The sequence below is a fragment of the Thamnophis sirtalis genome, unplaced genomic scaffold (assembly GCF_051295495.1).
Source record: "Thamnophis sirtalis isolate CommonGarterSnake01/CBP01778 unplaced genomic scaffold, rThaSir2_p1.2 scaffold_3, whole genome shotgun sequence".
NCBI classification, from domain to species: Eukaryota; Metazoa; Chordata; class Lepidosauria; order Squamata; family Natricidae; genus Thamnophis; species Thamnophis sirtalis.
In genome coordinates this window covers 93,486,151-93,558,239 of record NW_028261383.1, presented here as the reverse complement: position 1 = coordinate 93,558,239, position 72,089 = coordinate 93,486,151, and the positions used below count along the sequence as shown (strand labels likewise).

The window sequence follows — 72,089 nt, the reverse complement described above, 5'->3', positions numbered from 1 at the left end:
ACTGGACTACCCTATTATATAAATGTAGTTATACAATCAAGAAACAAAAATAGACAAGGCTAGTATAGACATAGATAGAATCAGATAGGATGACTGCGTCCAGCTTTGGAACTAGAAATGGAGAATATTGTTTACCTTTGGGACCTTCACTTTTCTATGATTCACTTTTCAGGGAATGAAAAGGTGAAGGGGCTGGAAAAGAAACAGGAACAATCCACAGAACAGCTGGAGCTAAGACTTTCAAACAAAAATATGCCCATGGCCCTCTCCTCTTTTTTGATAATATCTGAATGGTAATTCAATAAAAGACTTTAAGTTAATGCCGAATGCTCCAGATTTTCTTTGAAACCTTTAAGATAGTAGATCCCAGAAATACTCCAGCCAACCTCATCCATTGCCCAATTGCATTTACGGTTAGGAGCCCTTTCTCAATATCTAATCTAAATCACTTTTCCCGTAAACCCTTCCTTAACAGTGATGCTTCCTCCCTTATCTACAATATATTCCAGACTCCAAAGCAAAAATTGATTTGCATGCTATGCATTTTGGAAACAGATTTTTTAAAAAATATTGTACAACATTTTGGACATTTAAAAATATAAAGTACTAATTATCTAGATTATAGGTTTTTTTTAGGTTTATGAGTTCTGTGAAGAACTGTTCTAAATCTAACATCTGTAGGAAAAAGACATTAATACAAATGAAACAAAACATTTTAAAATGCAGAATGAAAGACAGAGTGCCAAAGATTCCCATCTGGCTTTTCAGTTGTCTTATCCAAAAGATTTTCAGTGGAGAGAGAATGTAACTCACACGCATACTCACCAATCAAAGCTATGTAAGAATTACATACAACTCAGTAACTTTAGCCCTTGAATTAATTGTTTTTATGTGCTTTCTTGGATAACCATATCCATGAGTAATAATTTTCTTTTCTTCCCTAACCCAGTTGTACCACTTGCAATCCTGATGGTTACATCCCAATGATCCCCAACATCTCACTCTTCCTTCTCCAGATTTATTAGGTTAGGTTAGGTTTATTTCATTTCTATGCCGCCCTATTCCCAGAGGGACTCAGGGCGGCTAACAAACCCAGGTGAGGGGGTAATACAGACAAGGCAAAAACAACAAACAGGATACAGAGAAAATTTAAAAACAATCAACAGTCACACAATTTCGAGTGGGGAAGGGAACTCATCAACCCCAGGCCTGTCGGAACAGCCAGATTTTAATGGCTTTACGGAAAGCCTGAAGGGAGGTGAGGGTCCGGATCTCCGTGGGGAGTTTGTTCCAAAGGGCCGGAGCAGCCACAGAGAAGGCCCTCCTCCGGGTGGTCGCCAGTTGACATTGGCCAGTAGATGAAATCCGGAGGAGGCCTAATCTGTGGGATCTGATGGGTCTTTGGGAGGTAATTGGCAGCAGGCGGTCTCTCAAGTACCGAGGTCCAATACCATGAAGGGCTTTATAAGTGATGACTAGCACCTTGAAGCGTATCCGGAGACCAATAGGCAGCCAGTGCAGCTCGCGGAGGATAGGTGTAACTTGGGTGTACCGGGGTGCACCCACAATTGCTCACGCGGCTGCATTCTGGACAAGCTGAAGTGTCCGAATGCTCTTCAGGGGCTGCCCCATGTAGAGCGCATTGCAGTAGTCCAGTCTTGAGGTCACAAGGACATGAGTGACTGTTGCGAGAGCCTCCCGGTTCAGGTAGGGACGCAATTAGTGCACCAGGCAAACCTGGGCAAATGCCCCCCTGGTCACAGCCGACAGATGATGTTCTAAAGTCAGCTGTGGATCCAGGAGGACTCCAAAATTGTGAACCCTGTCTGAGGGGACGTAGAATTTCACCCCCCAGCCTGAGAGATGGAATACCTAGCCAATTATTGGGAGGAAAACACACAAGCCACTCGGACTTGTCCGGATTGAGTGCAAGCTTGTTAACCCCCATCCAGACCCTAACAGCCTCCAGGCACTGACACATCACATCAACCACTTCACTGAGTTGGCACGGGGTGGACAGATACAACTGTGTATAGTCCGCATACTGATGATATTTTATCCCGTGCCGCCAAATGATCTCACCCAACGGCTTCATGTAGATGTTAAAGAGGAGGGGGGACAGGACCGAGCCCTGTGGGACCCCATATTTCAGGGGCCTCAGGGTCAACCTCTGTCCTCCAACCAACACCGACTGCGACCTGTCCGAGAGGTAGGAGGAGAACCACCAAAGAACGGTGCCTCCCACCCCCACCTCTTGCAACCGCTGCAGAAGGATACCATGATCGATGGTATCGAAGGCCACTGAGAGGTCAAGAAGCAGTAGGACGGAGGCATGACCCCCGTCCCTAGCTCTCCAGAGATCATCGGTCAGTGCGACCAAAGCAGTTTCCGTGCTGTAGCCAGGCCTGAATCCAGACTGAAAGGTATCTAGATAATTTGATTTTAAAAAGTAACATTTCTTGAGAACATCCACTTTGATATTTAAACATCATGACAAGATCATGAGTACAGGAAGGTGTTTCTGCTGCTCGGATGCCAAACCTACTTTTCCAGGGCATAAGTGACATTTTGTAAGAGATAGGGATAATATAGATTTAAAATTGGGAGGTCCTGCTCACAGTCACTCATGTCCTAGTCACCTCCAGATGGGACTACTGCAATGCTACCTTTAAGAGTATCCAGAAGCTTCAGATGGTATAGAATAAAGTGGCATGGACAGTTATGTGTGCTTCTGGAACAATATGTGTCATACCTCTGATCTTTGAGTTGTTTTAATTGCCTATTTGCTTCTGGGTCAAATTCAAGGTGCTGGTTTTAACCTTTAAAGCCTTTCACGGCATGGGACCAAGTTATCTGACAAACCGCCTTTCCTTAGTTAAATCTCCCCATCACACTGCAGAGAAGACATGCTACAGGTCCTATAACTGTAATCTGGTGGGTCTAATAATCAGCAATCATAAATCAGAAGAGCGCCTTATTGGGTCATGGGTTGCCTTGCATTAGGTGATTTCTGATGGCAATTGGAGGAAATTGGATGGTCACTGCTCACCAGGTTGTTTGCTCTCGTCCTGTCCTTTCCTTGGAGCAAACTGGTCTCTCTGAAATTTTTCTTTTGAGAGAATTGAAGGACTTGACTTTCTTCATTTCATTTGTGCATTTGTGCATGTTACTTTGATACTACCTTCTAGGGATATGTTGTTAATTTTACAAGTCAAATAATTATGGAAATAATTATGCCTTGGTAACCATCAAATTATTTAAAGCCAAAATTTGGTGTTCAATAATATATGGAGGTCAGATGTGTATCTATAACAGAAACCCAAGCATAGAAGCTATAATCAAGATTTGTGAAAACTTTACTTGATTTCTAATTCTTTAAAATTGTCAGAACGAGGCTTCATCCCCTCTGGGGCTTGACTAAAAATCTGCTGGCTTAAATTCTGGCTGAAGCAAGAACCTTGGTAATCTCCTTGGTCCGTCTCTTCCCACAACAGGTTTAGAACTACCTCAAGGAAACAAATTAATGATATGATATAATGTCACGTTTCCTTAGCAGCATTTTCTGCCTTTGGCCCTGATAATACTTTGGTTGAATTGAAGCAGAGGATTTGGGACTTAGATATTCAGACCAATCAAGGCAGTGTTTCCCTTTTTTTTCTACAGTGTAATTGGCACCCTTCACTGGACTGTGCCTAGATATCTCTTTACACTCTTACTTGGTCCTCACATGATACAATCTGGGGTGCCACCCATTAAGATTATCAGTAGACACATTAACCTCCCTTCTGAAACCCGCACCTGTCTGTGCTGAGATATAAAGGTTGAATCTATATCACATGCTATTCACATGTCCATTATATGCTGTCCCAACAGCAATCGAAACCCTTAATCCCATTTCTCAGTAATTCTAATTACTCCTGGGATTAGGAAGGTTTCTGCTCTTTTTTTATGACATCAGTCCTCAGAAATCTCTAAGAAGGTTGCAAAATTCCTTTTGATAGTCATAGCTTTCTGAAATGTCTGGTATCTCATTCTTTCTAATGGGCTGTTTCATAATCTTATCTTGTTATTTACTATATTGTTGAATTTCTTTTTTTATGAGCAGTCTTGGGATCTAATTAAATAAATAAAATTCGGTGTCCCTTTTTATCTAAGGCAGAGGCACATGAGCAGAAGTCTCACAGTTGCATGTGACGCTGGAGATCTCATTCTAAGCTGTAATGTGGGATGTTCCAGAACAGGGACAGTGGTTATATCAATCAATCAATAAAATGCAATGTAGTTGATATGCTCAGTCAATATGATCAATCACCATATTGACTATATTGCATTTTAATTAAGATAAAGGAAAGTAAAATGAATTAAATTTTGTATTGGCTTCCTCCAACTTGGAAACACCAAAGCCATGAGTTGTGATGGGAGTAAAGTAATAACCAAAAATCAACATGGGTTTGTCAAAAACATATCATGCCAGACTAATCTTACTGCATTCTTTGACAAAGTGACAAAATTAATGGACCAGAGGAATGCTGTCAAGATAATTTACCTGGACTTCAGTGAGGCATTTGATAAAGTAGACCATAACCTACTACTAGATAAAGTAGAAAAATATGGATTAGACAGCATCACCACCAGATGGATACGTAACTGGCTGACTAACTGCACTCAACGTGTAGTCCTCAATGGAACTGCATCTACATGGAGAGAAGTATGCAGTGGAGTACCCAGAGGCTCTGTTTTAGGCCCAGTACTCTTCAACATCTTCATCGATGATTTGGATGAAGGAATAAATGGGGAACTCATCAAATTTGCAGATGACACCAAGATGGCAGGAATAGCCATCACTCTGGAAAATAAGATACAAAATGATCTTGACAAACTTGAACATTGAGCGCTATCTAACAAAATGACATTCAATGGTGAAAAAAGTAAGGTTCTATATTTAGACAAGAAAAACATGCACAGGTACAGTATATGTGGTAAAGAGCTCAATAGTAGTAACTGTGAGAGGGATCTTGCAATCCTAATGGACAACCATTTAAATATGAGCCAGCAGTGTGCAGCAGCTGCCAAAAAAGCCAACACAGTTCTAGGCTGCATAAACAGAGGGATAGAATCAAGATCATGTGAAGTGTTAATACCACTTTATAATGCTTTGGTAAGGCCACACTTGGAATACTGCATTCAGTTTTGGTCGCCACGATGTAAAAAAGATGCTGAAACTCTAGAAAGAGTTCAGAGAAGAGCAACAAAGATGATTAGGGGACTGGAGGCTAAAACATATGAAGAACAGTTGCAGGAACTAGGTATGTCTAGTTTAATTAAAAGAAGGACTAGGGGAAACATGATAGCAGTATTCCAATATCTCAGGGTTTGCCGCAAAGAAGAGGGAGTCAAACTATTTTCCAAAGCACCTGAGGGTAGAACAAGAAGCAATGGGTGGAAACGAATCAAGGAGATAAGCAACTTAGTTCTAAGGAGAAATTTCCTGACAGTTAGAACAATTAATCAGTGGAACAACCTGCCTCCAGAAGTTGTGAATGCCCCAACACTTGAAGTCTTTAAGAAGATTTTGGATAACCATTTGTCTGAAGTGGTGTAGGACTTCCTGCCTAAGCAAGGGCTGGACTCAAAGACCTCCAAGGTCTTTTCCAACTCTGTTATTCTATTCTATTGTATTCCATTCCATTTCATTCCATTCCATTCTATTCTAGTGGTGGTTGTAGTGATGGCTGTGATGGTGCGATTAAAACTGTACTCTTGAGTGAGCAATTGTTGATAAGACAGTCAAAAGTCTGGATAGTAGATGTGGTAGTACCTGGAGAAAAGATGAGAAGAATGGGAGAAAAATCACATACAAAAACCCTCAAATGGAAGTAGAACAACTGTGGCAAAAGAAAGCAAAAATGGTACCAATAGTAATAGATGCCTTGGGTGCCATTCCAAAATATCTGGAGCACCACTTGAATGACTATAAACATTGACAAAATCACCACCAGTCAATTGCAAAAGGCAGCTTACTTGAAATATTTTACACCCTGTGATGATACCTTTCATATTATTAAACAACAACATCTGTCAGATTCTTGGGAAGGACTTGGTAAGTAGGGAAAAAAGCCAAATTCAGTCTAAACATCTGGCTGATTGTGTGATCAACCACAATAATAATAATAATAATAATTTTGATAAGCTGTTATTTTTTTCCATAGCTTCCTTTGTTCTGAGAAAACTCCTTTAGTTAGTACCGCCATCGAAAAAAATGTATTCACATATTTTATATTGCTAAAAGTTAGCATTAAAAAAACTCCACATATTTTAAAATGACTGACATTGTTAAATACCGGTATGTAAAACATATAGCAATATTACTTGCCCTGGGATAAATGTGTGTTTGCTGATAATAAATTAAATGAAATTAAATGAAATTAGCAATCATAAATATAATCAAGTTGATCCTCGAGGCTCAGAAGAAGAAGCCAAAATCTATCATGAACATATACAAAGAAAATCGGAACAGATTGCCAATTAAGAATTACTAGTGTTGCATTTAAAGCCTAGGTGAAAAGGTCAGACTTTACCACTCATTGTGTTTCTGTTTACACAAGTTCTGTCAGCTTCCATGAAGTTATTCCTCCTCTATTGCGAGAAATGATCTCATGCCTGAAGGTTCATTAAGAGAAAAGGGCAAATAAACCTTTGGAACCGTGAGCCAGAGTCCAACACAGCTTAGTTGTTTTGTACTTACCGAGCTGTTAGGAGTAATGTTATCTCAATGCGCATTCGGTGGATTTATAGAGGACCACTGCAGATGTTGAGTTTAGACAGGTCGCTAGACTGAACAAACATCAGGCGGAGACAGGAAAGGGGGAAATGATGGAGTTTCATGTGCGCATAGGAAGACTAATTGCTTGTGGAACAGCTGTGTGGTACTTGAAACTCAAGATGAAGCATCTGCTGCAGGCACTGTCTGACGACAAAAGGACCCTTCTAAAAATCATTTGCCTCCACTATGGAGTCTAATTAAGAGGAGAGCAACAAGAAACAAATGCAGAAGCTCCTTGTGGAAACTTCTTCTTTGATGTTCTGCTAACTGCTAGATGGTTAGGAAATGAAGAGGTTTTACTCAGGGGTGGGTTGCTGCCAGTTTTACTACCAGTTCGCAACCAACTCGCTTTGCTCGCACGCGCATGTGCACTTTTCAATGTAATTATTCTTCATGCATGTGCAGAGCAATTACAGTGAACTGTGCACGTGCAGTCACTAACATCCAAAATGGTGGCAGCCCAGCGACGGCGAGGGAACCAGTTTGAGGGCATGGCAGGCTGGGTCACTGCCAGTACTGTGACCCAGGTCTGAATTCCACTACCGGTTCGGCTGAATTGTGCCGAACTGGGAGCAACTCACCTCTGGTTTTACTTCATGAGACCAACCACCACTGGAGCAACTTCTATGCTCTAAGGACTGTTACCGCAAAAGGAGTTTTTGCAATTTCCAACACCATTCAGAGCAGGCAGGCGAAACAGCACAGCCAAGCCATGTCTACAGTTTATATTCTCCAATCCTTTTGGCAACTTCCTCAAGAAAATGTTACCATTGTCCCTTTAGCCCGCTTAACCAAATGTGCCTTTTTGTCATTTTCTTTAAAAAAAATAATAATCTGGCCAATTGTGATATTTTCTGCAATATGTTTCTAGAAAAGTTGTGAAATGCCAACAACAACATTGGCGCTTTCATTTTTGTGGAATCTAAACCTTGCTGACTGTTTTGTTGTCTTATTGCCTTCTGACACATTGCTCAAATATATTTCTATGAGAGTTAAAAATACTTGCACAGTCAAGGCTTCTGGTTAATACATGCAAGGCTTCTGGTTAATTCATACAGTGAAAAAAGTTACGTGTATTAAAAATGAAATAATAAATACTATAATTCATTATGACTTAAAGTTAGGGAAATATTTTCTTAAAACTAAAGAATATCCAGCTTTATCTTGGACTTCATTATATGTGCATATGCATACACATACATATACACACACACTATATGCATGAAAATCCCCCCCTCTATATCTATATCATCTATCACACCCACACACCTGGTAAGGTATAGGGAGGAAAGGGAACTCTGTAATGGAGAAAACCAATGGTCTTTCTTGTATTTGTCTCTAGACTGTTTATTCCAAAGCTAACAATCTGTTGCAATCAGGCTAAAGAACCAGAGTAACCTCTGAATATCGTAACCTAAGATCAATGCATATTGCAACATTTTAATATTAAGACAATTCACTTTACTTCCAATTTTCTCCTGATAGTTACATCATGCTTTTATGGAAAACATTCATTGCGGTGGTACAATAATTTGGCAAGTTCCTGCTGACAAATTTCAGGTGAAGAGAAAGAGTAACTACACCTGTTTCACAGTTGACTTATTTTCAATCTAAAAGTCTTCAGCATTGAAATCCAGATTTCAAAGAGAAGATTTTTCAGGGCATTTGAAAAATGATAACTAGGAAAACTCAATTTGCTGTTTTGATTTGCTGCGCCAAAAAAACTAGGAATAGTGCAGCCCTGTGAGATATCCAATTACAGTTTTCATAAAAAGTCTCTTAAAACAAATGATTAGCTTAGAAATTAACAGTCTAGCAGAGTTAGAGATGGCAGGGGACAGTCCTCAGGTTTGGTGTTATGACATGGGCTCCCTCTTCTGTGGGAAGCTATAATTCTTCAGGAGAGGAGTTATAGCAGTTGTCTGGATAAATACATATTGAGAATGGATAGTTGTTAAAGATAGACCAGGCAATTTGTTCCTCAGTTTTTCATCCCCCACTTTTCATTTTTCCAAAGTCCCCCCCCCCATTGTTGTAACTTTTATGTACATTTTGTAAAATATTTCTTCCCAACGTGCACATTTTGAAAAATCAAATCAGCCTGATTTTACATTTTGTGTTGAAGCCTTGCATTAAATTGGTTTGGTGCTCCTAATCAATCTAAATCATTGAACTGCATCAGTCAACAATAAATCACCTAATACCTAATAATATCACTTAACACCTAATGAGAGTGAGGCTTCCAGATCAAGTTATAGGCTTTCTCATGTGATTTAGTCTAAGAGCTGTGGTGGTGCAGTGGTTAAAATGCAGTATTGCAAATTAATTCTGCTGACTTTCCAGGAGTTCAATTCTCAGTGGCTCAAGGTTGATTAAGCCTTCCATCCTTCTGAGGTTAGTAAAATGAGGACCCAGATTGTTGGGGGCAATAGGCTGACTGTGTAAACCTCTTAGAGAGGGCTGTGAAGTGTATATAGGTCTATTATATACTGATTTTTAGTAGTCATTGCTAGTGCTATTTCTGTTCCAGCATCTTTCCAAGACATGAATGGACAGGTCTCATTTTCAGTATTATTGTCATCAGCTCACCCAGGTTAATGAGTGTTTCTCAAAGCTATAAGTAATTCCATCAACACATATCAAACTCCACACCTCATTTGCACCTGACGGAATGCTTTAGAACCCCCAAATTTTTTACACCATCATATTTTGCTTATTGCCAAGATGCCACCTAAAACTTTTTGTGACTTTTGTTGCAAGTAACAATGATCTTTCAGCAAAGGAGGTCACATTATTTTGTCCAGTTTCCAACCACAGAGGAGATTTTTGTGCCTGCAAACATTTATAGGATGCAAAGGAGTGGGAACTCATGATTTCCTTCTAGCTGTGTGGATAAGACTGTAATTCAAGCCTAGTGGAGCTGTCAACAGCTGTTGACAAATACATTACAATGAAGTTAGGTTAAGTGAAAATGTATTTAGTATTAATCCACACCTTGGCTGATATTCATCTTTTGCACTGGGAAAAATGTGCCAGCAGGGATGACTATAATTTCTGACAACATTTTGAGAACTACCTCAAGGTGGAAATTTGCAAATAGAGCTACTGTAGTAAGTAATGAGAAGCTACAGGGCTTTCAATTATCCCACATAGTCTGTCTCTTTGCAACTTGACTGACAGCTAATTATGCTGGTGCCATTTTTTTGGCAGTAGAATTTAATCTCCCAGATGGAAAGCAAATCAATCTGCCCATCCACTGCAGCTGAGGCATACTTTGGCTCAACTTTAATTTATTCTCCTAAGCCTAAGAAGCCTAGTCATTTCAAGGTACAGAAATATCACCTTTCCTGTGTTAAACCAAGTCGGCAGAAAAACACATGCGGTGGAGCTGGGATTTCATAGGCTACGCTGGGAGATGTTGTCACTATTCATTTGCTATTAGAAAACAGCAAATATCATCTCACCTTGATTCCTATTTGTGAGATCCAGCCCAAAGCAAAGACACTTATGAACCGGTTGCTAGTGATAATGGTTAAACATGAGCTGTGAAGGCATTAAGTTGGATTCTATGGAGGAATGAACTAAATCTCCAAAGAGCAAAACACAGAAAGGAACTTGTGGCAATTTTCAAGTTTTGTAGCCATCATGCACCAGCCTTGTTCCCTGTGGAGTTCAGAGCAGGGATGTAAATACAATCCTTCTACTTACCTGCACTCTTCAGGCCTATCAATTATGCTGCTGTTGCTTCTGAGTTGCAGTTCCAGATTTAGGTATTAAGGCTGCCTGCAAAGGACATACAGAATGAAGTATAAGGCTAGTTAGGCAGAGGGGAAGACTGATACTTGAATGTAACTAATATCCAGACTAAAATGATATCATTCATATCAAGTAAGTCTTGTCAACTTGCAACTCTGAATCAAACAAAAAAAGGACACGCTTTACGCTCATTGAACAATTAAGTTCTGCAGTATAATGAATTCATGTTGCAGAGTTTGTTGATGACTTATCCCCGTAAGGCAAAGTAGGCTGAGCCAAATTCAGCAGATTATCAAGACTGTGATGGCTTGAGATTCACAGGGTTCCTGACATTTACCAACCAGAAAATTTCATTTATCTAAAAGAGCCAGCCTCTAATTTTGCAAGAGCAGTAAGATTGCTACTTCCCAACCTGTTAATTTCTACACAGATAGGACTGTGTCTCTTTTCACCTTAGGCCATCTTCAGATGACAGTCGTTCTATTGCCTCAGTGGCCATTCTCTCCATCCACAGATATTCTTAAGCACTTCCTTGTCTAAATCATCAGATCTGTCTTCTTAAAGGGTGGTCCAAGGACCCATGCTCACCCTTCAAGACCCTTTCAGGGCTCTGCAAAATCAAAATTATTAGCCAGAGATTGAGGATATTTGCAAAAATTTAAAACAGTGTTACTCTTTTCACTATAACTTTTATTTACGGAAATATTAGCATTATATTACTATCTCTTGGATTCAATGTTGTTATTTTTACACCATTCAATAAATAAGTATTCTATAAATGCATCAGTTTTAATTTTCCTCCATACTTTTTGTTTTATTTAATAGACATTTTGAAGAAAATGCACAAAATGCAATTGGGCCTAATATTGCACAAATAACTAGCTATTCAAGGGGCATTGGTATGATGATACTACAGATGTTGCCTCAGTACTAATGATGGGGTTCCCTCTTCCCACATTAGCACATTGCATTTTAATGCTTTTCTTCTGACACTCATCTGCCTGAAATAATATCCAAGTTTCATGTGTCATATTAAGCTGAGATGAGCCATTATTTTATCTGTGCTTAAGCTTATAGTTGTCCAGCAGAGGTGGGCTCCAGCAGGCACTACTGCAGGTTCGTTCATGTGCATGCGCATGCGCAGTGCAATAAAAATTGTTCTGCACATGCGCAGAAGGAAAAAACTAGATGGTGGCACCTATAATGGTACCCGGAGAACTGATTCGGGGGCATAGCAGGCCTGAGTCACTGCCAGTTCCAGCAACCCAGGCCGCCAAACCACTACCAGTTCACCTGAACTAGTCTGAACCGGTAGGAACCCACCACTGTTATTCAGTGATAAACCTGTACTGTGAACTAGACATTTCATTGAGTTATATAACATTGACATTTTTATTCACTGAATTGCAAAATACAGTATTATAGAGGAGTATAGAAATGGCCTTAAAGGAGGAATTCAATAGCAGAGCTCTAAAAGGGAGGAGAGAATGAGAAAAAAAAAACCTTGAGATGCTCTATTTTGATTTAAGAGTGGGGGGAGAGAGAGGGAACCAGGTCATACATTTGAGATTTTAGTATTACATTCTGCAACAAAAAAGAAGAATTACAGAGTTTGTGGAATATATTTCCTTCCCAGTTCTTCCTTGAAAGGCTGATAAAACTCTGTGTGGGAAGAATTGGAGTGTCATATTTTAAGAAGATATTGACCCATCTTCACAGAATTCATCTGCCTTACATTTAGAAAAAAAACACTAAGAGAGCTATTCTTTCTAATGAACAAGCTACATTACAATTCACAATTTTGCTGATTATAAGTCAGTGGAAAACGGTATTTTCATGTTCCTCTTCTATAAATTCTTTGTTTTGACCTTAATGGTTTGCTAGTTTTTAAGCCTGATTTAAGTATGATTCGAGAGCATCCATGGGAGTGGGGAGTTCACAAAAAGCAAGATTGTCGATGTGACTGAGCAACTCCTTCTCCTGTATGTACTGATGTTACACACACATACGAAAGAGCAGGGCTGCAATCATAACCTCTGTCATGTTTTTTGCCTCCCCTGCAGATCTTGATGTGACATGATTAAAAAGGGAATGATTCAATATGAGGTTCTGATTCAGCAGCAAACTTATTCTATCCAAATTGTGTTAAGTTTCATGATTTAACCTGAAAAAAGAAAAATAAACTGTGATCTACAATGGGGAAGAGATGAAGGCTTCTTTCAGTTTGGACAGATTGAAATAAAAATGGCAGGGAAGGTTGACCACTTAGTTGGCATTAACCCTGCCTTGATTCAGCTGGATGTTTTCAAGGAATTCACCTTAATATACCTTTGAAAGCTCCTCTTTAAGGCTGGGGTAGAAATGATTGATCAGCATCCAAATTATCCAGGAAAGTGATCAAATTATATACAACCAATGCAGAACATTTCCTATCTTAACAACATAAAATATTAGGACAAAACCTAGTATAATATACCACTTTATGATGCCTTGGTAAAGCCACACTTGGAATGCTGTATTCAGTTTTGGTAGCCACGATGTTAAAAAAAAAAAGATGTGGAGACGCTAGAAAGAATGCAGAGAAGGCAACAAAGATGATTAGGGGGCTGGAAGCTAAAACATATGAAGAATGGTGCAGGAACTTGATATGTCTAGTTTAATGAAAAGAAGGACTAGAGGAGACTTGATAGCAGTGTCCCAATAACTCAGGGGTTGCCACAAAGAAGAGGGAGTCAAACTATTCTCCAAAGCACCTGAGGGTAGAAGAAGAAGCAACGGGTGGAAACTAATCAAGGAGAGAAGCAACTTAGCATTAAGGAGAAATTTCCTGAGAGTTAGAACAATGAATCAATGGAACAACTTGCCTCCAGAAGTTGTGAATGCCCCAACACTGGAAGTCTTTAAGAAGATGTTGGATGACCATTTGTCTGAAGTGGTGTAGGGTTTCCTGCCTGAGCAGAGGGTGTGACTAGAAGACCTTTAAAGTCTCTTCCAACCAGTGGTGGGTTCTGGATCCCATCGCAACTGGTATGCTGCGACGGGGTTGGGTGTTCACCATGTGCACATGGGCTGCACATGCATGTGCACCCACCACCTGCGATGCTCCAGCTGCTCGACAGAGCATTGCGCAGGCCCCGTACGCTCCGTGCGCATGCGAAAATGGCCAGGTTGGGTCAAATCCAGGTAAGGAGAGCGGGCAGGCAATTGGGCAAATGGTACCTGGTGTTCCCCGCAGGCACTGGTACACTCATACCAGGGTGTACCGGACGTAACCCATCACTGCTTCCAACTCTTCTATTCTCTTCTATTCCATTCCATTCCATTTTATGCTTGCTTTCTTGAATCTGATCATTATTTCTGGGGTGCCATGACAATTGGCACAGCTGGTTGGCAAGCTAATTGCTTTTTTGGGAGATGAGTCCCTTCATAAGACACCTCAAAGTGTACCTGCAAAGTTGCAGCATTGCTGACAATACTCTGTTATTTAGATAATTGGCAAAAGCAGATTGGTTGCAGAAGTAGGTTGACATGATGGGATAAATAGACTAGCAGAGAATAAGAGGCCTTGTCAAGTAGTCTTGTCATGCTAACTGGCTAACTCAAGTGGTGGCCAACTGAGGAGCAAACAATGGCACCTGTGATGGTGTCATCATGGGTACCTAGGTCAGTGCTGGGATGCAAGTACTAACAGTGGCATTTACTTAAGGAGAGAATCAGGTGTAATATTAATAGCAATTCAGGAATTAGTAGAAAAGCCACTGAATGTACCAAGGACATCAAAAGACCATATAGTGATTTGGAACCCACTGATGTGATTCATTCGTTTGAAGTACGTCCCTCCTTCAGTTCATTAATCTCTTCACTTTGACACTTCAATCAGTTTCATCAAGTCCAAACATTTTTTTTGAAGAATGGCACAACCCTTTGGTTTTAATTCTGTAATGCTTTGCATGTACTGAAGTGCATACCAATTGTTTTCTCTATGCCAATAAATAATATAGAAATAAAATGAAACATAAAAAATACAAATAACATTTGTCTGTGTGTTTGCTTATGTGTGTGGGTGTAAATCTATACAGACAGATCAATTCAATTATTAGACATCCTCCTCATTTGAAATATTTGTTTATATATTTTTCTTGTTAAATAAGGATGAAAAAGTTTATAACTGTTTACAACCCCGTTAGTAAAGTCAAGTAAGTTTATTACAGTTTTTAACTGATGGACCCATTATGTAAGACAGGGGTGTCAAACCCACGGCCCACGGGCCAGATGCGTCATGCGCTGGCCACGTCCAACCCGTTTTAGCAAAGGGGGAAAAGTTGCAATACGTCACGTGATGACAATTTGATGCCATGAGTTTGATATCCCTGATGTAAGAGGAGGGAAATTTATCAGTTTTTTTTTCTCTTCAGCATCCAGTCAGAGTGATTTTTTTTTAATATTTAATGTTGGAAGTTTGTGTCATTTTTTTTCTTTTTTCTTTTTTTGCTATTGTTTTGTTACTGTTGGATGTATGTTTTTTTGTTTTGTTTCTGTTTTGTATTTTATTCTTATTGATAAAACATAATAACTATATACATTCTATATACATCGTCCCTTTGGAACGAACTCCCCGCAGAGATTCGGACCCTCACCTCTCTCCAGGCTTTCCGTAAAGCCGTTAAAACCTGGCTGTGCCGGCAGGCCTGGGGTTGATGAGTTCCCTTCCCCTCTCGAATCGTGTGACTGTTGATTGTCTTTTAAACCTTCTTTGTTGTATTCCTTCGTGCTTACCTCCCCCCCCCCCTTGGGTTTGTTAGCCGCCCTGAGTCTCTCAGGGAATAGGGTGGCATATAAATAAAATAAACCTTCAAACCTTCAAACCTTCATTAACATAAGAGATAGAAAAAAAGATAGAAAGACAGATAGACAGAGATATATGTATGTATAGATAGATAGATAGATAGATAGATAGATAGATAGATAGATAGATAGATAGATAGATAGATAGATAGATATAATGATATTGGGTGATGCTTCCATACATCTGAGGTACTAAAGTGTGGGAAACAATATTTAGAAGTATGATGAGAAGGCAAATGATTTGGTGCAAGAAAGATATTATTAACCAGCAGGATTCCAAGGTCCCCAATGTACTGAAACATAAACTGTCTTTTCAGAGAAAAATGTCTCAATGAATAAACAAATCAATACTCTTATTTTGATTGAATTACATTTTGTTCAGTCCTTGAGAATCAATAGACTCATTCAGCAGTTATTAAAAAACAGAAAAGCGTTCCATTCAAGTCATGAAGAAGCTGATCTCCCTATGCTTGGCTAACACAAGTTCAGAACACTCTGAGGAAATTTAGAAACCAACTTGTTAATACTTTTTCATGAATTTGCTTTTTCTCTTTTTGCCGTCTTGACAGAGGCTCTATAATTCAAAATATCGCTTTTTGCACCTATAACAGCTGGCAAAATGTGGTCTGAACAAAATTCTCAGGAGCAAAGCAATCATTTCATCTTTGCTTACTTGGAATTGTAGAATATAAAATTTTGGTATAATATATACTGTAAATAAGTTTTAAATCTCCAACATTCGAAATGGCACAGAGGATATGAAAATTGAAGTTTTTTTCAGCCACAAAACCCAATGAATGACTTTATATACTAGTCACAGTATCTTTTTAAAAAAATATTTAAAACTTACTTCAAAACATTGAAGGAACCAAATAAATACATAAAAGGAAAAAAGGAGAAATATTAAAAACATAGTGGATAGAAAAGAAAATCTCAGTAAATAAACAAGAATTTACAATTGTTGTAATATTTAAAATTCATCATTTGTTTAAATAACAAACTGAATATGAGTAACCACTCATATCATCTTAATAAATATTTGTAAATCACTAGAAAATCATATTAATACTTATTTAGATATCCTCACTATTTAGCATTATTTATAAAAAAAAAAGTGCACATGACCTTGTTGAAAAGAAAAGAAAAATGAATAAATGGTAAAGAAGAATCAATAAAAACAATTTAAATTCTAAATTACATTCTAATCTGCTTGACTGGTGATTATATCAAATGTTAAAATTGTTTCATCTTTACATTGAATATTTCTTCCATAAAAACCATAATCTAAATGTTTGAAATTGATTTGTTGGGTGATATGTCATATATCGGGAAGCTCTGCTTGCTTAAATTTAGTCAGACCATTAATTTAGCCATTCCAGCATATTTTTCAAGTTTGTTTTCTGACTTTGATATTGTCAACAAGTTACAAATTCACTTAATATTTGTCTCTGCTACCTATTAAATTCTTTAAATGCCGAGTCTCAATATATTTATTCCAAACTATACATGAGAATGGAAATTAATAATTTGCATATATATGATAAGCTTAAGAACAAATGAGAAGTTTTTTCCCCACTTGGGACAATGAAAAGCAACTTAGAGGTGTCTAAGAATCAGTATAACAAAATCATTTCTCTTAAAGCTGTTTCTCTCTGTTCCTACAAAGTCCTTTTCGCAGAAAAGCAAATTAAAGAGAAGTATTTTTTTTCAAGAACTTGACTACCTAATAGTGTATAGTCTGGTTGTCAAGAAACAAATTTATTTATTTATTATTTTATTTATTTATTTGTCTTGTATGCTGCCCATTCCCGGAGGACTCCGGGCGGCTCACAAAAGACAAGGGAAAGGGGGAAATGAGACAAAGACAACATATTAAAAACAAAACCAACATTCACAATTTCTGTGGAGGTAGATGCTTCTCAGACCCCCCCCAGCCTGCTGGAACAGCCAGGACTTGGTGGCTTTGCGGAAGGCCGGGAGGGTAGTAAGGGTCCGGATCTCAACAGGGAGCTTGTTCCAGAGGGCCAGAGCTGCAACAGAGAAGGCTCTCCCCCGGGGAGTCACCAGCCGACATTGGCTGGCAGATGGAATCCAGAGGAGACCTAACCTGTGAGATCTAATTGGTCTGAGAGAGGTAATCGGCAGGAGGCGGTCTCTCAGGTACCCAGGTCTGATGCCATGTAGGGCTTTATAGGTAGCGACCAGCACCTTGAAGCGGATTCGGAGACTAATAGGTAGCCAGTGCAGCTCGCGGAGGATAGGTGTAATGTGGGTGTATCTTGGTGCACCCACAATCGCTCGTGCGGCTGCATTCTGGACTAATTGGAGTCTTCGAACACTTTTCAAGGGCAGCCCCATCTTTTTCCTTTTCCTGCTTTAACAGAAATTCATTTTATACGCACACAAAAAGGCAAACAAGTGAGATGCTCAGTGTAAACATGTAGTCCAAATGCCTGAATACAAAGCACTGGTATAGTATGGGACTCCCAATACAAGTTTACTTGTTTGAACTAATTATTTTTATCCAGCAATTCAAAATATCTTCATCTCTTCTATCCTATTAGTGTCTAGTATTCCCATTATCTGATTGCTAAGGCAAGTGTATCCATATTTTTACTGAAGTTTTTCAGGAATCTGAACTTAGAAAGGGCCAAGGCCTTTTTCATCTAGATGGTAATAACAGCCAAGATGAAACATTATGACCCACGGTGATGCAGTGGTTAGAGTGCAGTACTGCAGGCTGCTTCTGCTGATCACTGGCTCCCAGCAGTTTGGCAGATCGAATCTCACCAGGCTCAAGGTTGACTTAGCTTCCATCCTTCCGAGGTTAGTAAAATGAGGACCCAGATTGTTGCGGGCAATATGCTAACTCTGTAAAACTGCTTAGAAAGGCTATAAAGCACTATCAAGTCTAAGCGCTATTACTATTACTTGGACTTAAGATCTCAGCTGCTCATAGATAAGGGCTTGAACAACAGCTGTCTTCCTGAATGATAACTTACTCTGTACTGTTTGTGCAAATAAAATCTCTAGCGCCTTGGTTCTGCTGAATCTATCACATGTCTTCTGTGTGTAATTCAGCCCTAGTTGGCTAATTCGGTGTCCTCAGTAAGGCCAAAGCACTTTTATAGAGGACCAGCCTCAGATGAACCATTAAGCAAAGGTTTAATATTTAGGGCACCAATGGAACCACAACTATCATTCTGTTAATTTTCATCGTTGCACTTAGTTTTACTGGGTTTTAATATCCTGTCAGTCAATATGTCAGTCAAGCAATGGAAAGAGAGAAGGGTTTCATAGTTGAGCTGTGCTTATGGCATCAGTTAATTTGGCCCTGTAGAGTATATTATCTTCAAATTCTACAGACATAAGAGAGTTCTGCTAGATCTCACTAAACACCCAGAAAATACTCATTCAGTCCCCAGTATATGAGAAAGAATAATTTGCCTTGTCATGATCTTGCAAGAAAAATAGCCAGAGAAAGCTGTGAATCTACTGTGACTTTTGTTATATTGGTACATTAGCTTAAAAACAAAAACCTAACAGTTACAGGATGCAAGTACTGGCCTTACTAGAATCCACAAAATTGTGAATTAATCAGTTTTATTCAATTCTTATTCAGGAATGCACTTTGTAATCCCCAAAGGGAGAAAAAGGGCAATGTAATGTTTTAATTTTAGAATTGTAGGAAACAAATTCCAATAGCTGGTTTCCGTTTGTCATAACATAATACATTCTAAGAATAGGATTTGAAGGATTAATGCATTGTTGTCTGTATTTCATGTGTATTTTCATGTGTATTCTGGTTTTTAAAGACTCGAGCCTGAGGTAAATTCAACTCAACTTTATTGCAGGAACGAACAGAACACGAACAAACAACACAGCCCGCCTGACAGCTATTTATACTTGACACTGTCAGGCGGGTAGCCAATTGGAGGCTTGTGTTTTTCCCGCCAGCCGGCAGGCGCGCCAAAGCCAATCAGAGACCTCGGGCTCTGGCTGCAGCTGCCAATCACGTCAGGAGGACGCAATACTGGTTCTACAAAAAGACTCTTTGATTTTGCCTATAATAGAAGGAAATCCTATTGTTTTCTTTGTTCTTTACAAAACCACATTCTCCTATTCAAGCAGCTGAGTATATCAGTGGCTACCCTACTTACTGGGGAAAAAGCACTGTTGCCTGTTAAGGCATAGCTTCTGGATATTCAATCCAACATCTGGGATATTTGAACATGCAAAGGCAATGCCAGAATGGAGCTAAAGCAGAGGTGGGCTTCAGCCAGTTTGGACCTGTTCAGGTGAACCAGTTGTTAAGATTCTGTGCAGTTTGGCAAACTGGCAAATCCCACCACTGGCTGGAGTCACCCACTCCACCTTGTCATTCCTCATCTTGCCGGCTTGCCCAGCATAGTTGCTGTCTGGCTGCCTCATTTGCCTCGACCACATGGTCTCTGTGGGCCAGCCAGCTTGCCTGTCTTCACCGTGGCTGCATCCCACATAGCACTCTCCACACAGCCCAGCTGAGCAGCCCTGATCTGCCTGGGTGAGCCTACGAGCAAGGCCCAAATCACAGCCTAGCTGAGTCCCACGTGGCCCAGCCAGCTCCCACGTGGCGCTCTCCTTGTGGCCAGCTGAGTGGCCATGATCTGCCTGGGTGAGCCTGCAAGCAAGGCCCAAACCCCGGCCTAGCTTCCTCTCATGTGACCTAGCCAGATTGCCTGCCTTCCATTGCAGCTACGACACAGCAGCCACGGCCAAGCTCTCTGCTTCAACTGCCTTCCTTCGCTGATCTCCGCTCCTCCTCACTTGCCTAGAATAGACTCAGACAGCTGCCTCAGCCTGCTCCAGCCTGTTCCAACAGCAGAAGCCTTGCGACAGAGGTAAGTGGGGCTCAGGGAAGCGGGGTTGGGAAGGGTGATCATCTCCAAAGCCTCTTGTTTCTCCCGCCACCTCCTATCCCTCTGCTCCAATAGTTTCTCTCCCTCTGCCCCCTACCACTTCTCAAGGCCTGAGACAAAGCACCTGGTCTGGGCACACAGCCCTCCACAATGGAGTCCTTCCAGGAGACTAAAGCCTTGGATGACCTGATCTGTCCTGAAGGCCTCGAGGAGTTCGACTTTCCCTGCACCTCTGCTGGCCTGAGTGCCCTGCCCTTCAGATCCCAATGGGGCAAGCACTTGGGAGGACGGATGAATGTCCTGGGGCTGCACACGAACACCGCAGTGGAGCAGCGGTGATCCCGGGTCATCCGTCCAAGAGTGATGTCTCCCCTGAGGGCTGCCTTCTGTTATTCTTACCTTTACGGGGAGCTGTGTGCTGGACCCATTGGGGTCTGGAGGCGCATGGAAGCTCTGAAAGGTAAGGCTAACACCAATGGCAGGGCAGAGAGACCTGCTGCACTTGGCCGAAGAGCCACCTCTTCACTTGCTTTTTGGGCCTGGTGCGCTTGGCTTCTGCAGGGCTTCCGGGCTATTGTCGCCCACTCACCTTAGCCCTCTGCCTCAGGTCCCACATTCTCCATGGGAGGATGCTGCAGATGGGTGGGCAGCTCTCAGGGGAGACGCCGCACTGGGGCCAAGACTGCTGCTCCACTGTGGTGCACACATGTAGCCCCGGGACATCTGCCCACCCTCCTGGAGTGCCACCACTGCCATCACTCGAGCGCTCACCTTCTGCCTTCCACCGCCACTTTCCATTGCTGCCGCTCTGAAACTCGCCTTCCGCCACCACTGCCCTGGAGCTCGCCTTTGGGATGGATCAGTTCGTCCAAGCCATGCTTTGCTTCCCAGGAAGGGCTCCATCATGGAAGGCTATATGCAGAGAACAGGTAGGTGCTTTTTCTTGGGCCTCCTGCCTCGCATGGGGCAGTGAGAAGAGGAAGTGTACAGTAAACAGCATTCAAAATATTCGTATGTGTATTTGTTGGAGGTAATGTTGTCAATTCAAGCCATAAATGTCTGAATAGCTTTGTATGTTATTAGTATGTTGCATATAACCCATTGGAAGATGGGCTATGTGAAAAAAAACATCCTGAACTTTTTACCATGACCAATAAAGGCATGTAAAAACAACAGCCAACCTTTCTTTTGAGAGTGTAAATCAACAGAGTCCAGCAACCACAAAGCTCTTAGATCTTATGAAAAGCTCTTTATCCTTGTGTAGCTGTTAAATCCCAATACTTTCATTTTTCATGCACAAACTACTTCATTACTCACTCATTCATTGGGCTGGGTGTGGCCTGGGCCAGTTGGGCTTCTAGTGTTTGTGCAAACACTAGCAGATAATTCTTACCTCATGTACTTTCCCACTAGTAAGATTAAATACAATCCAAGAACACAAGGCTTATTTTTATTAGATCCAACCAATATCGGTCTGACTCAGCATCTCATTTCCAATCTCATTAAGACAAATGCCTCTCCTTAGTAACATTTGCAGGGGAAGGCTTTCATCTCCTTTTTTATGGTGGCATATAGTATGAGAATTATGCTGCATCCATTAGTCTTTCCAACTAATAACTGACGTTAAGAAAGCCATCCTTTATTAATTTCCACAAGAGAGGTCATAAACAAATCTAAACTCTGCCCGCCTTGTGTAAGGCAATTCTCTTGAGCATTTTGCAAATTCTTTCAACTAGGTGGCCCTGGGTGATTCTGTGAACTGTCATTCTTCTACACTACAAAGCTCCATGTGAGTCTGATCTCCTACAGAAACTGTGGTAACATCTTGGTTTCTTTTCCACTGGCCCTGTTTTACCTGACAGAGAGTACTGGTTAAAAAATGGGAGTGGCCAAAAATAAGTACACTTTGGTTTTGAGTTTTATTATTTGTTTGGTAAATTTATATAGCCCCTCATCTCACTTTTTTTTTTTTGGACAATGTACAAAGTCAAAGCAGTGAGTTGACTGACAAGCTATGTTTTACAAATGGTGAAAAGGTAACCCCAGAGTTTCTACTGTTTCTAATGTTAGCCCCACAGCATTGGTTCTATTTGTGATCCCTAAAGACAAGGATTGGTGCAAACTGGTGGAAGCCCACTCCTGAGAGCTAGACTCTCCCCTTTAGTTATATATAAGTTTTGACTTAACTGTATTAGGTTATTGGTGTGGATCAGAGAAATAGCACATGTATTTTCCTGTCAAAGATGGAACTCCATACAAGTATCAGGATATATATGGTAGGTATTTTTAACCTACAATATGTGCCAAATGTCTGTTTCAAAAACATTTGAGAGTTCTCAATATCCTCGCGGTCCTTGTAACTGTAGAAATACACATATGTATCAAGAATGTATTCAGGTTGCAGGATAATATAAACTATATTTTATTCTTTATTGTATTTGAATTGTACAATGAGACTGGGCTGAAGGGAGAACATTTGCTTTTCATTTATTGGCTAAAAATGATGTAAGACGGCATCCAGTTATTTCACAATTCTGACACCCAATATTATGGTTTCAAATTCTAACACCCACAGCATTTTCTTCACAAATAGCATATAAGACATCTAATTCTCCATTTGTGTTTGGAAGGTTGCAAATATAACGTTCATCTGAAAGCTACTGACAAACTAAATTTGGCCTCTTATAGGAAATATTCCAAAGCAGTAATTGATATTTTCCAGATTCTTACAATCCCTCTACTGACATCTAGTGGACTTTAGAGGATCAAATACAAGTAGATATATAACAGCTTATGCTAGCAAATTATTATTTGTTAAATAATCCTCTACTTTCAAATATATTTTAACATATAATTACATTTTGACTGTAGTAAAAAGAGGGATATAAAATTAAAATCTCAATTAATTTGATAAACTATTATATTAAATGGGAACTTTCACAATAGTGCAATGTAGCCAAAATTAACAGGCAATTTAAGAGGCAATTTAAAAGCCAACAAGACCCAATTATGGCCAAGGGATGGGTCAACACATGAGGTGGCTCCATTATCAGCTTGCCTCCAGAAGTTGTGAATGCCCCAACAGTGGAAGTCTTTAAGAAGATGTTGGATAGCCATTTGTCTGAAATGGTATAGGTTTCCTGCCTAGGCAGGGGGTTGGACTAGAAGACCTCCAAGGTCCCTTCCAACTCAGCTATTGTATTGTATTGCATTGCATTATCATTAGCACCCCTTCATCTCTTTTTTTTTTAGTTCTGCTTTCATAGTTTTTCAAACAAGTATTATTATATAATGGTTTTAAAGTAATGATTGTTTTACATTAATAGGAATTGATTTATTGGATTATTGAATTGTTGTACACAACCCAGTGTCATTTTCTATGAGATGGGCATCCATATAAATTTGATTAATAAATAAATAAATGGTGAAGAATTATTTTTGAGAGGTAAGAGAATCTGGCCTACTCGGAGCATTAAGAGTTTTCTTGTCAAAACAATGGCACTTCATATCTTGTCATTAAAGCTAAATGGCTAGGTTTGCTAAAGGTTATGTGAGCCCTAGATCTCCAGTTCTGATCCAGTTTTTAAGCAGCTCCACTGACTTGAACGGGAGCTCCAATTAGGAGCTATTAGGATAGGATTCCATTCTATCTTGTTTTTATTGATTTTGTTGAATTTTAGAATATGCAAGAATCAAATAAGTTCAGGACCACTGATTCCCAAATGGTTTTAATCGCTAATATATTGTTAAGATTAATACCATTGAGAACATTATGAATAATAGGCTATAATTTTGTAATAATAAAAACAAATGCTTTATTTGTGAGAATATCGGATCTTAGGGACAAATAATAGGGTGCCACTATTTCAAGTGTAAAATTTGAAAAGCTATAGAGCAGGGGTAATCAACCTTTTTATACCTACTGCCCACTTTTGTATCTCTGTCACAATAATGGTGATTTATAAAGTAGGGAAGTCAATTTACTTTATAAAATTTATAAAGCAGAGTTACAGCAAACCCCTACCGCCCACCATGAAAGCTGGAACGCCCACTAGTGGGCGGTAGGGACCAGGTTGACTACCACCGCTATAGAGAATTCTTGCATAATTTGGAAAGAAGAATTGAACTACCGTGGATATTCTTGCATGACACCTAAAACACGTTTATTAACTCAGCAGCTGACATCCCAGAATCAACTGGGCGATCATTTTGGAAGAAAGGTTCTTGATTATATGGACACTTTATCCAAATTATTTTGCTTTGTCTCGGAATCAGGATTTCATCTAATGGGCTCTTCCTTTAGAATTCCACTAGCTTAAGGAAGCAACAGACAGAAAAAAACAGAGGAAAAGTGGTATCATTTTGTGTGTGTGTGTTTGTGTGTGTGTCTGTAAGAGAGAGAGAAAGAAATCAAGATGCTGGCCATAATCACATGATCAAAACATTTGCCCTTTCCAAATGTATCACACAGGCCATATCCTGGCAGGGTTGAAAATGTGATTACTCGGCACAAACCTCCATTATTTCCATAAACTATGAGAATTAATATGAGTATTTCATTGAAAAACTCAGTCATTGTTTGGGAGCATCCAAATAGCAAACAGATTGCTACAGATTTTTAGCTAAAGATAAAGGTAGTTTCACCTGTCCAGTTGTGTTTGACTCTAGGGGGCAGCATTCATTTCAGTTTCTTAGCTGAGGGAGCCAGCCATCTTTGGATGAAGACATTTCAATAGTGATGTAGCCAGCATATCTATACATCGAGGAGCACAGAACACTGTTACCTTTCCACCAAAGTGATACCTATTTATCTACTCGCATTTGCATGCTTTCCAACTGCTAGGTGGGCAGAAGCTGGGGCAAGTAATGGGGGATTATTCCATCATGTGGTGCTTAGGTCGGAAACCCGGGCTGTCATATTTCCAGCTGACAAGCTCAGCATCTTTAACCGCTGAACTATTGCCTCCCACCCACCCCCCCATTTTTACCTAAGACTTACAAATCATTAATTCAGACAACAGAAAGACCATTTCAAACATTTTACTAAATCAATTCACACAAATTCCAAATTGCAAATATAATTAAGGGCAATGGGGTATTTTTCTCCTTGGATTCATCATTAAGACATGAAATAAACACAAATTAAGATATGTAGCATGTTTTCTTTCTTTAAAAAGATGAGAAAGTAATGCCACCTGAAAAAAGCACCACAACACTGTTACAAAATAGGATCTGCCAGTTTCTTTCACAAATAAAAGACTATATACTTCTAACAACTTTCCAATCAATCCATAATTCATTAAAATAAAACTATAAAATCTCCTAAATTACACTAAATTCAGACAATGCCTGGAATACAGTGCATTAAACAGCAGTAATGTCAACTATCAGTGCCAACATAAAACATTTTTAAAAGTAAAAAAAAGCCCATCTTTTATTCCCTAGATGAATGAAATTTAAAATAAGGGGCTCTCTGTTTTACAATGAGGAATTTAAGGAGAGGAGCTGGGAGAAGAGGCAAGTATCATTTGCTTTCTAGACTTAGTTGGCATCTAACTTGGCCATTTCTTGCACGTAAATCCCTATACTCTCACTATCAAAGAGAACAAAATAGACTGTCTTGATTGAAGAGGACATTGTTGATACAAAATAGCTGGAAATGGCTTTCAGGATCAGCTGAGCTGCAGTCTGCTTTGGGAAACCATTCCTATTCAAAGAATTTTGGAGAGAAAAGATAATTACAATTTGTTTAATAAAAGTCAAAAGTGGCATAGATATCTCATTGTATGTTTCAAAAATGTGACAAAAACCTAATGGGGCTTGCAACAAAATGTAGTTTCCTAGTACCAAAGGCCCTATCAATGAATTTTATAATGACGTTTATAATGAATTCCTATATCTCTATGCTTGGGAGTATGTGCACTGAAATCGCTGAAACCCACACACCCACAGAGACATGAGCTGTGCATCTTACTGACGTTTGAAGGAGGAATATATGGGATGAGTTTCAAAAGGAAATAAGGGAGAGCCTGGTTCTTTTTTCACTTATCTGAAGAGCAGAGACAACACAAATGGCAGCCTTTTCCTTCCTATCTTCTCTTTGTAGACCTGTTTCTTAAACCACCATGGCTTATAAAGTAGCCATTGCTAATAACCAAACATAAGCTACAGAAAAGCTTGGGAAACCTAGACTTAATTCTACTTAGGCAGCAATATATAATCAGTGGATCCCTGGAAATTTTATGATCAACGCCCCTTGCAAACCTACTCCAAATGTTCTGAATGAATTGTAATCTTTAATGTGACAGAAGGGGAAAATATTCCAAACTAAATTTTAATTAACTGTATTTAATGTCATGTTAAATTGAACATGTGTGAAACAAATTGTTATTATTTTGCTTTATTTATTTTGAGGGTTACGGAATCTACAGTATGTCATTTATCCTCTTGGCCTAAAATGTTGTGTGCCGTTATGCTACAGTAATGTTGAGCCTATGGTTGGAAACAACTCAGGTACGTTTTTGCATATTTTCAGGAAATCCCTGAAGGAGTGATTGCAAATCTTAAGGAACAAGCAGTGGAGAAAGAGGATTTTTGAGCAATTCCAATACGAATAGTTGAAAAGGCAAGCTTTAAAAGGACTTTGAAGATACATTGAAGTCTACATTTAAACAACAGTACTTATTGCTTTGGAGAAGAGTATATAGAACTTTGAACTTTTAAAATGCCATTCTACAAATTTGGTTTTGCTGAAATTAGACATTGTAGAACATCTGGCATAACGATTATAGATTGCACATTGTGCCTCCTCCCCCCTTCCCTCTTTTCTTGAAATACATACACTTATAATGAATCACTCCATGTAAATTCATGTTTTATCCATAAAATTGGACAGAACTGTTTATACAGACTTAACGAGTAATGTCTGGTTGACAGATGTCTGTCCTGGAACAGCTGTGTACATGTGTTGGGACTGGGAAAAATGCTGCTCTTAAAAAACATTTTTATGTTTTAAGATTTTTATTTACCATTCTTCAGATTTGTTGAACTGAACTGACAAGATGAGTATGCTATTCTTTAAAGGGACACATTTTCATTTGGAATGTAAATCCAGTTCAATACCATTTAAACTCCCCTCTATATACATACACAGCCCCACACAAGAGAACTTAATCAAATAGTAAATATTTTTTTTCATGCTGTAATTAATATTTAAAATATTAATACATTCCTCTTCCTGGTCATTTGGGACAATTTCTTATAATATAACACTTTCAGGGATATGAGAGAGAGAGAGAGATTAACTGAATTCATCAAGAAAACATAATATTGTTTGATAGATATTTTACCTGCAAAAATGTTTTTCATAATATTGGCTCTTCTAACTGCACTGTTTCCTAAAACTTAATCATTCTAGCCATGGCTAAAATGTTACCAAGGTGATAGGTGTGACCTCACTAGACATTGTAGACAGAAATGAATGGCATCATTATGGTTTGCACTGCTAAAGATAAAAAAGGCACTGCTGACTCACCCAGCTTAAGTATTTGTCTCACTAAGTGGCCGTTCAAAAGCATGGCGAAGCAAAAAGTCAATATTAAAAAGTAGCATATAGTAAGCTGTAACATATAAACTGCAAGCTTTTAATCGTTTTGCAACGTTGCATTCACTGAGATACAGAAGCCACTATAAGGGATCATCATAGCTATGGCACATTTGTATGGATTTAGGTTTTATAGAAAACAAAAGTATTTTTTAGCTCTACGTTTGGAAATTATAAGGACTTCATCCTAAATCAACAGAAGGAAATGGGGGCTTAATATGTTTAGGAGTAGTTAGCAATAAGAAGCAATCAGAACCGTCAGAGATCATATTGACAAATCATGGTTTGCTGAATTTTATAGTTAAGTAATTGATCATGCTCAAACACAATCCTTGGATTATAAACCACAATTTTGCCAAGCCACAAAAAACAATCACTTTCTTGCCTAGCATGTTGTGTGAATATAGTTTTGAGGGGCAAACTGGGTGAATTCTAGGTTTACCTGCCACTTCCAATGGAAGGAAATGCAATTGACTTCAACTTCTTTTCATCTGCCAGTGCTAAGCAGTTTTTCACTGTCTTTTCCAACAACTCATCACATTTGTCTGAACCCCAACTGGGGCTGTTGCAGTGGATGACAAATTTTGCAGGCAATCCATGTCCTGAACTGACAACAGCTGGTTGAGGAAAAAAAATAAGAGTGTGTTTAACATTTTGGAAAATACTATTGGAACAGTATAATTCAGCAATGGCGGATACCTATAGTTCTTTACTCCAATGATCACCCATACTACACACTGAATGTGACTATATTTATGCCTGGTGATAAATTTGGTCATAACATTAAATTATAATTTGATGCTGGGGAGGGGTGGGGGAATATGCCCTGTACTTATACTCTTTGGTCGTATTCACATGAGTTAGATCAATTGTGAAATACAAATTCACATAGAGTTTCCCCTCAAATGGTATAATGCTTACCATTAACATATAGGTAATGCTGTATAAGTAAGCTCTACTCACTTAGTTTTTAATTTTTGATTACTTAGGATTCTATACTCCTTCAATCATTCACACTCCCACATGCAGTTGACTTGCATAGGATTACCCTGTTTCCCGAAAATAAGACCTCCCCGAATAATAAACCCAATCGAGCTTTTGAGTGCATGCGCTAAAATAAGCCCTCCCCAAAAATATTGCAACACAGCAGCAGCCATGAGGTGACCACACTCGCCGCCTCCTGCACCTCCCCCCCCAAAAAAGACGCTTTCCCATGGAGGGCCAAGTGCTTATTTCGAGAGGTCAAAAGAAAATAAAACCCTGTCTTATTTCCTGGGAAACATGGTATATGCCTCTAATTCTTTTTAACTTTACAAATATACTAGTTTGAATTAATGCATACGCTAGTAGTGATTTAAAATTGAATGTATGCATAGTTTATTTTCTTTCCCCCCATTTTTCTTGTTTTTATTATTTTCAATGTAGTGTTAACGCCTTCTTATAAACCCAGGTCTGAAGGCCTTTTTGACACACTCCACATCAATGACATGCTGAGGACATTCTGGCTATTTAAAAGAATCCCAGCTAAACTGAACTACCATCTATGGTACACATAGGTAAAACGTTCCCCATTTCCCAAGGATTTAAACTGCACCTCCTGCTGTGTCCAATGGGCCGTTCTTTTTGCGAAGTTCAACAACAGCCTCCAGGAATTCTTTTCCACCCCGCTTCTCCAATGTGCTTCCTGTGCAAGAACAGAGTAGTGACTGTTCCACATCCAACACAGCATTTATCACTTCAGGTGGCTACACATCACAGATTTTTCTGAGCAAAAAACGGGGGTGGGGTGGGGGACTGCAAAGTAAGATCTAAACCTTTGAGGACTGGTCCATAAGTAACAATTCCCTCTTGATCTTCCCTCTTTTTAAAAAAATTCGCCCTCCCACGAGATTTATCCCGATGCAATTTGCAGTGCCAACCAGCAGGGCAGCAACATTTCATGCTGCTGCTTCCATAGAACCAACAGTAGACATGCCTTCCAGAGAATGGGCCAATGCAATGAGACTTGACTGTTGTACCAACGCTTTCCCATGGAGGGAAAGGTCCCCCTTTCTGTTACAGACTGCTTTAAAGACAAAGTTGCCATAAGAAGAACTTGAAACTCACCTCATCTTCATCCCTGACCCCAACAGGTGGCCCCCGGGAGTGTAACAGTCTTGTGAGTGCAACTGGCTGCTTTACTTGACAACTGCCCGGCTTGTTGAACCACCTTTAACCAAGAGGAAGAGCCTCAGAAATAAGGAGATTCTCTAGGGTACCCCCATTCAACCTCCTCTGAATTGCTTCACTACAGCTACGGTAGTGTAACAAATGCTGCTCGAGTTAGGAAGGGAGCTGCATCATTTCCATTATGGGCTGAGGTTTGCGCAAAGGCAGTCCATCGTGAACTGGTTTAGATCTTATTTTGCAGCTTTGACTTTAATACAGAGGAAATAGAACGTAGCTGGAAAAGGTTCATTCCTAATGAGGCACCCAAATCACATTGCATTTGTTCCAGGATTATACAAGGAGTGAGGCAAAGAAACAGTGACAGTGACACTGGATTAATTCTGGATTAAAGCAGTAACTTTGTAAATTGACCTCTGCAGCCTAATCATAAACATATTTACCTAGTAAGCAACTCAGGGCTTATTTCAAGAGAATTTGTGATGTTACATGGGAACAACACCTCAGGTTGCAACTTTTGCCAAATTCAGCAAAGCTTACTTCCAGGTAAACATGCGTAGGGTCAGGCTTTTGGTACTTTAGTACAATATTTCCAAAATGAATTCACTCAACTGGTACAGGGGAGGGGGCTGTAATTTCTAATGGAAGTCCACATATTATATGCCCGTTCAAAAATACTTGTTAACTTGGTAGTACATACTGAAGCCAAGTATCTAGAACTACTGGGAATCTATTACGCTTTACTTGATATCACAGCCTAATCTTTATTGGTTTTATTTTGGCTGGCTGGGGAATTCTGGAAGTCAACTGACAAGTTTGAAAAACACTGATATAATACATTCATATCCTGCCTTCCTTCTATTATGGGCCCATTCTACCATTAAGGAGGGTCCCAAGTGTTTTCTTCTCCAAACTTGGATGAGAGCCACACATCCTCAGCTCCTAGAAAACTGACGGAGCACCAAAATCAAGTAATTGAATGAAATGAATATAAACGACTCACATATTTTTAAACTATTAATTGTTAGCCTACGATCCCTAAGCTATGGCTCCTGACCCTTTTTGTTTTGTTTCTTTGCGCTACTTCTCTGTTCTACAGGAATTATACTGCAGAACCTCAGGTAGGAAACTCCAGATCAGCAGATTGACTCCAGAGTCACCTTACAGGTGAGATGGGCGGCAAATTTTTTAAATAAATAAATAATAAACAGGCTCTTGAGTTTCAAACAATTTTTGCAGTAGTAACAGCAAATAGAAATGAGGACTGTCTGTCATATGGTAAGTCATATGTTTTGCATGTAAAAGCTTCCATGCTTTTTCCCTAATATCTGAAAAGACAGAGAGACCTTAAGATATAGAATAGAATAGAGTTGGAAGGGATCTTGGAGGTCTTCCAGTCCAAACCCCTGCCTAGGCAGGAAACCCTACACCACATATGTAATGTGTGAAGCCTCTAACACTCATTGCACAGAACTCTAAATAAAATGGTCTGACTCAATCCAAGTTGACTCAGTTTCAGTAAATTTGACAGAAATGTTTCTGGGAACAGTGACCATTATTAGGAAGTGATCACACTGACTAGAAAGGAATGATGTAGTGTAAGTTCCTCAAAGCTGACTGAAAATACTACTTGAAAGATCCTATCTTGGCCAAATGCAAACATTCAGAAGAACCGGTTTTGAAAATCTGAAATGGTTTTAAAGAAAATATATATTTTACTTTTCTTTTGTTACTTTAAAATGGGAGACTGGAGGAATGTAGAGAGGGCTAATATCAATTTTCTAAGGCAATATTTATATACATGGTTTGCCAATTAAGGCTAGGCTGACAAAAATTTTAAAATTATCTTTCAAAAATCTTCCTGGATCTACATTTTCATAAGACTTTAAAATCTATGAGGTTTTTAAAATTGGTGAATACATAATTGTATTGCAGAAGCATTAACTGGTATTTAAGGAATGAAATGCTGACTCCATTTTACATTAGAACTGGGGAGGGATCTTTCTCTTTTCATCATGCTCTACAGCTTTCAGCTGAGTGGTTCTTTGCTCAACGTAAGCATAAATATATGTGAAACTCCCATAGAATGATGTCACTATTTCATGCTGTCAAAGCAGGCATTGGTATAATGGTGACAACAGCAGATGTCTATAAATTTTGTGAAATATTTCCCCAACATAGACTGCAGTTAGAAAGGTCTTTATAGAAATAAAAGTTAATCATTTGAAGCTAAGCATGTATGCACTTCTATTCTTTCTTCCAGCAGCCACAGGCATTTAGAAGACCAAATGTTACTGAATTAAACAATCCAGGTCTTCCTCTCCCAAATCAAATATTGATACTCAAACACATCTTGATATTTTTAGAAATGACAGGTTCTGCAAATCAAAATAAAGGACATATTGCAAATGTAAATTTTCCAGCAATTTCAATGGAAATAAGCACCATTAAGGTAGAATGGATCAAACCATTACTTTAAAATGTATATGGTTTCTGATCTATGATATTCCATGTGAGGTTCTGCACAAAACTTAGTTTTGGACATTTTTCCTGCATCCTTACAATATACGGGGGGGGGGGGGGGAGGAGGTGGCAACTGGTTATGGTAGCTTAATGAAAATTTACATGGTTCTCAAAACTGTAAATTTGTAACTAATAAACTATAGGGATAAAACTTTTCCAAATGTAACCAAAGTTATTTTCTTTGTATTGAAGAATCAGTTACCTACAGTACTTTACCACAGGGATTCTTTAAGAAAAACGTGTGTTTTGTGACATATATTGAGAATGTATATTTTATGATGGACTTAATGTTGGACTTTATTTACATCATTGAAATGGCATACCTGATTAGGTTGTCATATATTTTCTGAACTCAGGTATTAAAGCATTAGAATACCTGGTAGTAAATGCACCATGATCAGATTGCTAACATAGCTGATTTAAGGAGATTAAAGCTATTGGCATTCAAAAACTAATGTTATTATATCTTGATCTTACAGTGGTTCCTAGTATTTCTGGGAGGGAGGGCTTACATAATTGCAATTTGCTATGCTATGAATCCTTGCCTCCCAAATATCATTATTTTAATATTGACGGCCCCTTAATTTGATAATACATTTGAAGGCTGTCATTCCATACTTCCCACAGGACCATTACAGTATTAATAATTAATATTTGTGTCGGTTAATATCTATGTGTGGTCTTTAAGATGTCACATAATAAAACAATCAAAACTGGATTTAAGGTTGTGCAATTAGCATTCACTCAAAAAATTACTTTGGTGAGATGCTTCTGTTAAATGGTGCCTCTCTTAAGTGTTCCACATGTAATTAGTTTTCAGGGCAAGGAGGTCTCTTAAGTTACATGCTCAGAGACTTACTACACAATGAGGCAGAATCACTATGTCTATGTAACAGAGGTAAAGTTGAAACCTCCTAAAATTAATAAAGTAATTAGTAACTACAAAAACACACCTGAATTTTCTTGCCTTGTGCTTTTTCTAGAACTCCTTTTTTAATTAACAGTTTATTATAGAGAATTTTTGATTTCAGAGCGGTTTCATATAGGCACCAATCATGTCCAACCTTGCTTAAGTCGTCGTCCCCCCACCCCCCAAGTCTGGTCAAGGTTGTTTTGCATTGATCAAAGAGATTTTTTTCACTTAACCATTTGGAATTTGCTCTGGAATTGAAGTGGATTGCTGGAAGTGAGAAAAGAATGCAGCTCTGCAGAGCAGGGACAAGGTTGCTGCTGCTGATTGGTCATGCATACACACACAAAGTCTGCAGCACTGAACTCTCCATTACCTACTTCACCACCGGTGTAGAAGTCAGAATTTGTCGGGTGAACGACAGCATCACTGTCGATTGTGGCAATGTCAGCCTGAACAACTTGCAACTACAACAGGTAAACAAATGTGTATCAACCATGTTGGTCAAAGACCCAGAACAGGATCTACATTTATGTACATACCAACATCCTTCTTTATCCTACCTTTTGGGCTCCAAAATAAGTGTAATAAACCATCACAATAAAGCCTAAGAGTCTGTGTACAGGTGTGTGCTGAGAAAAGGGAGAATGAAAGGAGAAGGTAGAGAAACATCAAATACATAACTTTTAGTACTTGACCAATAGGTCAAAGACACTGCATTTCAGGAAGGAAGTATAAAGAACAGCTAGCATCTTCTTGGTTTTGCAGAACCTGTAAAAATGTAATCTTAAAAAACATGATGATAACACCATCCAATCTGGCTCATCAAATCTAACAAAGCAACTGTTTCTCCATTCTGATACACTATCTTTACAATATTCCTTGATTTTTATAAATATTCCCAACATGATCTTATTAATCATGTTGGGAATATTTTATGCATTAAGACCTACAGAAATCAATGTGTACTTTAACTCCCCAGAGGTTCTGGGAGCATTTTCAATTTGCAATGCTATTACTACTTGCTCAATGTGTAACCCCATTGAAAGGGGCAGATATCCTGAATGGCAGGTGGTATGGAATGAAATGAAACATGGCCTTTTGCTTTGACAGTCTTTTGGGCTCATTCTGGCTGAATAAGCAATGGCCATGTTATCCTGAGGCAAAATTCTTAAATTCTCCCTCTGAAACTAATAATAGGAAACAACTATATGACCGAGTGCTTGATCTTCGAAGGATGTGAATAATTTGCAAACAATATATTATAAGGTGCCTTAACTCTAGAGTTCCCAGAAGCAAACTTATGACTAAGGAACTATAGATTCAAGAATGAAAATATGTAGAGATTTCAGCATAATATTTGTTCTATAACTTCTAAATAAACAGAAACATAGGACTATATGGATTTCACCATAGTAGTTGTTCTTTTTAATGAGAAAAAAGTGGTAATTTCACAATTTATGTTCCAAAATATGATACTTTTAACTTTTAATTATTTGTGTTTAATTTTATCAAGCCTTTTCTAAGTTTATTTTTTAAGTTAAATTATATTTTACGTTAAATGTTAAAATAAAAATATTTTAACCCTATGTTCTGCAGCTTAATAAACATTAATGCATTTCAGAAAAATGTTTAAGTAGTTAACATTAATTTCACATCTTCATTAAAAGTTCAATCAGGATATACAGTAAAATGCACTTGATTAGCCTTGGCAATGAATGGGAGATGGCTGTTGTTTTTTTATTTAAAAAGGGAACAATATTTTGAAATGGAATGCTCCAACCATAGAATGCAATCTCTCGTTCAAGATGGTAAATGTGGTTGAAGAAGTTGTTCATAAAACACATAAATCAAGACAAACTACTATTTTCACTTTAGTCAACTCCCATATAATGTGCGAATTAAATACTATTCTCTCTCTTACCTTGTTCTCATATAAAAAAGAAATGTGTGTGCCTGATAACTTCTCTCTGATAAAATGATACTTAAAACTACAATTAACATAGATCCTTTTAACAATAATAAAAGCTATAACATAGCTGATAAAGACGGTTGCCTGGAGAAAAACTCCAGAAGGATCCGGTATTTATAGTGCAATCCTAACCAATTGCTTCTGTGAATGTAAATGTAAGAATTAAAAATTAAATTTAACTCTATGTTCTGCAGATTAATATAGGTGGGTAGCATTTCAGAAAAATATCTAAGAGTCTGTGTGCAGGTGTGTGCTGAGAAAAGGGAGAATGAAGGAGAAGGTAGAGTAATATCAAATACATAACTTTTAGTACTTCTGTGTATGCAGAAGCAATGCCCATTGTATTCAATTGAGTCTGTTCTCATGTAAGTCTTTGTAGGACTGCATCCTTAACTGCCTATGTCTATCCATTTCCGTCTTTAGCTAAAACAAGGAAATAGAAAACTGAAATCAGAATGGAGAAACTGCTTAGTCTGAAGCCAACTTGATATAGAGAGCTATTTCAGTCCTCACAGAATTTATATGCAAAATATTCCCAAGGGAACCAACAGTCACATCTGATTATTATGGAACAACATTTAAATGATTTTAGAGTTACTCAAAGAGTCATTTTCATGCAAGTAGTAGCTACACATATTAATAGTCTTTCCATTATGTATTTGAGTACTAAAGATTCACTCCTCTATCTTCTTACCTGTGTTAAGTCCCCGTGCAATCAAATGGGATTTGTATCCGAGGAACATGCATTGAGTTGCACGATAAAATATCAAATTTATTACATGAAAATAATCTGCAAATTCCATAATTTTCATGTGACTGTTAGTTATAGCCACCCATTCCCCATTTACCTAGATCATCTTTAAGGTCAATGTCAGCATTGGTGGGATTGATAATGGCCTCCACTTCGAAGCCGGCTAAATTACTGATTTCACTGTGAATTAGGTTCAGCTGAAAAGAAAAGCATGAGGTGGGAAATAACAACAGGACAGTTGGGAAATCACAGAGAAGCTGCAGTAAAAGTAAGCTTTGCAACATAGATGAGGATAGCATCTCTGAAGGCAAATGTGCAAAAATAAACAGCAGGTCATAAAGAAGTTGCTTATAAATAAACATAGAATATGTTTCAAACTCTAGACACTAACATGATTCTCCATATGGGAAGTCCAAATTTGACAGAAAATGGCTTAGTTTACAAATTGTAATGCCAGAGGGGGAAGGGACTGCAAAAACCCAAGGATGCTAAGTTGCTAGGAATTGCTACTACAACCTTGAGCTTCTTGCTTATGCAACCCAGGGGCATCTCTTGATCATAATAGCTGGAATTATGCACAGCATCCATTTAAACTGAAGTGAAAATAGCCTTCCTTCACATTGTTCATGTTTTATTTTTTGTGATTGGTAGAGAGATCATTTATGTTCAATTTTTTTGGCAGAGCACATGAGTACAACTAGGTAATTTTGAGTTAAACAGTAAAAGCATCTTAAAACTCAAGAGTAATTTCAGCTGAAGCCAGTAGGATGTAATACCCAGTAGATATGGGATGGACTGCATTGTAAATAATTCAGAGATGCCCTGAAAAGTTTGACTGTAGTACTTCCACTCTACAATTTTACTTATGAATTAAGATAAATGATATAAATATCCATTCCACCAGAGATATGGCAAATTATTTTATTCATTTTTAATATTTTCTGGGTTTTTTCATGTTCTGTTGTTTGAAACTTGTACTAAGATTGCCAAAAAAAAAAGTGCGGGAGAAATAGGAGAAGAAAAAAATCAGACTCATCTAAAAAGAAAATGAAATATTAATGAAGGAAGGGTTCATGCTGTTATATATATATATAATTCTTGCTGTCTTATAGCCTTAATGATTACTTTACTATTCCATTTGTAACTAAATGAAAGGCAAGATAGCAGACTTGCCTAAAGCAAAGTAAGCATGGAAATCCAGTCCTCTATTCCTGCTTTCTGAACTTCAGTTAAATCAACAAATGTTATGTCTGAATCAATCCATTGCTTATATTCCACTGTTTTCAAAACGCCACAAGTAATAAGCAGACACTGGAAGACAGCCTACTGTACAAATCCAGTAAGAGGAGGATCTTAATTTGAAAATAAATTTCCAATTATGCATTTAGACTCAATAAAAAAATACAGAGGGAAAGAAAATGTATTTAGCCTGTTGTATGTCTAGTGGAGAGTTTGCACACTTAAGCTTGTAAACAACAAATTGTATTTTGTGCAAAACAATTCTTTTCTCAAAGGAAATGTTTAGTGGATACACAACATTTCCCCGCTCTCTTCTGCCCCCCCCCCGCCCCCATTAAACAGCAGAACATTTGCCTGCTTGTTGAAAGGAGTTCTTTTGAATGGAAGCATGGCAGATGGCGACATTCTTCTTTAGACCACTGTCACAAAAGACGTTTTCCTGTTCAATATTAATATAAATTTATACTGTAAAGCACATGATAGCTATATGGATTGATGATGTCATGGATAAACATTAGTTGAAACCAGCCTGTACATGATATAATTCCAATTATACAACAACTTAAAAAAGAGAGGTATTTCTATTATTATCTGCTGCTACCATTTCAGATTACTGTCTTTCCAAAACCCATACATTTCTTAAAGGCTTCCATGTATGTAACTAGCAGTTTGTGAAATGAATGTGGTTAGAACACCATCACATTAACAGGATTAAGAGGGCTGAAATTAAGAATGAGCCACATAACAGTGTTTGGACATCACTTTCATTTTACCACTATCAATACATAACATTTATTTTGGCCTCACACAGACTAATAAAGAATATAATAAATTTAGATATAATATAATATAATATAATATAATATAATATAATATAATATAATATAATATAATATAATATAATATAATATAATATAATATAATATAATAATATAATATAATATAATATAATATAATATAATATAATATAATATAATATAATATAATATAATATAATATAATATAATATAATATAATATAATATAATATAATAATATAATATAATATTTTAGCTCAGTATTCAAAGCTTGTGATAACAAACAATAATACTTAGCATAGCAGTAAGTCATGGAAAGTTTATGGTTAAACTTTGTAAATATGGCTAAATATATACGCAAATCCTTCTGAGATACAAAAGAATTCTCTATTTGAATATATGGATCCTTGCTATGATACTTGTATCATATTATCTTGGATTTCTCCATACATCATTATTTATAAACCAGTATTTATTGTTCAACCTTTAGCAAATAGCTCTTAATATTTATGGATGTGTCTTGAATGAAGAATTTCAATTATCATCATGCCAGTACAGTATAATAATATGATTAGAAGCTATATTAATATAAATCATGTTAAAAGATAACTCTTTTCTGTACACATTTACAATCGTCTCTATTCCTGTGAAAATTTCTTTCTGGAGGTTTCTTGTACGTATATCAAACTCTACTGTTTCAATGCAATATAATTAGCCAATGAAATATGAAACTGTGAGACCAGAAGAAATCTGTTTACAATTTTTGTAACCAAGCATGGCACACTTTATTTTTAATCATTTTTTAAAATGTAATTCAGGTTGGAGAAAAGTGGCCTTAACTTTTCAATTGCAAGGGAAATATGTAGCAACATGTAATGGTCAAATATGCAGGTTTTAAGTCCACATATGCCTTGAAAAAACTAAGAAGTGGGGAGATCAGATCCAAACTAGTTAATGTCTGTCTCACCCATCAATCCCTCCAATGTTTTCCCAAATTCTTTCTTTCCTTAGATCATACAGTGTATAAATTGGGATTGGCTTAAGCCTATGTAGAAGTTCTTTGGATTGTGGCTGAAGAATCCTCTTGCAATATCCCTCACCTTACCACCACTATCTTTTACTATATAGTAGCACATCTCTTTTAGAAAATGATGCACATTTCTTTTATTGCCCATGCATTCTATTTATGTTAATTTGTGATTCTGAGTTACTACGTCAATCCCTTCCTGTCTCTATTACAAATTATTTCCAGGAAGATAACCTTAATTCTAAGCTTGATTTCACCCACTTCCCCTCTTTCTTTCTCTTGTGTTAAATTATTGCTACTCTGGATTACTGAAACCTTTTTCTTACAATTATAGTTTAGGCTTTTTATCTCTATTAAATCATTACTAAAAAAAATCAGTTTTATGAATCATTTATTTGGCCAAATGGTGTTCATCATCAGTATCCTTTGCAAGATTCTCATTCTGTTTTATATCAAAATTAATGCCATGTCCTTACTTTTTGTGGCTGTATTTTCATCTATTTTTTGAAAACTTTCTGCCAAGCCTTTGGTTTCTTCTACTCTGCCAAGACTACCTACTACTTGAAGACTACCTTCCTATCTGTCTCTTCTTAGATTTCTCAATAAATATATGGCAGTATGTCTTCTTCTTTTGAATGCCTAGAGCAGTGCCCCCCACCATTTTGGATGCCAATGACTGGTTCCATGGAGAGCATTTTCCTGTGGACTGGGGGGGAATGTGTTTTTACATGCTGTCCACAGCCCGGGAATTGGAATGCCTAGCCCTAGAGACCTGTATTTTCTGAGACTATTGGATTAGACCCCAAATCGTTATTCCCAATTGTAAGTCAGTTTCAAGTATGTATAACTATATTCGTTCATATTTATTATTAATCTTGTGTCTGTTTAAATTTTACTCTCTTTCGAAGTGGAGCCTTTTTAAAGTCCATTGCATTTTATAAATTCTGTACTTAATATATTAAGTGCATTCTGTACTTAATATATATCATTTACAATGTTTGTAAAATAAGTTGAGGATATTCCCTTTTATTCATAGAAATATATCTCTATGTTTAATTCACACACACATACACACACACACACACACACACACACACACACACACAGAGAGAGAATATTTGAATAAATGCACAAACCTACCTTTTGCCCAAGAAATAGACTTTTGGTGGATAAGACAGTGAAACCATCTGTTGGGGTGCCTTCTGTTGTGCTGTCAGCACTTGCTGATTTACTGACTTCTCCCTGTTTCTTTTCACATATAAATCAGTTAACCAATCAGCCTATTAGCAAATCCAATTTTAAATAAACATTACATAACTAATGTACATACACACACATCTGTATGTGTACACACACACACACAGAGAGAGCGAGCGAGCGAGAGAGAGAGAGAGAGATAGCAACTATATGTTGGGATGAGCAAATTCCATCAAGGAAAGAAAGTTAGCAAAATCTTGATTTTTAGAACTTAAATGTTGAAATCAGGTTATCCCTCCTACATCTCTGTTCAAGAGCAGCATCTATTTTCCTATGTCAAAAAATAAATAGTAAGTGGTGTAACACCACCAAAAAAATAGCTGGCCTTTTGGACTCTATAACTAGGAATGAATGTGCAGATAAACCAGAATTTGAAAACGTAACCCTGCACAGCTGTACAGTCCATCTAAATCTATAAAAGAAGTTGAATTTTTATTACTATGTATCTAAAAAGTCAATATTTCACATATCCACTCTTGAAATACCTAGATCTAATGTAGATATTCTTATGAACCAGAATAAATTCAGTGCAATTGCATTTTACTTTACATTAGATTTGAGATATATTTTACTAGTCATCTAGCCACATAATTACTTTATTTCTGAGCAAAAATGCATAAGGCTGGCAAAAAAAAAATGTAGGCAAAACAATTGTAGATATACCTTAGACTTTCTTGCTACTTTCTTTGTGCTTGCTTTCTTTGTTGTGGTTTTCTTCTGTGACGGTGACTTTGCTTTTTTAGCTGGGGGTGGAGTGATGATTGCTTCCAATTTTCCTTTTGAACCCCGCTTTTTGGCCAACAGCTCTGGGTGAATATTTGGTAATACACCACCACTGGCTATGGTGACACCTTTCAACAGCTTAAAAGGAAGTGGAACAAAAAGGCATCTCTGAGAACTTTTAAAACTTGAAAAAAGTAAGACACTGATTGTGAAGAAAAAAATAATGAAATGCCTAAATTAAGAGTTGGGTCCCTACCAAGTGATGGGACTCTATGTCGATTTTAGAGTTAACAACTGCTGATATATTTTCTAAAGATATCAATCAACTGAAGCAATTTCGACTTATTTAACAGATCATGAGTTACATTTTTAGACAGACTAAGCAGGAATTTAAAAAAGAAAGAAAAACAAACCCCTAAAATCATGGTATGTATTTTCACCTGATTTAATTCTTCATCATTTGCTACAGCCAGCAAGATATGTCTAGGGGTGACACGACCTTTCTTGTTATCTCGTGCTGCATTTCCAGCCAATTCAAGAATTTCCGCTGTCAAAAAAGATAAAATTGTTTTGATTCGTCTTTTTTATTTTCTAAATAAAATGCATAACAGTTATTCAGGAATTTAAAACATGCAATCCTAAAATCAGTAAAAGAACTATAACTGCACAACAATATTAAGGATAAATAAATGGGAAAAGACATTTGATAAGGATTAATTGCACATAATCTGGTAACATCCTATTTAAGCATAAGGATTGGGGACAGTATACATATATGTGACATCAGAGGTATTCAGCTGTACTAGTTTTCTCCCAAATATTTTCCCAAAATACTTTTAGGAAGTATTTTAAATGCATTTAACACATCTGACAATCTAGAACATCAACCATATTTTTAAGGATTTTGCTAATAATAACTTGATCTGGACAAAATTAATAACTGTGTACAGAAATGATACATAAGATGTAAAGAAAGAGAAAGATTAGCTGTCCAGCTAAGTAAACAATGGAAATACCCCCCAAATTTATGTTTTGTGGCAATGTACACTAAAAAGCAACTGCAGGTAAAGGAAGCAAGAAGACTTAAATGGAAAGGGCCACAGAGATGATTATAAAGATAGTGAATAGATAAAGAATGAAAATCAGCAAGCAAAATATTCAACGCATATATAAGATTTAATAAATAACTAAAGTATGCATACTGTATACATAAACATATTTAGTTACTGGTATATTTAAAAGCAACAATAGATTTTGTTTAAACAACTTCAAGTAATCACTCTATTCTTTGGAATTTTTGTTAATTATTTTAATGGCACATTTTAATGTTGCTATTAATTATCATTTTTAATATCAATATCTTAAACTTATTTTCAAAATTGGAGTACATGAAAATTGAAGTATAAATTCAGTAATAAATGAATATGGAATTTATTCAACAATATCAGAGCGTGTATACATCTATCAGATGCTTTTTGGATTTTTTTTTAAAACTAAAAATCTGGTCATTAAAGTTTATTGGGAAATCTGTGACTGCTTTTAGACAAGCTGTGGATATATTTAATTAATAACAAAATAATTTTTCAACCTTTTTTTAAAAAAGGGCAGCAATGAATACTACTAAAAACTTGATGAACACAGTCAAAATGATGACAGTCTTACTAATTTTATCTTGTACCTAATTCATACTTCACTGTACTTGTTATCAATATCCATTATGATGAATTGTACTGCTCAATTTGGGGATCAGATTCTCTGCTATAACTATATTAATAACTACATGCTAGGGACCATTTCCATTCATTATCTTTATTAGAGACTAGGAAGAACTTTTCATTTAACAGTTGATATAAACATACACAAAGTTATATCATACAGTATTCTCTGAAATTCTATAGGAATTATTTTTTTGTCCTTTACCCATTTCTTAAGATTTTCTAAGGTTACCTCTGTAAAAAGACCCCACCCAAAATAATCATTTCGAGATCTTTAGGTATCTCAATCTCTTGTTAGATACATGATGAGTATCTCAGAGAGTTTAAATTGAACATATAGCAAAAAGACTGTAAGTACAGAAGAGAAATGTATGCATCTCCTTCTCACAGCCCTTGACTGACACAATATAACAGCAGTACATGTTTTCTAGTTTAGGGAATTTTATAGATCGTTTGAGGAACTTTTCTTTTTAATACAAACAAATGGCCAATAGTTTTATATTTTACAAAAAGCAAACCAAACCTGCAAACCACTACTTAAAAACCTGACCACCCCCACAAGCCAGAAACTTCTACAAGATAGGAAACAGACACACAGAACTTTTCCAGCTTGTAGCAAACAGGAAACTTCACATGTAACTTACACCTGCAACTGTTTGACTGGTTCTCATGAAACCTTCTGGTTTTTATACCAGATTTCCATTAATATAATTTGACACAGGCCTAGCCCAATTGGAAAGTATGTATTAAATATCAGAGCAGGGAAAGCCTACGAGATTTAAAATCCCAAGGTTTAATAGGGGTATATTGGATCACAGGAAAAAAAGATACATACTGTGCACTTACAAGACATTGTTCCACAAACACAAGCCTAAGAATTTTTCAACAACATGCCTAACAGTTGCTAGGAATTATGACTTCCCTCCAACTTCTTTTTCTTTGCCCAATTCTGAGGAGTTGGAGGTGAGGGCATTTTATCTTAGCAGTTAGCACTTAGACTTATATACCGCTTCATAGTGCTTTTACAGTCCTTTCTAAGCGGTTTACAGAGTCGGCATGTTGCCCCCAGCAATCTGGGTCCCCATCTTGCTTGGGGCTCTTGAACGGAAAGCAATTAATCAGATCAAATTTGAAGAAAGTCAGTAACAGCAGCATTACAGTAGTTGCTTATATCCAGGGAGAAACAAAAATTAGGCATAGTCAGTTCTCAAATCAGGGTTGAACACAAACTTGAGATTCAAGTTGCTAGCAACATACCAGGGGAAGGCAAGGCTACTAGCAAATGTTTGAAGTGCAGATATTTCCCAGTTCCACATAAAACTCAATTGGAGAGGTTCCTACTCAGGAATCAGATAACAATGTCACAATTTTAAGGGTTCCATTTTAAAAGGGTTAAATTTGTTAAGAATTCTTTTAGATGCTCACCTGGTGGTGTTGTTTTTTGTCTGTTTTAATCATTGTTTTAAAAATTAAATACAAAACACAAAGTGGTTATAATCAGAATTTGGAAAAAAATTCACAATACTTTTCACAATAACCATGCTCTTATTATTTCCTGTAGTCTAAAATGGATGGGGGAAATAGGCATTTTCTAGAAACTTTGGTTACAAACCCCATAAATCTGTGGTTTTTGTGAACATTTTTACATACACAATGGATTTCTAACTAGTTTCATGATATATGGCATTAACCAAGGTCAAGGCTCTGAACAAACTCTGTTCATTCTTTTTCACAATGGTGATCCAAATACTGTAGAACTCCCATGATGTTGTAAAGCAGAGTCTTACATATAAAAACATCAGTACTGAAATGGAAGTAACTGATCAATCTCAAAGTTTAATGTATATTATGGAAATTTATATGGAATGATTCTGCAATTTCATACTTTTGAAATTTAAATGTAGGTTAAATGTCAGCCCTCAAGTTAAATCTGTTGTTCATTATAGAAGACAAGTTAAATGCTAAATTTGCATGATGGTTTCTTTTCTCAATACTTAGTTCAAGCAAAAAGTCCTTGGTAATTGTCAGGTGTTCAGGACCTGGACTTTTGCTATGCAAATGTGAATATACCTGACAGCTAGGAATTCTGACTTCATCCAAAGTCTGATTAGATTTTGTTTCCTCTTCTGGGTAGAAATTTTATGTCTTGAGTAAAACCATTTCTCTGATTTCAAAAACATTTGCCTTTCTTTACTTCATTGCAATGAAGTCATAATGTAGAAAATTTAGTTTGTAACAGCTAACAGATGACATGCTGAGCAGTTGCCAGCATTTCTAACTCTCCCAAAAGCCAAAAGAGAAAAGTCTAAAAAGTGTGTGAAACTCAACCATTCAGCCAAAAAAATCCGAGAAAAACTCCAGAAACTAAGAGAGGGACATTAGCATTCAGAAATTTAAAAAAAAAAAACGTAATAAGAAAACCATATATAGACCATTTTAAATCCATACAGGTGTTTTACTTTTATTCCCTTTCTCTGTTACACACATACATAAATCAGTTTTCTATAAGAGATTAATTAATTAATCATCTTATAATTTTGAATTATTTTAACAGAATTAGCATTGTTTTTCTTGCACATTCTTTTATTTTGAAAAAAAAATACTTATTTTCTCTAGAAATACTTCTTTAAAGAACACCAGGCTTACCTTCGCCATAATTAAGAGTCAATAATGATCACTCCAAGGATGTATTTTGTCAAACCTGTTCACCCAGTTAATTGCCTGTGCATTAAACGTTTAAGGGACAGCTTTTAACAATGCAGCTGACTGAATGGTGTTTAATGGAATTCATAATTTTACTTTAAAAACCTCTCAGAATTAAAATCCCCCCAAACCAAATTTCTATTCCATCCTTTCCTTCAACCTTGCAGGTGTTTCTAAAAGGTAGCCTTCCAGAAAACAAAGGAAGGTAAAGGAAGATTTTTTTTAAGGCTGTGCTATAGAGTTCAGGTAAGTGTTTTATAAAATATGTTGATGTGAACAAAAGCACTTCCCTTTGAAGCATAAAGTAGAATCTGTGAAAGCACACATGCAAACCAACCAGGGGTAGCTTTTGAAGCAGCCATAAAAGCTATACAAGGACACGGTTGGTTTAATGCTTCAAAGAAAGTTCTTTCTTCAGGATAATGTACTTTTTGAAGCACCCCTTTCAAATGTTTTGCTCGGTTGTATTCTACTTTCCATCTTAATTAGCTATAGAAGAAGTCATGGAAAAATATTAGTTGGAAATCTATTTTAGGTTTCTTGTGTGAATCTTATGTCACTAGGACACAAACACTCCTGTGAACTTTCAACAATAAGCAAGGAGACGCACATGGTAGAAACTACCTGGAAACTACCTACCATCACACAATTTTGTTGGAATCTCAAATTGTATTTCTTTGATATGTCTGATGCTGGGTCTTAATAATTTTATGACAGGAGTGTGACCCTGTACATATTTAGACATTCAATTATTACGTATTGCATTTCTATCACATTTTCCACCAGAAATTCACGATAGTATACAGAAATTTCAAATCCCATTTTTATCCTTGCAACAACCTAGTGTGGTAAATTGGGTTTAGAGAGATCAATTGGCTAAAGTCATCCAAATGGGAAGGTGACTATTAAACACCATATTAGTTTAGGAGTTTAGTGGAGCTTCTTCTCTCATAAATTAATTTTGAACTGTAGCTACAAGAAATAGGTAGTGTAACTATACTGCACTAGTGAGGGCACATTTGGAATATTGCATCCAGTTCTGGACACCATGATACAAAAAAGATGCTGAGACCCTAGAAACAGTACAGAGAAGAGCAACAAAGATGATAAGGGGCCAGGAGGTTAAATCATACAATAAACAGCTAAAGGAACTTCATTAACTTAATGAAGAAAAGGCTCATAAGAGACATGATAGCAGTCTTCCAATATTTGAAGGGCTAACATAAAGAAGAGAGTGTTGATTTATTCTCCATTGCACCTAAAAGCAGGACAAGAAGCAATGGGTGGAAGCTCATTAGATTCAACATGGAAATGAGGAATTTTCTGACAGTACGGACAATTAATCAATGGAATAACTTGCTTCCTAGAGTTGTGAGTGTTCCCTTATTGGGGGTTTTCCACAAAAGATTGGATGACCATATATCCATGATGGTATAAGGATTCCTGCCTTGAGCAGGTGATTGGACTAAAAGATCTCCAAGATGCCTTTCAGTCCCATGATTCTATGATTTTAAGAAGATGCTTTAAAAACAACAACAGTTGAAAGGAGGACCAAAACCTGATTAACAAATGTAAATATAAGTTGTTTTTATAAACCCTAATAGAAGGAAATCAAAATCTCCATTCATTCATACTGGCTTCCTATGTCCCCATTCTTTCTTCTTCCTTCTCTCAATTAGTCTGTAAAATGGTGTTTCCTTTGCCTACCAGTTTACACTTCGTTGTTACTCCTTAACAGTTTACACATGCCTTTCCCCCCTTTTAAACACATCTAAACATGATTAGACTAAGAACTGCCAGATGTTGCTTGAGTGAAAGCAGTATGCGAGTTTTGGCTCAACTAGTTTACAACTCAAGACAGGTCTTGTGCTCTTAAATTTGCTCTTGGCTTACATCCTTAAGTTCCAAGGGCATTTGTTATAAACTAGTAATTACACAAATTAGACACCAATCACATTGCATGTGTGTCCCCTGTATGCATTACCATCAACGATTACAAAGTACTAATTTCTTTGGATACAACACTGAACAAGTCCTTGTAGCAGAGGGTTACCTCTTTCACACTTGCTTAAGGGAACATTACAGGTAGAAAAAAAAGTGAGGCCTAACTTTAGCCAGTCATTCGTTCCTATTATGTGCTTATTTCATGATTTGAAGAAATTAACAAATCTCCCAGTAACATATTTGCCATTACACAATTGGGAATAGGTGGATTTGTACTACCAATGGCAAGAATTTTTCAATAATCTAAGCCTACTAAAGAAAGCTAGTCTTTGAGCTTCACTTTCTTTTTCCCTTCTCCCAATTAAAATTGGAAAAGAAGTTACCAGCGGCACAATTATGGTTGCTGGCGCCACAGGAAGATATGGGGAAACCTTATCCATTTCTAACCTCATGGACCTAGTAAGGTATTTCACAGAAATAGGGTTTATGAGTGATTTCCTTACTTTAATGATCCAGGATAATTCAAAAAGCAGAAACAGAATATTGAAATATGTGGCTATGAGGCAGGTAGGGTGTGTGTGTGTGTGTGTGTGTGTGTGTGTGTGTGTGTGTGAGAGAGAGAGAGAGAGAGAGAGAGAGAGAGAGAGAGAGAGAGAGAGAGAGAGAGAGAGAGATTGTTCCACAACCTAGCCAATTTTTCAAAAACAAAGAAAAAACAATGAAATATACCACTAAAAGATAGAATATTTAAAAGTTATCAAATAAAGGTTTATTTTAATAATCAATATTAATGCATTGCTAAAAGACCCAAGGGTCTGTTATTAAATTTAAGCATAGCACTGAAATATCAAATCAGAAAAAAAATCAAATTGAAATCAGTCTTATAAATAAGACTTTTTTGCAAGATATTTTTTTAATATGATGAATATAATGGAAGGGATGTAAAGTTTAACAACAGAGATGTTCTGATATTAAATACAAAGTGTTTCTATTTTAGATAGCAAGAAACATTCTAATCTCAAATATTTATATTGTCTATTAACCCTGATGTCAAAGTGACCATGAGACATTGGCAAGCTATTATGTTTTCTAAACACCCTCAATGCAGCATCCATCAGCATTTATGTTGCAACCACAAAAATACTGCTTTTTAGATGGGATAAATAGTTGTTGAAAATACAGGATGAAAGTTAGGGAAAAGATTAAAACAAATACAAGAATTAGAATTGAAAACCAAACGAGGAAAGCATAGTCTGGAGACAGAAAAGTAATTATTAAAACAAACTGTAAAGTTCTTTGTTTTTGTGCATTTTTAAAGCTGTAAATGCACCTAATCCATACTTTCTCACTGGCTTTCACTTCAAAGGAACAATAATGGAATACAGGTAGTCTTCAACGTACGACCACAATTGAACCCAAAATTTCCATTGCTAAGTGAGACAGTTGTTGAGTGAGTTTTGCTCCATTTCTCACCACAGTTATTAAGTGAATCATTGCAGTTGCTAAGTTAGTAACAAAATTGTAAAGTGAATCTGTCTTCCCAATTGACTTGGCTTGTCAGAAGGTAGCAAAAGGTGGTCACATGATCCTGGGACTCTGCAACTGTCATAAATATGAATCCGTTGTCAAGCATTTGAATTCTGTTTGCATGATTATGGGGATGCTGCAACAGTCGTAAGTGTGGAAAATGGTTATAAGTCAGTGTTTTCAGTGCTGCTGTAACTTTGAATGGTCACTAAACAACCCAAGGGTGCTTTTCCAAAAGGCAACTGGGCTTTCCTGTTTTTCCCCCTTGAAAATGTTTTGCTTCTCATCCACTAAACAAATGACTGTAAGTCAAGGGCTACCTACAATGGTCTTCAAAGACCAGGTACATGACTCCTTTTTCAAAGACAGCAGCAAATCAACTTCAAACATTTTAACTATAAAGATGTTTTGCTTGTTCTTGCCACATTAGAGAACAGCATAGAGAGCCAACAGTTTCACAATGGCAATCCTTGCCTAGAGGCCCTGCATTTCCTCATCCCAATTTCACTTCATCACCTTTTGTAATTTCCTCCTAATTTATCTGATTGTTCTGCTCTCTGGTCCCTGCTTGATTTATGTGATTTCCTTCAAAACAGGCAGATCAACTGACTACAGTGGAAAGCCTTCTGGATAGGTTAGGTTAGCAATTCTGAGCTCAGAGATTTCAGCCCTTTAACAACATTCCCTGTTAAATATAACATGGAACGCACTGTAGACTTTTGATATCAGAAAAATATCCTTGCTGCTTATGAAGGGATTCGTCGGCTGTACCAATCTGAGAATGTTTCAAGTAAGTATATTTTGTTTTTGGTATTAGTTGATCCATTTAACTCCGACATGCATAACACAAACAGAAACCATACACACAACATAGGCAGGAATGACACGTATTCAAAAGGATACTGTCATTTTTTTCACTGAAAACTTTTTATTTCCTCTTACGATGCATTTTAAGTAATATTCAAAACCTTTAAATGTTATTCATCAAATCAAATTAGTTTTACACATCACAGAGATTGCAACAAACATCCTTTAAAAATTATGTTTTATGACTCGGATACAATTACCCCAATGTTTTTAAATTACTTCAATTTTTCCAGAGAAGGAAAAAAGTAACATTGTGGGTTAAGTGAGTTCAAGATAATGACTTCTGACAACCAACATAATAAGGACTTAAAATGACAAGTAAAACAAACTGGCAGGAGAGTGCTTTATTGTTCAAGCATTCAATGACTTAGCATAGGTCTCCATCCTATTAATGAATTATGATTCAACAGAAATCTGATTTTTTACTTACTAAGGCTACCTGAAGCTTCTTGAGGATTTTGGTGATGCCATAACACACAAGAACAAAACCTCAAAATCAACAATTCCAAGGAAAAGTTACAATACTGTAACATATTGGGATGGCTCTTGACTAAAGACCAGTAACTCTCGCTTAATGACTGCAGTGGGAATTCCCTAGATTGCAGCGGCTAAGTCATCCTGTCACCTGATGTTTTGCTTTACGACCTCAACCAAAATTCTGGTACCAACTGTGGTCCATAAGTTGAGGACTACCCTTAAGAATTCAAAAGATATCATCTAGAGCAGGGCTGTTAAACTCCCGGCCAGCAAGCCAGATGCATCAGGTGGCGGCCCGCCCACACCTGGTTTAGCGAAGGGGGAAAAGTCCCAATACGTCATGTGACACCACTGTGACGATGTGAGTTTCACACCCCTGATCTAGAGCAAGTAACAACCAATTATTTTCCCCAGTGGAGATAAAAAATGAACATCCCTCCTCTATCATCCAATCCAAAGGCCTGGAGAAAAAGCCATGTTTTTAATGTCTGCTGGGGGTGGAGGTGTGTGTGTGTGTCCTGTAAACCTCCAAGGAGATGCTGTTTCAGAGGACACATGCTGCCACAGACAATGCTTGCTTGCTTACTGTTAGGTAATATTGCTTATTTACAGGGAACATACAATGGATGGATTTTACTTGATCATTTAGACTAGTTTCTCAACCTTGACAACTTTAAGATCTGTGGACTTCAACTCCCAGAATTCTCCAGCCAGCATTCAGGTGGGCATTAATTCTGGGAATTGAAGTCCATGCAACTTAAATTTATTTAAGTTGAAAACACAGTGCTCTAGGCTGACATTTCAAAGGACCATGAAATGAAGTACTTCTTGTTTGTTTGTTTGATAAAAGCAAATGACACATTCCCACTGCAAATAAACATCTTCACTTTTGATCATAATGCATTTTAAATGGGCACAGCCATCAGTGTAATGAGTCAAATGAAAATGTCTTTTTCTGAACTTTGCTTCTTTAAAAAATTAGTCAAACACAAAAACCATGCAGGCAATTAAAAGAAAACATGTGCATGAATACAAGCACAGAGTAATCACAGTTCCTCATAATGGAACTAATTAGAAGTAGACAATACCTTCTTCTTAGTTCTTTCTATAATACCTTCCTTAGTGATTGCAGACCTTGTTTACAAATTCCCAAGTTGCCGGATTCTTCTACACCACCACTACCCCATCCTTGCCAACCCCCCCCCTCCCAATTTGATCTTCATGCTTCATTTTGTTTCTCTGCTCAAGATACTTCAGCTGACAGAAGTGAGGAGAACAGTTACATAATTGGAGGCATGTGTTGCTCCTAAACATTTCTAGCAATGCATGTTGTTGCAAGTTGTTCTTTTAAATAAGACACACGGTGAAGATTATTTTTAAAAGGGCATGCAATTTTGAATATTTTGATTTAGATTTCATGTCTGATGTACTCCTTTTACTCTCCAGAAAAATGCAAAATGATAGAAATTTAGATCACAATAATATACTAACTCAAGAATACACTATTTTGATCTCAAATGACATATTTAGAGACTAATAAAAGACCTGGCAGCTTTAACAAGTGGCAATTTCTGATGACCATGGTGGTTCTTGAAAAGTTAAGCAGGGTCAAACCTGATTAGTAACTGGATGAAAGATTTAGATGTCAGGTCTGAAAAGGTTGGGGGGAAAACCATCCCAAAGGGAATAATTTGCATATTTTATCAAGAAATAATATGGATGCATCCATGTAATCAAGGGCACATAAATTGAACAGTAGAAAGACTTTACCTTTACCTTTATATTATTTATTATTAATCTACTTAATATTTAAAAGCAGCTCAGTATTATAACTTTTTAAAAATAAACATGTCAGTTTTCTTAAAAGTTGTATGTTTAACTTTTAAAAGCTTACAAAGAAGCTGAATCCTGTTAATCCCACCTACCTACACCTCACAAAAATTTAGCTCAAGTGAAATTAACAAAATTTCATTAAAGATATTTTACAATGTTTTCATTGTTTAAAATGTACCTTTTTAAAAGGTTGTTTTTTAAAAAAAAATATTACCATAGTTGCTTCTATTTTAAAAGTTGACTTAAATTTCTATTTGTAGACGTTTTCTTTTGTAAAGTGAAATTATGAGCAGAAACTTTATACGCATTAAACATCACTGTTACACTCTGACCTTGATTCTTATTAGAAGCTTATATAGAGTATGGGAGCATGGGTACTTACAAACAATTATTCAAAAGCTACAAAATCTTCAGAGAAATCTATTGTAAATTCAATTTTAAAAAAAAACATTTACAACTGCTCAAATGTTATGGTATGGTACTTCCAAGAATTAGAAAAAAGAAATCTGGAATTAAAATTTAACAAACTGGACTGTGTCAATAATGTTTCTATACCAAACCTCCTCCTCACTTTGTTCATGAATTCCTTTTATGATTACTTTATATTTTTTATTGCTTTCTCACTATTGTCTTATTAAAATGAACTTACCAGTCAAGTATTCAAGTACTGCTGCCATATATACTGGAGCACCGACCCCAATTCTGTATTTTGGATGGCCTTTCTTAATATAACGAAGCATTCGCCCAACAGGGAATATGACCCCAGCCTTTGCTGAGCGAGATGTTTTGGTTGACTTTTTCTTTCCACCCCTGCTCGACATTTTTTTTCAAAGGGGTCTGGATCAGCACACTAAAAATAAAGAAGAAAGTAAGACTACCTATAGGTTCCATAATATTTATTCCAAATAATAAATAAAACCTGAATATTGCAAAATATTAACAGCTAAATAAGGTCTATGACTTCTAAGTGCACTGTGCAATTTCAATTGCCATATTATTACAAATATGGGATGTTTAGTGTATTTCAACAATGGTAATGGAATTAAGCGTTGTTAGTATGTAAGCAAAATCAGCTTCCAATATTTCACTGCACGATGCATCTTTTTGGATAGTAGATTTTTTAGCTTATGTGACAAAGAAGATATAATAGAAGAGAGATAAAAATGCCTGGTAAAATCTCTAAAGCAAAAGTAAAATGTAATTCAAAATTCTCAAGACAAACTTATATATATGTGTACATATGTGCATCAAATGCATAAAAGTTGCCTGGGGTTTGGACAATGTGCCAATAACATTTCCAACTAATTTCCAGAGCAGACAAACCTGTTGATACAAAAACACTAATTTTCCCTAGCCCAGTGTTTTTCAACCACTGTGCCGCGGCACACTAGTGTGCCGTGACATAGTGTAAGGTGTGCCGTGGGAGAATTACTTTATGTATAGTCAATATAGGCACAGAGTTAAAAAAATTTAACATTTTCTAATGGTGGTGTGCCTCGTGATTTTTTTTCATGAAAAAAGTGTGCCTTTGCACAAAAAAGGTTGAAAAACACTGCCCTAGCCTATTTTTCCACCTATTATTTGTTTCTAGAACTGGGTAATTTTGCTTCCTGTTTTTATAAAGACATGGAAACTTCATCTACCATTTGTTGCAAGAGATACAGAGGGAGGGAGGGAGGGAGGGAGGGAGGGAGGGAGGGAGGTAGAAAGATAGGCTATATAGTATGGTTTTGGTTAGTCCCACTTGGATAAAGTTTGCTACAGGCACTTTTCACATGAAAGTACACTAGTCTTCAATATATCTTTTAAGTTTTTGGACTGACCTTTAAAGCAAATTCCAAGGCTAGCAAGGCCTACTTCCTACTAAGCCCTGTAAACAACACTTGCATATACAATATATAGTTCTTTTATCTTTTTGGAAAGGATAAAGGGTTGCAATTAAATTCCTGGAATGTGGAATGGTGGAATTCATCTCCTTACCAACCAGACTTTTATGCCATTCCCCAGATGGAGTTTCATAAACTTCAGTTTGACAACTACTTTCCACAAACGTAATTGCACTTGACACCCATGAAAGATGGCCAAAACCTGCAAGTTAATTTACTACCACGCACAACCTTTTTATGGATAATTCTGCAGAGTGCCTGTAATTTTTACCTTGCATTTTTCTAAGAGTATAGGCATTACCATAAAATGCTAAAAAGCTCCATGGGGAGGTGTAGTTTACAAGCTCAGAAACTGTGACTCTGCTGGGAACTAGTAGTTTTAAAAAAAAAATCTTTCCAAAGACTTTTTGATTTCGTGTTGTGGCTTTTTTCCTTTACCGGTGTGGAGGTAGACAGTTCCATAAACAAAATTTTATAAACCAAAGGAAAACATATTGGCATTTATTGGCCTTAAGAAAACCCCTTTCTCAGGCAAAACTGACATCAAATGAAATTATTTCACAGTAGTTCTTCTCACTCTTCCTTTTATTTTCCCTATTATTAAATAATGGTATCTCTATTTTGAATTTTTGATTTGCTTGCTCTCCATTCTTTTTTGTCCCCTCTTGGTTCAATTTCACTCACTATGTGTTTTGTGTATTTGCAACCAAGATCTATCAAAACACAAGTGCAGGCATCTCCAAATAAAATAGTTTCTTCAGACTGATCCAATATTTAACCATTTCTATGAATGTTTTCATACAAGGCTGAAATGTCAGACAGATTGTAGTTAAACTTTGAATTATTCTATATATGGAAATTAGTCTATATTTCAGAACAGAGGTACTATTTCAACTGAGGTTATAATGACAGTCCTAATTGAATATACTAGCTTGTCACAGCAACAATAATTGTTCAGAAACTTAAGGAAACATTGTCAAAAAAGATAAGAAACTTCACCCCATCCCATTATTCTTTTCATTTTGGAATTAAAATAAAAATGAAAACTGGCATGTAACTAACAAAGCATCTTGTTAATTCTGGCTCTTCAACCAGTCTTTTGAAACAATAGAGGCTTCAGTCAATCTGGAAATTGAGTATTATAAAATCATTCGCCGCTAAGTAAAATAATATTGGTAGTAATGGATATTTTTCATATTTTGCAATGAAATTTCAATCTACACCATTTAAAACAATGTTAAAGCTACAGATACCCTGTTTCCCTGAAAATAAGACCACAGCAACAGCAATGAGGTGACTACACTTGTTGCCTCCTGCACGCCAATGAGAAGGAAGGACTCACTGGAGAAGAGCCTAATGCTGGGAAAGATTAAGGGCAAAAGAAGAAGGGGATGACAGAGAATGAGGTGGCTGGATGGAATCACTGAAGCAGTAGGCGTGATCTTGAATGGACTCCAGAGGATGGTAGAGGCCTGGAAGGCCTGGAGGAATGTTGTCCATGGGGTCACGATGGGTCAGACATGACTTCACAACTAACAACAAGAAGACTGGATAAAAGCCAAGTCGAACTAGAACTACATTTGCATCTTCTTGAACAGCCAGCAGTGTGTGAATTCATATGGCTACCGTTTCAACGTAGCCCATAAGTCATTTTATTCATTTATCTGGTTTTCTATATTAATAGTGTGAAATGAAGGGAATGTAACTACCGCATGATATCTTCACAAGAACCATGTGAAGTTGACTATGGAAAGAAAATATTTCTGCAAACTTAAAGAGTTAAGATTTAGATTCAAGCTTCCACTGTGTAGCACAGTGTACCTATCTATGATACTACATTGATTTATGTGTTGTTTTATTCAGCTAAACTATGTTCCTTTTACAATACACTACTGCCAATCAAGTTCTGCTGTTCAGAATTTCCTGTTTTTTTCTCCATGGTGCAATGCTGTCTCCTGCACTCTTATTGACAGGTAAGTTAGAATTCCAGTTTAACACTGCATTATAGTTTTGTAATAGCATCAAGAAAGTTACTCAATGTAAAGTGGAGCTGTGTTTTAAAAATGTACATACCATTCACTACCATTTCTTCCTCTTTATTCAGCTCTTAAGACACAGTGCTTGCAACAGAGACTATGGTAGAAACTGCCATTCTCCTCAAGAATTGTGGAACTTGAAATATTTTGACAGATATACGCTCAGCTTTCCACTACGGAGACTGTTCAAGAAAGTTCTACTTCCACATCTATGCAGAATCATTTGTCTATATTGTATATTTAAGGCAGTGAGATCAAAGCAACTTTCAAGCCGTATAAACCCTGAATGTTCAAATTATTTATAGAATCAGTATATTTGGCCCCAACTAATTACTATGACACAGGAAAACTTTGTCTGACCATCATAAATTGGCAATTTTAAAAGAAGATGCACATCTCTCTGGAACTACCCACACATGAAAGTCTCCATTTTGTTCCCTGAACTGTTTAAATGCAGACAAAAAGTAATCACCACTGCTGATTTCTTTTTATGTGTCCTTGAGAAAATCAAGTAACAAGTTTTAAGAACATAGGTTACCCTTGCTGAACCAAACAAAAGACTTATCTTATTAGGAATCTTGGTGACCAACTAGACATCAAGTTGAAGGTCACAAACTGAGTACAATAGCAGGCTCTCAGTCCCAAGTCACAGACAAGAAGATATATAAAATACATCAGTGATGATAACCAAGCACAGGCATATTTTTCATAAATTCTCTATTTTCTTTTTAAAGTTTCCTAGTTTGGTGGAGACTTGCTTCACAGATTGCACTTCATAATAAGGTTTGGATTTAGCTTAGGGTTTTGTGTGAAATCAGTGATTCAGGTCAATTGAAAAAAGTCCAGGGTCCCTTAGGTTCAATCCTTTGTTTAGTGCAGGAAGAACCTTAATTAAAGCATCCCTACCATACAGGCATTAAGTTTCTTCTTGAACTTATGTAATGATGGGGATCCCACAACTTCTCCAAGCAATTGGAGATTGTCAATATTCAATCAATATTCAAGCTGAGATCTGATCAAGCGTTCTCTTGATGCCACCCACATTGCATTTGCTTTCATGCAGCCACATTATATTGCTGACTCATATTCAGTAAGCATTCAGCTGCACTACATATTCCAAGAAATCTTTCCTAAGTATTATTTCCAAGCTGAGTAACTTTCATCTGAGAATTTGATTTTTTTAAATGTAAACTGCTAAGCATAAGTCTCTGTTAAATATTTTGCAATTTCAGCCCATTTCTCTAACCCATCAAAATAACCCAATTTACTTGTCTTCTAATACACACACACACACACACACAAACACACACACCAAGTCATGAAACAGTGCAAGGATTAGAGGAATTGTATTGAATCTTAAGACTTTGGCAGTTTCTCTCTTCCCCATCTTGGTTGGTTTGGTTGGTTTATTAGATTTATATGCATTTATATGTTCGATATAAGATAATATAAATTTATATTTATATTATCTTATACCGAACAGAATCAAAGTAGGATTCTTTTGAGTTCCTTTCTCACACTTTCCCCTTTTCCAGAACCGAGTTATCTTTTATTTTTCCTTACTTCTTCTCACATGTTTTCTTCAATGTGTAACACAGTTTGGCATTCTACCAGTAGCATTACATTTTAAAAGACAATTGGAAATGAAAGTCGCACACCATTTAAGAATTGAAAGAAAAGTGTGTATGTGCCTGTAAGCAACACACCACATCATAGTTCTCCCTTTTTCCTGATTTTGAAGACAGGGAACTTTATACTTTTCCATTTATCTGGTACTCACCACTTCTGCAGATTTCTGAAAGGTAATATGTAACATTGGACCCAGATTGTTGGAGTCAGCCATATGCTGACTCTGTAAACTGCATAGAGAGGGCTGTAAAAGCACTGTGAAGTGGTATATAAGTCTAAGTGCTATTGCTATTTCAGCCAGACTATCAACATTTCTTCACTATCCTAGGATACACTGAGATTTAAATATATTCAAAAGAAACATTCTCTATCCATGGCTCTATCGACCTCAACTTTAATTCCTGTTCTTCACAGTTTCTTAATGGAACATAAATTCTCTTTGTTGAAAAAAATGAACCAAAAACAAATCTGTTTACGTATTCTCATCTTAATTTCCCTTAAAATCAATAAACCACAGTTGATACTCAACCTAGCCATTGATTGTTAGTGTACATAAAGCTCTTAGGCAAACTTTTTTTAAAAAAAATATATGAATGTGTAAAGTATTTATAGTCTCACAAGCTTAGTATAAATCTGCCTTTCTGAAGCTATTAACGAAGCATTAATGACATACACATATGGAGGTTGAAAAGCATATTTGGTAGAATAACAAAGGTTTGGCTTACAACACAGACAAGTGGAACTGGGGCTTTCCATTTTATTGCTCTCTGCTGAAGGGAAAACATATGCTAATAAACATAACTAAGTATAATCAGGAAGGCAAAGTGAAAGAAAATGTTGATATGGTTGCAATATTTATGGTTGAAATATATATGCTATGTACTTCCTCATTCTGCAATGTTTTTGTATTTCTCTGTAACTGTGTCATAAAACTGTTCTAGCTGAAGATATATGTTGGCTACTTGCTTACTTATGTATGCACTTTAGTGTGAGATTTTGCTTACATATACTCTCAGCATGAGACAACATAAATACATAGAATGCAGGAAAAAGCTTAGCACTATGACAGTTATTCTATATCCATTCATCCTCCTCAAGTTTGTAAAGTAGTTTTTATTAAATCATTTTGATATTCTGGTGATGGTGCTTTCATGCACATTCTTTTTCAATTCTTAAATAGTATACCCCTTTTATTTCCAATTATGTTCTTGTAGAGTCTACTAATGCAACTGGCAGAATTCCAAGCCGTATGTCTTAAATTCCAATAACTCTACAACTGCTGGTATATTCCCTAATCAAAGACTATGTACAGACCGCATTCAGATGAAAACTCCAAATCTGTCACTGTCACTTGAACCAAGTTATTTAGATTCTGTTCTCAATTACATAAGTGTAAAGCTACAGTAGAAACAGTTGAAATATATATGATAGTTGATAATAATCAATACATAATTAAAATTTTAATTATACACAAAGTATAGGCATTACTGCACATTTTCTATTTGTAGAATCGGGTTAGAGAGAGAAAGTCAAGTATAGTTTTAGTTAAATCTAAAGAAAGATTTAGTTAAATAAGAAAATGGATGAATATGTGTCAAGAATAAAACATAGTGCAAATCCATAACAGAATTTCTTAGAAATTAATGTATTATCAGACATCAGTAACTACTATTCTGGTTTGTGACTGTCTTAAATATTAGGGTTATGCCATGCTTTGGATATGATTTCAAAAAACTGCTCTGGATTATGGGGATGCATGAATGTAATACCTATTACAACTCTTTAAAGCAGTCATATCTTTTCAGGGTTCATACAGCAGTTACAGAAAACAGCCACGCAATACCAGAAGAAAATGCGGCTGCTTCAGAAAGTTGCACACAGATGCCATATTTATTCTGCTGCATGCTCCAAATGGCTATTTTGAAATCAAATCTAAAGTATATAGAGTCCTACTAAAGATTTCTCTTCACCTACCCAGGTAATTCTTGCCTGATTGAAAGAATGAATGACTTTGGGGCATGTTGTTGACAAAATGAATGACTTTGGGGCTTGTTGTTCTTTTCAAACACTAAGAAACTAGAGTAGTCCCCATACACCTGTTGCTAAGTGACATTCTCCCAATAGATGTAAGGCATGAATATTAATACTCTAGTGAGGTGAACAAACTCTCAGATCGTGAAAAACTGATACAACTTGACACTGCAAAAATCTACCTATGGAGTTATGAATTAAGTCAGGTACAATTTGGTCCCCAAAACTGAAAATGACAACATACATTTGCCAGGAAGTAAGTTTAAAATTTCATGCACATTCAGAGAAAAATCCAAATCAGTAAGAAATGTATTTCATACTTTGAACAGATTCAAACCGTATTTTATTAATATAAACAAGCAGAGCTACCTCAATTTTGACTTTATTCTTTTGGATGGGCTATGAGTAGCTTTGAGACTTAATTTTTATTCCCACTATTCACCTCCTTCTACAGTGTTTTTATAAACTGAATATCACAAGTCAAGAAACAGTTCTTCTAACACATTTATTATTCATTTTATTATAGCTGCCCTCTCCAGAAGACAGGGTAAATGTTGCAGCTTCAGCATCACAGCTTTGGTTCAGATTTCTAAAATACCCTCTAGAGGTTTTTCGGGGTTATTTTTCCCCCTCTTTCCTGACATTTCTTTCCACCTCATTTCTTTCCACCTTATTTCATCCATCCCTTTGATAATGCGGGTTAAAAAGCTACTTTTGAGCGAAAAATTTTGGGGCAGGAGCATCCTTTGCCCTGAAACAGGGAACATGAATGACCCCCAGGGAACTCCCCTCCCCCCCACGAGCATTTCCATTTGCAACCCCTGTTCGTGTCCAATGACCCGAGGTGAGATGAAAAAGGAAAGTAAAGGACGGTCGAAGGGAGGGATGAGAAACGTAACCGCAGCAAGCCAAGCCAAGCCATTGCTTTTAATTGTTTAATATTATGGTGCAACGGAGCTGTTTCCCACGGGATTTGCGGATCGCTTCCTCATCCGACCCTGCTCGAGCTGAAGTCAAAAAGAGAACAGATGCACCGATCTTACGAGGGAAGAGAGAGTTTATTTCCTGGTTCTCTTTTAAGGGCACAGCGGGGAAGCCTTCCAGCTCTCCCTTAACCCTGTCGATCCCGTCCTCAGTCTCCTGTGCCCCACCCCCCCACCCCTACTTTGGCAGCCCAGCTGCCAAAAAAAGTCGCGGCTGGGCTCTCCCAAAGGTCGCCCAAGAGCTAAACTTGACGGCGGCTCCCGGGCAGGTGCTGCCGCCTGCAAAAGAGCCGCCTCCGGGGCTGCAAAAGGCAAGAGAAAGAGAGCGGAGAGCCAGCCGTTCCCAACCCCACCTTCCCAGGCGACCGAGAGAAGAGCGGCGAGCATACAAAGGACAAGCCCCGCCGCCGGGCAGCCTTCGCGTCCTGGGGGCTCCGGGGAAGAGACGCGGCGTGGATCACTTACGGCGCAGCGGGGTCGGCGGCGGCGGCGGCGGCAGCAGCAATACGTCCCCTCCCCCCGGCGTCTCCCGCTCCCCTCTGAGCTCCGTCGCGCGTGAACTGGAACGACTCGGGCAAACGTGCAAGCGCTTCCCACAATGCACAGCGCGCAGAGCTCGTCACATCCCCTCCTCCTCCGCCGCCGCTTCGGTGCGCTCAGTCGGTCGCTCGGCGGCGGTCTCGGCTGCACGTCTCCTTCCTTTCTTTCCCGTCTTCCTTCCTCCTTCCCTCTCATTCTCTTTCTCCCTCTCTCATTCATTCATTCATTCCCAGTTTCTTTCCTCCATTCCTCTTTTCATTCCCATCTTCCTTCCTCCTTCCCTCTCTCCCTCCCGTCCTTCCTCTCATTCCCATGTTCTTTCCTCCCTCGTTCCCATCTTTGTCCCTCCCTCTTGTCATTCCCATCTTCCTTCCTCCCTCCTTCCTTCCCTCCCATTCCCATCTTCTTTCCTCCCTCCCTCATTTCCATCTTCCTCCCTCCCCCTCCCTCCCTCCCTCCCTCCCTCCCTCCCTTCCTTCCTTCCTTCCTTCCTTCCTTCCCTCCCTCCTTCCCCCTATCTCTCTCTGGCTCTCCATTCACTGATTTTTAAGCAGCGCAGCCTTGCTGGGCAGCACTGCTCTCTCCTCCTTCAACTGCCTCTCTCCCACCTGGCACCCCCTCCGCCACTTGCCCTCTCTTGGCTCATAAGTGGCAGTGGATGCTCGGTGGGCCAGCAGGGGGATGGATTGCAGCCAGCGGTGAGGTGGGCGCTGGTGCTAGGTCATGCTTATGGGACCGCAGGTAAATCCCCTGCAATGACGCCTGCTGGGTCTTCCTTGATGGCCACCTCCCTGGCCCTCTACGGCCACCTGCCAATACATGCCCTGGCAGAGGAGGGAGCGGCCATCAAGATGGTGGAAGCTACAGTACATCACTGGGGAAAAGGTTGAAATCTGAAAGGCAAAGCACATGTACACATTTTCCCTCTGCTGCACAGTCTTTTATTTCCTGAACAATCTAGGCTGTTTTCCAGAGGATTCTGCTTCTCAGGCTCTTAATTGGTTCCAGCCCTTCTTGGCTCCGAGTTCTCTTTTCAGAATTGGACCTCTTGAACAGTTATCAAACTGTCAGGACATTAGGATTGGTTCATAAGAGCCATGTTTAGTGGCAGTGATGTTTTGTAAAAGTAGTTTTTTTCATCTCCTTTTACTATGATATGATTACATTCCCCACTAGGGTTTCTTCCTACCACAGCATCAGTGTTTTTGGGATCAGCAATAGGAATTCAGAAACAGAATAAATAAATGGCCCTGACCTATTTAGCCGATGTAAAATTTGCAAAATCATTGCAACAAATGACCATATCCTAAAGTCGTCTCACTATTAAATTATACATAGTTTAGAAAGCCATTTTTATACCAATCTAGTTGAAATATATGTATAAACAATGCTGATCAATCTGTTTAAATATGAATGTTTCTAATCTGGTAAGACCTTCAGTGCTTTTATGTGGCCACGATTGCATCTTTCCACATATGCAGCAGCAGCAGGAGCTCCTGTTATTGAGAGAGAATGCAGGAAATAATATTCAAGAAATAAAAACTTTAAATGTGGATCCATGGATACTTTCAGGATTTCATTTATAGTAACTTGTAACAAAAAATAAAGTCCATTAAGAATATATTTATTTATTGATAGACTTGGAGGAGCAAGTACCAGCATTATCAGAACAAAGGCCAAGCAAATGAGGGGCTAAAAAAACACCCCATTTAAGGTAAAGAAATGTCCTGTACTGGAAGTATTAGCCGATTGGAACCTAATGAAGAAAGCTTTGAATAGAGTCCTGAGGGGACTTGGAGTTGTAAAGAACAAACTTTTATTATGCCCGAAAAGAGATGAAAGGTGTAGATATTCCAATTAAGGAGATGAAAGCATGGATGGAGCATGTTATGTTTAGAAGTGAGACATACCCCTCCGGCTCATGTATTAATCATGAATATAGGTTCTATGCAATTAAAGAAGATAGTACTGGGCTTCTGCCAATTCTGATAGTTTCCCCAGCCTCTAAAGTTCTCAGAAGGAAGATTATTCATGTAACACTTTTTGTGCATAGTCAAACACGCACTTCACCTTCTTTATGCTATTAACATATTAAGGGGGCATAGAGACCAGTTGGGCTCTTTATTATGTTTTAAGAATGATGCCTTGTATTGTCTTGACTTTATTGTTGTGCTTGCTTATAGTTTTAGATAGAATAATAAACATCATAAAACTATGTTATTTTTTTTTCCTTTTTAATTATGTAACTTATTTTGTTGGTACCCACTGTGGGCCAGCTTGCAGATTGGGAATGTGCGGAATCTAAATGAACTCGCCAAGTACATCGAAATGAAAGATACAGGATATATAGAGCCAAGGTGGTGCAGTGGTTAGAGCGCAGTACTGCAGGCTACTAGCTGCAATACAGCAGTTCAAATCTCACCGGCTCAAGGTTGACTCAGCCTTCCATCCTTCTAAGGTTGGGAAAATGAGGACCCAGATGGTTGGGGGAAATATGCTGACTCTGTAAACCGCTTAGAGAGGGCTGTAAAAGCACCGTGAAGCGGTATATAAGTCTAAGTGGTATATAGGATAAAAAAAGAGTCAATACTAAATGTGAATTGGATATTACATATATATAAAGTAACAATATGTGTTTCAAAATGAATATAATAGTCGTCAACATACGACCACAATTGAGCCCAAAATTTTGGTTGCTAAGTGAGACAGTTAAGTGAATTTTGTCCCATTTTACGGTATTTCTTGCATAGTTGTTAAGTGAACAACCATAGTTGCTATGTTAGTAGCACAGTTGTTAAAGGAATCTGGCTTCCCCATTGACTTTGCTTGTCAGAAGATCGCAAAATGATCACATGACTCTAGGACACTGCAACCATTATAAATATGAGTCAGCTGCCAAGTGTCTGAATTTTGATCACTTGACCATAGGGATGTTGCAATGGTTGTAAGTGTGAGAAATGTTCATAAGTTAGTTTTTGTTCCGTGCCATTGTAGCTAAAAGAATGTAAGTTGAAATTTACCTGTATACAATATGTTATGTAAAAGGTTTTCCTTTATCTTGAAAAGGGAAATGCTAGCAGAAATGGTGCAGTTATTCTTTTCAACCAGTAGAGGGCACTGTGCATACTTGCATACATCATTAGAAAATGTTTCCCCCCTCAAATAACAGAATAACAGGATTGGAAAGGACTTTGGAGGTCTTCTAGTCTAGCTAAAGCAGAAGATCCTACAAGTGGAACAAAATACAAATTTTAAAAATATAATAGATTTGAAAAATACATATAAATCAAATGAAACCTTTATTGTCAAAGCACAACATGTGTACAATGAAATTGAATGAGCAGTGATGAAGCCCTACCCCCAAAACACAGAATACATCTCAATAACTCAATAAATAAAATAAAATGTAATCCCTAAATCCAAATAAGTAATAACTAGCACACATTCCCATATACATATGTGTATATATGATGTTATAATAAAGTAGAATGTAATATTGCCCACAAAAGAAATTCATAATCCAATCGTGACTAATTGTGTATTAGACATGTAATAAGACTTTCAATAATTACTTGCTAGGTTTCATGCACTGTATGGATTTTCTTAAAGTGCTTCAATATTTTGTTCCTTAGCACTAGATTATTTTTTTTCTAGATTTTTCCATAAACTGCCAAAATTTTGGTGCTACAAATAAAAGGGCATTTCTTTGCATTTAAAATGACACAACTGTGTTGTGATGAAGAAGAAAACATGTAAGTAAAAGGTTCATTATCAGGTTAACTCTTCTTGAACAAAAAGCACTTGAAACTAAAATTGTGGATATGAGACTGAACTTTTCAGTTATAGTACTTGAGTTCAGGATACAATTTGCTTTATAGGAAGTAAAAAGGAACGAAAAAAGCAAAAGCAGAAGAAAATAGAAAAATGTTCAGAAACAGCTGCAGGCATCACTAACTGAAAGCTATTGTGTACTGTATTCGAATCACACATCATGATCTGGTTGTTCCAATTTAGGTGGGTGACACTTGCCTGATGCCTTTCATTTATCACTGATTGGAGAAATCCTTCACAATAAGTTCATCTTCTCATTTGTGTCCAGGTGATGAAATGGAAAAGATATTAAAGAGACTGTTGGAACAAAATTTAAAAACTGCAACATGGGCATTGCTACTAAACTGAACATTATTCTTTCTAAAAGAAAAATGTGCACAATTGCATTCTAGATCAGTTAATACCTGTGAGTGGTTTTCAAGGGAAAGCCTGTATAGAGGTGTAATCCAACTGGAACTGACTAAGGTGCGAGTGGTGGTGAGCAAGGCCTTTTGATCCAGGAATGGTTGCAATTGGCACAAAAGATATATCTGTGCAAATGCTCCCTAGTGCCACCTCCTCCTCAAGCAGGAGCTCTTGAGTACAGGAGCACCCCAAATTGTGCACAGGCTCAGTACGGGGGAGTGTAACACTATCCAGTAGGCAGTATGCAAGCAACTGTAATCAATCAATGCCTTTCCATTCACAGATATTTTCTTCCCCCGTACTATTTCCATGAATGTCTGTAGAGAGTCTCAGTCATCCAAGTCATGGTTGTCCCAAAGGTGCTTTTTCAGGAGGCAACTGAACTTTCTTTTGAAGATGTATCTCTTCTCATCCAAGAACGTTCTTCAGCTGTGACAGGATAATGGGGAATGACTATTCTGTCAGAGCTGAAGAAGGTTCTTGGATGAGAAGCAAAATGTCTTCAAAAGGAAAAAAAACCAAGAAAGTCCAGTTGCATCTTGAAAAAGCACCTTTGGGACATTTTCATGAATGTTGGTGAGCAGAAGAGGATGTCTACTAACTTTGGTGCTAAATAACTTTAGAGAAAGTTACAATTATTCAAGCAAGCGTCGGCTGTTTTGGTTCACGTTTCTTTTCTGATCACACAGAAATGATGGCCTGGGAAACTGGTGTTAATAATTACGGAGTTCTACACAAAACTCTGAAAACGCAAAGGTGGAGCAGATGAATGGTTTGAATAAAAATAATTTAGAACAAATCATGTGGAGATTAGAATTTAATTTTGAAAATACTATCATTGCTACAGTGCATTGGCAATTTGTGTTGATTGGTGCTTTCTTTCAACTTCAGGGTTTTGGGTATTTTTTTTACTATCTGAGGAAATTAAAACTGAGCTGCAGCCGGAAATTCCATGCCACCAGGTGTTTTCAGTTATCTAACAAATAATTCCTTTATAGGAGAGTCAAAGTGTCTTGGAATCTATGTGGTGGCTTATACCTTAGTACAATACATCAAATGCTGGCATTCTGATAGCTTTTTTAGTTCTTAATTCAGTTTGCAGTTATTCTGCTGGGCTGACCAAAAGATGTATAAAATAAACAATTTAAGAGAAAACTAAACTTTGGTTCATTGAGAAGTTGTCCTTTCCAAACTTAATGAAGAACCGTTCATTCTAAGCGGTCTTCTACACAAAATAGTGAGCTTCTGTGATTTGATCCACTGGCCAAATACACAGATAATGTAATTGTAAACTACATTATATGGAATAAGCTATATAGCTTTGTTCAGACAACAATAAATCAAATTACGTGTTGGTCAGACAACATTTGATCATTTCTGCCCATTATGGAACAGGACTGAACAATTAATTACAAAACAATTCTATTTAACTGAAAAAGCAAAAGTAATCCCAACACACTGTATTTTTCAGACTATAAGATGTTCCGGACTATAAGACGCACATTAGCTTTAGAGAAGGAAAACAAGAAAAAAAATCTGCCTCCCAGCATCATCTGGCTAGCATCCTTGCAACACAGCCAACAGCCTGGTCAGCTTCAGAATATTATCCAAGCCCCAGCATGTGGTTCACCAGGGCTCCACTCAGTTGCACCTACCACCGGTCAACTGAGCTGAGCTGCTACTGCTGCCATGGAACACTGGAACCTTCACTGCCAAGCAGCTGATTGGCGATAGGATCGGCCTCCAGGAATACCGCTGATCAGCTGTTCTAGGCAGTGGGGATTGCTGCCACCAGCCGTTCACCGCTGCAATGGTCCGTTTGCTGACGGCGACCATTTGTCGACGGTGACCGTTTGCTCTGGCCTGCTCGCCGCCAATCGTTGATGAGCAGGCCTCAGTGAATGGGTGGTGATGGTGATAGGCGATGGCAGCAATTCCCGCTGCCTAGAACAGCACTGCACCAATCCCCCCCCCAATATTCAAATATTCATTCTATAAGATGCAGAGACATTTCCACCCACTTTTGGGGAGGGGAGTGCATCTTATAGTCTGAAAAATACGGTACTTGACTGACGTTTTTGTTATAGACTATTGAATTGTAATCTGACTTGTTAGATTATGACGTTGTAGGAATGTAAACACCATACTGCACAAGCTATACTTTATGAATTCAAAGTGCACAGGATGCATTCTCGTAAAACCAAATGATGGTTCAACAATTTAACCAAGCCCAGGAAATTATAGTTTATTCAAAAATTCATGACAAAAAGCAATTAAGATGTATACTGTTGTGGATTAGAAGCACATTTCTTCTCTGAGTTCTGCCTAGAGACCACCATCATTCATGGAGGGGGAGATTGGAATATGTTTGAAAAAGGACAAAATATTAGTCATTACATTGCAAGTGAAGCCCTGCTCCTATGCTGCCACCATTTTGCCTGTTTTGACCCTCCCTTTGCAGAAAGGGTTCCTGAAGGCTCAAGGGGGCATCACAGCTAGTGATTCAGTTAACTAGCTGCCTGGAATTTGATGGAACTATAGTTCACTATCTAGAAGTCAAAAAGTTATGGAAGATTATCCAGGTTTTCTGATACAGAACAAGAGATCTCCCAGAGAAAATACGTATTTGTGTATTGTAATACCCCTTAGCAAAATGGTTGCATTTTTTGTTTTGAATTGCCACTGGGATTTTTTTTTTTTAATGTCAAGTTGAAGCCAATGAAAATGCAGGCAATTCAATTTAAAATAATAATTTTGCTGAAGGGTTTCGGAAAATTAGCCCTCTCTTCATGAACTACTTGATTTTAGTGCAAATTTTTTTAATATGTCCTTAGATCTCTAGAAATGGAGCCTCTAGCCCAGTAAAGTTTAAAAACACTTTCATTTTTAAACAATCTCCAATCTTGAAATGAAAATACAATTGCCTGTAAAGTCAATTAAATGAAAGGACCACTTAAACTGTACAATGTAATTTGTAGCCTTGTATCAATTGAGAAGGCATTTTATGGCATGTAAGCCAATTCTGCCAGCCACATGGAAACACTTTTACCATTTACCAACAAAGGTGATGACTGTTAGAGATTATGGGAAATGTGTAATTTAGTCTTTAACCTTAAATACCAGCCATATCAAGACATATTAAAGGGTTTTGGAGTGCTTAATAATGCTAGAACTTCTCTGCAATAATTTCAAGTATAATTAGAGGTTGGGGCAGGGTGAAGAGGTGCTGTAATGGAGAGATTTCAATAAACCAGCTGATATTTTACTTGCAGTACTACATTATGACTGATTATAAGAAAATAATGTTGCATTTGCTACAAATTGTCCTTAAAATGCCTGGAATAAATCTGCACATTTCCCCATTAATTAAGGTGATATATAAATAGCCATTATTTCTTCTCAGAGGGAAACTGGTCCTCTGGAATTGTTTGCTTCTGGTGGTTCCTGAGAAGATCAATCCCATTCTAAATTTAGACATTTGAATGCTTTCCAAAATCTTCTCTACTGGAGCAACTTTCTTCTTTCTCCCATTATATAATAGCAGTCTACTTTGATTTTCTAGGTTATTTCACGATTTAGCTAGACCACAGTTGGAATACTGCATCCAATACTAATCACGATACAAAAAAAAAAAAAAAAGATATTGAGACCCTAGAAAGAGTGCACAAAAGAGCAACAAAGATAATAAGAGGTCTGGAGGCTAAACCATATGATGAACAAGGCAGGGAAACAAGTATGTCTAATCTAAGGAAGAGAATGACTAGGGGTGATATGATAGCAGTCTTCAGTAGTTGTCACAGAGATGAGAATTAATTGAGGGGATATCACAGAGAAGAGAGGTCAACCTATTCTCCAAAGCACCTGAGGGCAGGACAAGAAATAACAGATGGAAACTTATCAAAGAGAGATCCAACCTACAACTAAGAATTTCCCCCCCTGGCAGTGGGAACAATTAATCAGTGGCTTTGCCTCCAGAAGTTGTGGGTGCTCCATGACTGGAGGTTTTCAAGAAGAGACTGGACAGCCATTTGTCTGGAATAGTATAGGGTCTCCTGCCACGGCAGGAAATTGGACTAGAAGACCTCCAAGGTTCCTTTCAACCTTATTATTCTTATGTTTTATATTCTAAATAAGTACATAGTGCATAGATATAATAATTTACTTATTCTCCCCATCATGCCTTTGACAGGAATGGTTTGCCTCTTCTTGAACAAGGGCTCACTGTTAAAGATTTGAATGTAACAAAGAATGATGTAGCTCTGCTTGATGTTTAACTCAAAACAGATGATGAGAATAGCAGACCTGACTAGAAGATAGTTTTTGTCAGCTACATGCTTTAAAAAAAAATTACACTGGCATCTGTCTAAGATCAAGCAATGGGAAAGAATATATAGTATTATCTAGTTAGAATCAATTTTAGCTTAAAAAGAGTCTTCAACTATCTCAGTAACCACTGAAATGGTTACTTTTACAAAGATGGCAAATTGGGGTTTTGTAAATTTGGTCATCTCAAGGGCCCACATCTGGATAAAAAGATGGACTAAAATTAGATTAAACCTCTTTTGATAACATCTTACTTCCTTACTAGTAGCTAGTTGAATTATAGAATGTTCAAAAAAATGTCTGATGGAAATTCTAATAAAATAATAAGCATATTTGTACAATATCCTCTAAAAACAGTTCAGATAATGAATATGTTGCCATTTTCTACCTTTCCCCATTAAATATGGCTTTTTAATAATTTTTTATGATTTATCACATTGTTAGATCTTGAAATGGATGCCATTCTGAGTTTGAAGAAACAGGCATTTGTACCTTGTGACAAACTGTAAATAAAAACCCAATTTGTCAAAATCTAGAATAATGATCATTTAAACAACATTAAAGATCCACCTATGACATAATCAAACTTTTTTTTAGGTTAGCACGCTATGAAAATACATCCAGCATATTGACATTTTTCTGGATCTATACAGGATTAAGTATGATTTGTTTTAATGTGTTGCAACAGATCCTCACTATAACGTAAGCATATGGACAACTGAAACTCATTCTCCATTCTAATGCAGCATTCTCTATTGTAACTGGCAATGGCCCTTGATGTTTTTTGAGTGAAGTATTCCCTGACCCTACTACCTAAATGTCAAATTAGTTGTAATATAATTGATATTGACAGATAGCCAAGTTTGGCTCACATTGTGAAATCCTACCAGTGACTGGAAGGGGCTAGATCAGGGGTCAGCAAACTGCGGCTCTGCTGGTCGGCACCACAATTTTGAGAGGAGCATCCGGGGGGGGGGGGGGAGAAGCACAGTGAGCCAGGAGAAGACACTATGGCAAGGGGTGGGTTTTCCAGTTGTCTCCACAATTGATAGGGCTTTCGGTTATGACAAGTAGAGGAAAAAGTATGCCCTGCTAGGAAGAGACTCTATGTGGGGGAACTGAACTTCCGGTCAGTTCCAGAATTGAACAGGGGGCTTCTGGTTAGGATCTTTGTGGCTCCCGGTGGTTTCTGTAGGAAACGGATTCAAATGGCTCTTTGAGTGTTTACGTTTGCTGTCCCATGGGCTAGACTTAACGACAGCATTGAGGGACTGACCATAGCAGTACAAGAATAGGCACTAAGTTCCGTTACGTAGAAACAACTATCTATCGCACTAGACAGGATCTGAAATGCAGACTGTGCAGAGAGGCCTCAGAAAGAGTCTAACACATAGTGGCAGAGTATAAGATGCAGGCAGGCACAGCATTCATTGAATATCACAACAAGCAGCTGGCATTGTGTACAAGAACGTCTGAACAGTATATGGGCTAGACTCTCAAATTCCACAAAAGGTCATGAACAGTGGTGGGATTCAAATGATTTAACAACCGGTTCTATGCCTTAATGACCAGCTGGGGCTCAGTGTTCATGTGACTGGTAGGCGTGGTCAACTCAACATTACTCATGTCGATGGGTGCTTTGCTTTAGCTGTTACAATGTAATAAGGGTTAACCGGAGAGGCAGTTTCTGTAAGCAGGGCAATAAATAGCAGTGGACTTATATATACCGCTTCATAGGCCTTTCAGGCCTCTCTAAGCGGTTTACAGAGAGTCAGCATATTGCCCCCAACAATCTGGGTCCTCATTTTACCCACCTCGGAAGGATGGAAGGCTGAGTCAACCCTGAGCCGGTGAGATTTGAACCGCTGACCTGCTGATCTAGCAGTAGCCTGCAGTGCTGCTTTTAACCACTGCGCCACCTTGGCTCATAATAAAGATTAGGCTAGAAACAACACCAGAATGTTTCCTTCCTGTCTTCCTTACAGGATTAGCCCTGAAAAGTAGAAAAAACAAAAGGAGATTTCTTCCAACAACCAGTTCTCCGAACTGCTTAGACGGTTAACAACCGGT

The 72,089-nt window shown here is 37.6% G+C and overlaps 1 protein-coding gene across 4 annotated transcripts; it reads right to left on the bottom strand.

Moving 5' to 3' along the window:
- Positions 1–25,347: 25,347 nt before the first annotated feature.
- MACROH2A1 (macroH2A.1 histone) lies at positions 25,348–61,526 on the bottom strand. 4 transcript variants are annotated; one of them, XM_014063431.2, is made up of 9 exons: positions 61,386–61,526; positions 53,005–53,205; positions 41,730–41,836; positions 41,230–41,427; positions 40,450–40,551; positions 36,345–36,444; positions 29,520–29,609; positions 28,368–28,542; positions 25,348–26,029 (listed from the first exon to the last, which is right to left on the bottom strand). In XM_014063431.2, exons 2-9 carry the CDS (start codon positions 53,174–53,176, stop codon positions 25,864–25,866), a joined length of 1,110 nt encoding a protein of 369 aa, XP_013918906.1. In that variant the 5' UTR covers positions 53,177–53,205; positions 61,386–61,526; the 3' UTR covers positions 25,348–25,863. The 4 variants fall into 4 exon arrangements, with proteins under 4 accessions (XP_013918906.1, XP_013918904.1, XP_013918907.1 ...); XM_014063429.2 differs by having other exon boundaries at positions 40,450–40,557; positions 61,386–61,525; XM_014063432.2 differs by lacking the exon at positions 36,345–36,444 and adding an exon at positions 33,901–33,991 and having other exon boundaries at positions 40,450–40,557; positions 61,386–61,525.
- Positions 61,527–72,089: the final 10,563 nt, after the last annotated feature.

What these genes read in the sequence shown, in the direction of transcription:
- MACROH2A1 (XM_014063429.2), bottom strand. Translation starts at nt 53,176, where the DNA reads ATGTCGAGCAGGGGTGGAAAGAAAAAGTCAACCAAAACATCTCGCTCA. An exon ending in ATGATGAAGAATTAAATCAG is followed by an intron (nt 41,428 to 41,729) that starts GTGAAAATACAT and finishes CTTCCTTTTAAG; the next exon opens with CTGTTGAAAGGTGTCACCAT. An exon ending in TGACCTTAAAGATGATCTAG is followed by an intron (nt 29,610 to 36,344) that starts GTAAATGGGGAA and finishes GTTCTTGCACAG; the next exon opens with GAAGCACATTGGAGAAGCGG.